The 72,089-nt window shown below is 45.7% G+C and overlaps 1 long non-coding RNA gene across 1 annotated transcript; it reads right to left on the minus strand.

Annotated features, from left to right (window-relative positions):
* Positions 1-20,508: 20,508 nt before the first annotated feature.
* On the minus strand, positions 20,509-26,921 carry LOC139046851 (uncharacterized). The gene is made up of 4 exons (XR_011506948.1): positions 26,857-26,921; positions 24,823-24,891; positions 23,682-23,762; positions 20,509-21,323 (listed from the first exon to the last, which is right to left on the minus strand). It is a non-coding gene; the product is annotated as an uncharacterized lncRNA (long non-coding RNA).
* Between the last annotated feature and the right edge of the window lie 45,168 nt (positions 26,922-72,089).

The raw sequence follows: 72,089 nt of genomic DNA on the forward strand, positions 1-72,089 counted from the left end.
AGACCTTGCTACCGCTTTCAATGTTTCGCTTCAGGGTGAAACTGCCAGTTTTCGTTTCTGGAAGAGGCGGACGCGCAACAGGTGCCAATATTTTCAGTTTCCCTTAAATCAGTCAGGCAAGCAAGCAGAAAACACCATTATGCGGAAGACCTAAATCATGAAGGCAATTGTTTATTTTTTAAAACAAATTGGTGCATTACAATAACTTTCAAAGCCTATACAACATGTCGGCTTTTACACATCACACCGAGTGAACAATGAGGAAATAATGGATAATTATATAACAGCGTTTCTCACCTTACATATCGATAAACACAAGCGCCATTACAGAACGTTATGGTTTCCCGTCCCTTCCATACCTTTAGTACAAATTGAGGGAGAGCATAACGTAAGGAAGGCGTTACAAGAGAGTGCGCGTCTAGTGCTGCGCGCTAAACATATCCAAACCAAGGAAACCTACTGGTGACCGTCATGTCGTTTCCATTTCGGCGCGTCTTGATGGGCCTATGAACGCTGGAATCATCGAACGACCTCAGAAGTATAAAAATTGAGGGGAGCACTGAGGAAGCGTGAACTCATTTCAACAGTTACTGGCAATCTTCGATGGCGAGCATAGACCTAAAGTGGCGACTTCAATATCGCCGCAATTGACTCGGGAGCATCCCCGTTGGATTGGCCAGCTACCGTGACGTCATGGATCCAAGTGCACTGCCACTGTGCTACGAAAGCGCCACTGGCGTTGCCATCACGAGAATTCACGCGAAAGCGGGGCCCATGGGGGCCGCAATATTCGACAACGCTGTGTTTCGGCGCACATAAATATTACGTACCGTAAACTCACATCATGACCCACGTTCGCGTAATGCACGTAAGCCATGGAAACCAAATAGAGTATGGAGCATGCGCAAATACGACAAGGCGATCTCTTTACATGCGTGACACGTTGACATTTCCTACAGCAAACGCTATGGTAAAACCGTGTAATAACGGGGTTTTCTGAGGGTAGTGACTCAAGTATGGATGAGGGGAAGGATCTTATGACTTCTATAGATTACGCACCTCTCCCCCCCTCTTTTTTTTGTTTGTTGATAGTGCAATGGCCTTATAGGTCGGCGTCACCCACTCTCTAGGCACCTGTCTGTCAAAAAAATATTAAAAGAATTCCGGGGCTGCAGGTGTCAAAACCTTGATCTGCTTAGAAGGTGCGCCAGCCACAGTCGAAGAGATTCCGAATTTTGACCTCATCGAGTTCCTTACCGGGCACCTCAGTGAATGTGCACGAGCACTCTTGCATTTCGCCGCCATAGAAATGCCAGCACCGTGGCCTGCATTGAACCTGTCACCTGGACCTCAGCAGCGCTAGGCCAGAGCTCTACTACGCTAGTGTGATCGGCGACACAAAATAAATGACATTCACTGAATCATCCTTGGGTGATTTGAACGAGAAAGCGTTATGAATTACCTAACTGGTTACGTGCATGACACGTAACGTCCCAGATTATCAAGTGTCCTTCACAACTTTACATTAATAAACCTTGATCCACCTTGGCCTAATGTGCACCTGCTTTAATCCACGTTAATCGATCTTCATCCACATTGCTCTAATTTTTGCCAATCTTAATATACTTTAATCAACTTAGTTTTCATTCACTTTACTTAGACTTGATTCACTTTACTTCACCTTAAGTTACCTTACTCTGGTTGTTCCAACTTACAAGAGACTGATGATGATTTTTGTTACCACTTGTTGCGGACTTTTCTACCTCGTGGGACATACAATCTCTTAGTATCAATACGGGCCCATCTTGGAGAGAGTCGAGTATAACGCTGCGTCTCAAAGCGCAATCTGTCACAAGGTAATTGAGATTGCCAGAAGCTGGCAGGTGAAGTCCGCGCCAGATGTCTGGAACGGCGACTTGGGCGCAAAACAAGCGTGCGTGCGGTCGTGACGTGATGGTTATATCTCTGGGCGTGTGCGAGTGTGTCCATGAAATCGCGGATTTGCTAGAGATGTGAGGCACAGAAACGTAACATTGATAATTGCGCAAGGTCACTCTTGAAGTGCGTGCAGCGTTGGTTCCTCTCCAAATAATTTAACGTATTCATGGCAGGCAGGAACCGGGGTTTGGTTTTTCATATGTCAACGTACTTTCTGGTCAGGACTAATATTTCAGCAACGTTCATGGAGCAGATGCTTCCAAAAACTCCACAGCTGTCATTATACACATTCCACCTAGGATTCCTGGTGTTGCACCTGAATTTTCATTAATATATTAACAACAAGTCGCGCAAACTTAATGTTTTGAAAACTGTGCTTAAGAACTGTGTAGGCAGCGCACGCCTTTTACTTTATTTTCTTGAACACAGACAGTTTATGTGTTCATTCATGTATAAAGGTTGTAAGTTATAAGTTCCAAGCGTTCATGTTCCACGTTGCTTTTTTTGACGTAGTTGATGATGGATGGGGTTTATTGACGCAATGGCTTTTACATAAAACGTTCCTTCATTCCTTGCTATATTTGTTTGTTTTTTTCATTTGCGGCCTCGCTCCAAATTTTTTCGACATTCAATTTTCTTACTTTACTCTGCGCACCGGCATATTCCCCTCCTCCACCTCCATTTAGGATGAGGGATGTAATAGTTCTGCGGAAACCCGCAAGGTGGACAGAAGTAAGTAATAAAGATAAAGTGAGACATCCACGCAATCAGAGAAATTGCTACGAAGGAAACTCATTCTAGTTCCTCGAAGAAAAAGCCTCGCAGTTGAAGAAAACTTTGTCCCGGTCCGGGTCTCGAACCTGGAACCACCGCCTTTACGGGGTAGCCACTCTACCATGTGCGCTAACCAGGCGGTAAATTACGCCCTGTTCATTACACACGTTCAAAATTCTGCAGAGCACAAGCATACGGAGTATATTAACACAGCCATTGTTCAGCGCGGCTGATTATAATAGTTAAGAATCCCTCGCCAGTAGGTTAGATATAGGAATCTAATCTTGGGTCTTCAAACATAATTTTATGGTCCCAATACAATGGCCAGGACGAACGAAGCGCAACGTTAAATGTTTTACGGTGGGAACTGCCCAGCGCCAGCCTTCTGCGCAACGCCAGCGTCTCTGGCGCACTCCTTTCGTCGTCTGCTACAGCTCTTCGCGGTGAGGCACCAAGGACAATCCTCACTGCTCAAACGGGGGAGGTGCATGATAAGAAGAAAAATTAGCTACCCGCCTGATGCATTGGCAAAGAAAAGTCGGTGTTAGCTGTTGGATTTTGCAGCGTGCGGACAAAAGCACCCGCTTTCAAAATTGTGTAGGGGCGGGGGGGGGGGATGCCACACCTTGCCCCGCCCGTCTTCTGCCAAAAGCGCCTATTGTGTGCGACACACAATCAGAGTTGTTGACGAGCAGCTTTGTGCAGACGACACCATAACGCACACGCTGGTCTGAGACGGTAAGCATTAAATTGAACCTGTCTAACCTCCATCACTAGGCGCCGAGCAAACGCCGAAGGTTTTCTGTCCGTCTCGTCTCGTCTCGCGAGACGCCGTTAGCGTCACTGCCGACGGTCCTGGTCGCACCTGCATTGCTATATACACGCATAGATTCTGTTAACGGGGAAGCAGTTCCCGCTGTGCAGCATCAGCTGTCTCACGTGTTACATCGTGTCTTGTCGCGTACGAGTATTCCTGTGACGCCGTGATGGTAACTCGAGCGCAACGCTAAACCTTGCTAGCGCTTCTAATGCTTCGCCTCAAGATGAAACTGCCAGTTTTCGTTTGTGGAAGAGGGCCACGCGCAATAGGTGACAATATCTTCAATTTCACCTCAATCAATAAGGCAAGTAGGCAGAACACACCATTAAGCGGAAGACCTAAATTATGAAGCCAATTGTTTATTTTCTTAAAGAAATTGGTGCATTAAGATAACTTACAACGCCTAAGGAACTTGCCGGCTTTGACACATGACACTGAGTGAACAATGCGGAAATATTGATCAGGTATATAACGACATTTCTCACTTTACGTATCGAAAAACGCAAGCGCCATTACAGAACGTTATGGTTTCGCGTCCCTTCGATACCTTTTGCTTCAAAATGAGGGAGCGCATAATCTAAGGAAGACGTTACAAGAGAGTGCGCCGTCTTGTGCTTCGAGCCAAACACATCCAAGACAAGACAACCTACTAGCGACCACCGTGCCGTTTTTATGCCAATGCGTCTTGTTAGGCCTATGGACGCTGGAATCGCCGAACACCTTCATAAGTTGTACGCGGTAAGCGTTGATATGTAATAATTCAAGTGAGCACAGAGGAAGCAGGAACTCATTTCAACAGTTACTGGCAATCCTTGATGGCGAGCGTAGCCTTAGCATGGTGACTTCAACATCAACGCTGTTGACTCAGGAGCATCCCGGTTGGATTGGCAAGCTATTGTGACGTCATGGCTCGAAGTGCACTGCCATTGTGCTACGAAAGAGCCACTGGCGTTGCCATCACGAGAATTCACGTGGAAGTAGGGCCCATTGGGGCCGCCATGTTCCACAACGCTGTCTTTCGGCGCACGTAAATATTACGTAGGGAAACCTCGCCACATAACGTACCTTCAGGGGGTGTACGGACGTGCGAATAAAATACGGGATGAAAGAAGACACACAAGGTCACGCACAGTGCTGTACACACGAAAGTGCGTTGTGCCTACAAGCCTAGTGGGTCGAATAACGAATTTCACAGGTACCCGGCTCTGACACATCTGGTCACGGAATACATTTGGCCACATCAACTGAGGCAGCTCCCGATAGAAATTTTCAAGGAGTAGCACGTACCATCGAGCCACACAAGTAGCAAGGTCCACATTCCCGAAGGCCTTGTCTTGCCAGAAAAGGTGCATCAAGTCTTGGAGCGGGGACCTAAGTTCGCCATGGAAGCTAAGAGTACAAAACCGGAGTTACTCTCTTTCGTGCGGCAGATCTCCAGACGCGCAGTGTAAGACCAAAGCGTGAGGATGAACTCTGAAGGCGTGGATGTCCTGAACAAATGTAAGCTTCAAAGTTCGAAGTTACCAGTAAAACATGTTTCGTACTTAGTTGAAAATGCACTGCCTGTCCTACCTGCTGACAAAGAATGAGGCTTTGCAATATTTTCACATGGTGGCTACAACGGAAAAGCTAATTAAGCAATAACAGCCGTGTTCAAAGAACACAAAGAAATTTCACTGGCGATAGTTTAGAGCAGAGCTGTTGCGATGTGCCGGGACATGAACCTAGATAAATTATCGAAGGCAGTATAGGAAAAAGCAAGAATGACAGTCTAAATGTATTTTTAGCACGAAAACGCACAACCAAGATGGCCCGTTCAGCGTAATAGTATCGGACAAAGGCGCATGGCCGAAATTCATTGCAGTCTATTTATCAGACAAACTTAACCTACTCGATATTAAAGATCTGTTCATCACGGAAAATTCTGAGGCAGAGTTAGCCTTTGTAGAGGCCAACTGTAACGCGAGACTAAAGGCCTTCTCAGCAAATGTGAAATACACGTATTATTCTTTGGTGCAAAATGAATTGTTGTGTTCAATGATGTATAGATGAATTTGGGGTGTAAGATTTAGTACGAAAGCGGGCACAGCCGTTGAATATTTCTTAGAACTTTTAGACTTGTACATGAACTCAACATTTGTGAAAAGAAAGGACATTCCGTACCTTCAAAAACATGGTGTCTGTAGAGGATCCTGCTTAGCGCCTGTTTTATGCAACCTGTACTTGCTAAGCTAGACAGAGACATGTGCTCCCGCATCAATGATACATCAATTGCTAAAATATTTAGATTTGTTGATGATTTTTTAGTGTTTGTAAATGTTAACTTAGACAACTTTGATACAGAGTGTTCAGCTGTTAGTAATATTATACGCGAGCGCCTTTGTCCACTGGAAGTTGCGTTCGGGGTTCCCATAGAACAAAAAATCAAGGTTCTTGATGTTCAATTTAGCTTCGGTGGTGATCTAACTTGCTGGTGTTACAGCCCCAGGGCAAATAAACCGTTGCTTACATATCATTCAGCCCACTCGAAACTGGTAAAAAGAGAAATTGCGAAAATGTTTTACTAACGCTCTTACTAAATCATGCCATAATTGCACTGACGAAGCATTCACACAGCAGGCCATGCGGCTACATGAAGCAGGTTATCCCAACCATGCTCTGGCATCAGTTTCAGAGAGAATACTTAGGCAAGTGCAGCAGTCAGTGACTTCTGAACGTGCGGAAGGAAATAGTAACTGAGAGAAAAAAAGACCAACAGTGATACCTTATATCCACCGGTTGTCGCACAGCCTAAAGAAAATTGCCCCCCGAGGTAACACTGATGTGGTTCTTTCTGCCCCTAGCAAACTAATCAGCCTGTGCTGGAAAACAAGACCAGAAACGAAAGAAAATGCTCCTAGCTGCCAATTTTAACACAGGAAGAACTTTAGAGATTCTAAGGCATCAATTATATAAAGTGTGCCCTCATCGTGTGGGAACTATTACGTCGGACAGTTGGGCAGATGCATTAATGATAGACTGCTCGAACACAAAAATAAAGTCGACAAACTAGCATCAGGTGGGTTTCTCTACCTTCATTGCAAGCAACATAAGTCCTCCCCCCTCTTCGAATCAACAACGATTACTGGTAGAAATAAGTGCAAACTCACTAAACTTGTAATAGACGCCGAGCCGGTTGATGCCTTACGGGATTCCAGTATCAGTAAACCGTCATTGGCTCTCTCTATAAAAGAACTGAAATTTTTGGGCATGGCTTAAAATATCACTTACAAAAATGTTTCGCTCTGATTGTTTCTCTGTTCACGTGGCTGTGGCTCATGTTGGCTTAGTGTATAAGTACGACCTGGTTCTCGATAATAAACATTGTTGGAAGTTAGCGCTGTGGGTGTCCCTGTGTGTCTTCTTTTGTCCCGTCTTTTATACGTGATACCGTACACCCCTTGAAGATGCGTTACCAACAACCCCCCATTGCAACCCTCGTTAACATAACGCACGTTCGCGTAGTGCACGTAAACCATGGAAACCAAACATAGTACGGAGCATGCGCAAAGAGGATAATGCGATCTCTTTACGTGCGTGACGCGTTCACATTTGGTGCCGCAAATGCTATGGTAAAGCTGCCAAATAACTGGTTTTTCCCAATGTAGTGATTCAAGTGTTGATCAGGGGAAAGATCTTCACTTCTGTAGATGATGCACCCCTTCACACCCCCTTTTTTTTGTTCGTTAGTAGTGCAATAGACGCATAGGTGGGTGTCACCCACACTTTCGGCACCTGTCAGTCGAAAAACATAATTAAAAAAATCCTGGGGCTGCAGGTGTCAAAACCCTTATCTGAATAAAAGGCGTGCCGGCCGAAGTGGAAGAGATTCCGAATTAATCTTGACCTCCTCGAGTTCATTAACGTGAACCAAAGTAACGTATGTGAATACTTTTGCATTTCGCTGCCATCGAAATGCGACCGTCGTGGCCTGGAATAAACCTATGACATGAACCTCAGTAGCGCTACTCCAGAGCTCTACTACGCTAGTGCGGCGGGCGTCGCACACAAAAAAAGTAGTCACTTAAGTATTCTTACGTGATTTGAATGAGAAAGCGTTATGAATTACCTCAATGGTTACGTGCATGACACGTGACGTCATAGATTAGCAAGTGTTCTTCACAACTTAACATTGAATAAAGGGAAAATTAGACAAACACCTGTTCGTAGCAATTGCTACAAAGGAAACCCATACGGGTTCCTCGAAAGAAAAGCCTCATAGTTGAAAAAAAATTCGTCCTGGTCCGGGACTCGAACCCGGGACCACCGCCTTTCCGGGGCAGCCGCTCTACCATATGAGCTAACCAGGCGGCTAGCAGATGGCAGGGCGAAGTCGAATTTGTCGACAACACGAAGCAAAGGCAAGAGTTTGACGTAGTCTCCACCTCGCGGGTTTCCGCAGAACTACTACGTCAAACAACTTAACATTAATAAACATTAGTCCTCCTCGGCTTAATCTGCACCTACTTTAATCCACTTTAATCCACCATCATCCACATTGCTTTACTTTTTACCAATCATTATCTACTTTCTTCCACTTCACTCTCATTCACTTTACTCCACGTTAAGTTACATTACACTGACTTGTTCTAACTTATAAGACGCTGATGATGATTTTCGCTACCACTCGTTGCGGACTTTTCTGCCTCGTGGGGCATATAGTCTTTCAGAATTAATATGGGCCCATCCTAATGACAGTCCAGTAATCCTTACATCGTGGTCCAGTTTAACGCCGCGTCTCAAAGCACGATCTCTCACGAGGTAATTGAGAAGCCCAGAACCTGGCAGGTGAATCCCGCGCCAGATGTCTGAAAGGGCGAATTTGGCGCGAAAGAAGCATGCGTGCGGTCGTGACATGGCGGTTACAGCTTTGGGCGTATGCGAGTGTGTCCACGAAATCGCTGGTTTGCAAGAGATAGGCAAGGCATAGAAAAGTCACTTCGATAACTCTGATTGTGCAAGGTCACCCGTTACGTGAATGCGGCATTAGTTGCTCCCCAAATAATTTAACGTATTCATGACAAGTAGTAAGCTAGGTTTGGTTACTCATAAATATATCAATGTAGTTCTCTGAGGCAGCGGGAACCCATTGCTGACGGAGCCAGTAGCTTCAATGAAGTCCACAGTTGTGGTTATACACGTTCCGCCTAGGTTTCCTGGTGTTGCACCTGAAGTTTCATTAATATATCAAAAACAATTCGCGTAACCTTAATACGTAGAAAACTTTGCTGATTATCTGCATACGCAGCACATGTCTTTTATTTGATTTTATTGAACGCCATCAATTTAAGTGTTAATTTGTGTTTAATGTTTGTAATTTCGTAGTTCCAAGCGTTTGTGCTACACGTTGCTTTTTTTACACAGGTAAAAGAGATATGTAAAAGAGGAGCTATGCAATCGTCAGTTAATATTGCGCTGTAGCTCCGCCCCCCATCGAGCGCCGCGCGCTGCTGCTGACGCCGACGATGCGAGCGGAGACCGGAAACCGCGGCTAAGTGACGTCAACACTTGTGTTCCGCTCCTTCACAGTCTCCGCGACCGTGCCTGACCAGGCTTATTTCTTCGTGCGTGCCGTCCTAATCCTAACAGTGGGGGAGAGGGTTAGGCAAGTGCTTCCTTACCCTCCCCCTCTCCCCTGGCAGATACGCCTATGCTGGGCGAGCTCACCATTAGCGTTACTGACGATCTGCTGTGTGCAGACCACACCGTGGTGTATGCGATCATCTCGAACCGTTAGCGTCAAGCTTAACCTGTCTAACCTTTCCAATGGGCGCTGACAGCGCCGATAGTTTTGGAGGGAAACCAGTAAAACCTCCACTACGCCATATTTCTCAAAGTCATTCATCGCGTCGCAATGACCTTGAGCAGCCGGAGCTTAATTGTGGAAGATCTGATGTCACACCACGTGATCTGCTGCGGAGGAGCGTCGTAGCTGCGCTCTCACGGAGCCTCGCCGCTGCAGTACCTCGTGACTAGGTGAGAGATAATTAGGGGCTAACTATACTCCGACATAGCGCGAGCGCGCGTACAGGTTAGGTCACGTCGGCGAGAAAAACATCGTTCATAGTTCGAACGATCGTTCCACGCACTGGCGCACCTAACGTAACCGGACGCTGTCAAGGCACCCCGACGCGCCCCGCATCGAGCGACGCTCCTGCGCTCGCCGATGACGTTCGACTAGAAACGCGCCTTTTCACGCTCAGTCTCGCCATGGATGGCCCGCGGACTTGGCCGCCTGTGCGTGCGGTTCAGCGCAAGCGACAGGCTGAATCCGCTCATCGATTTGATAAAGCTAGACGGCAGGATGCGAAATCTCAAGCAAAAGCAAAGTTGCTTGCTGAAACACCGCAGCAAAGGCCGGCCAGATTAGCGTGCTATAGAGAGGCCTAACAAGCGTGAAAGCGTGCCAAGATCGAAGCTGCTGCAATCGTCGCCGCCGTTCAGCAACACGAACAACAATGAGAGGGAGAGAAGGCGTGGACGCAAGCGACGGCACCCGCAACGAACGTTTGACGAACCACACCCTTCGGCTGGCGAGAACCTCGACTGCGACGGCCAGCTTTCACCGTAACTTAACACACAACCCGTTCGTCAGTGTGTGCAACGTCTGTGACAGACAGTGCCCTAACTATAACGAAATACTCTGTGCATAGTCTTTGCAAAAGCATGTAAAACAGAGCTATCGCTTGTGATAACTAGGCTTACGATAACTGAACCCCAGCCAAGATTTTTTTCTGTCCGTCTCGTCTTATCTCACGAGGCACCGGTTGCGCCACTGCCCTCCTTCTCGGGCCAGCCTTGCTCTAAACATGCCTAGATTATACCAGAGGGCAGGTAGTTCCCGCTGCACCACAGCGGCTGTCTCGCGTACCGCTTCGTGTCACGTGTTATGTTTACATCTGATATAGCAAACGCAATTATTGAGCTCTCTAATAATGGGCTTGTCGCTGCATTGTAGGGGGAGAGGGGTAGTGCAATAGCGCGACAGACATGTAAGCGAGCCTCACCCAATTTGTAGACACCTCTCTGTCGAAAAACATTGGATTAGGTATTACATTCTTGGCCTGTAATTCTCAAAACACGACCCGATGATAAGAGGTAGACGCCGAAGTAAAACACTCCGAATTAATTTTGACCTGCGGGCGTTCTTTACCGTGCACGTTAATCCAATTGCACGAGCACTTTAACACTTCCCCGCGATATGAAAGTGACCGCCATGGCCTGAAATAAACCTGTGACCTGAACCTCAGCACCGCAACGTCATAGTTCTGCTACGCTACTGGGATGAGCGGGAAAAATTTTACGATCGCATAAGCATTCTTCCACTTCATTTCAATACCGCAACATTATGACTTCTCTAAATAACTGGTTAACTTCATGGTACGCGACGTCCTAGATTGCTACGTGTCCTTCGAATTTATAGTCTAATCCACCCTTATTCACCTTGATCTGATTTGCACAAACGCTTAACCACCTTAATCTGCTCTAATTCATCGTAATTGACCTCGCTCTAATTTGTATCCAACCTAATCGAGCTTAAGCGTACTTTCTCTCTAATTTTTGCCAACCTTAATTCACCGTAATACACCTAAATCCACTTTAATTCACCTTATTCACCTGGATCCTTCACTGTCCACTTTACTTCACCTTACTCTGACTTGTTGTAACTTACAAGACGCTCGTGATGATTTTTATCACTATTCGTTGCGGAAAATGTTGGCTTTGCTGCCTGATGGGACTTATGATGCTTTCGCGGTAATATGGGCCCATTATGAAGAAACCGCAGTATAACGCCGCGGCTCAAAGCACTTGGAGTCACGAAGAAATTAGGTAATGGTTGATGTGTAGGCATTGTTCGAAGTAGGTTGATACATCAGGCTTTGGTAATAAATTACCCATGTCTTACGTACGTTACGTATGTAGTTAGGTAATCGATATAGCACTGGGCGTACGTCACTTTGTGACAGAAATCGCAAATTTGTACAGAATCGAGGTATAAAAACGTCACATCGATAATTCTGGGTGCGTAAGGTCACAAGTGACGTCCGTGCGCGCAGTTGTCGAGATGTCAAAATCATCGCATTATAAGCATTTTGTCGCATACTTAGCAGCGCTAACTTCTGGCCTAGTTTTAAAGCGTTCGTTCTTGCCACGTGTCCGAAATCGTCGTACGTATCAACTCGGACCCCAACACGCCGTACGAGGGATCGCACGCAAATTCGCATCACGTGTCTCTCGTTTAACACAGCGGCGGAAACCGCACAGTTGCGCGGTAACACCGGGTGAGGACACCCGTGGTAAGGATTGCGCCTGCGCATTTTTCTCTCGCGACAGCTAGCGTTTCGCGACGCTGTCGTTTAGACTCTACCCCGCTGGTGACCACAGGCGGTCGCGGAGGGTGCACGGGGTTACGAACTGTTCCTTGAGGAAGTGGCGCCAGAAGTATCCGTTGGATCCCGCGTACGTGTAGGCTCGGCGGTAAGGGGAGCGCCACTCACAAAGCCTAGTGGAACGCAGTGGCACAAATCGCTTCCCCAAGCATACAAATTCTTTCTTCGTTTGTAATAGGGATTTCCCTCTTAGTAAATAATATATTCATGGAAAGCAAGAACCGGTATATCAGGTAACTTCAAGGTTGCTAGCTCGCGCAGCCCACTTGCGATGGAGCCACATGCTTCAAAGAGCTCCTTAGCTGTCATTATACACATTACGCTTAGCTGTCCAAGTGTTGCACCTAAAATGTCATCATATGTGTTAAGAAGACTTTAGTCTACTTACCCATGAAGGAAATTCTGATGAAGAACTTCGTATGGGGCGCATGCCTTTTATATCGCTGTCGCTGTCAACACAATCGTTCGTTTCGGTTTCACGTTACTTGCTTTCTTTTCTTATATTTCATTTCTTCATTTTCTTCATTTCATTTCAACTCCTTGACTAGGCGCCGAGCAAGCACCGATGGTTTTCCGTACGTCTCGTCTAATGTCGCGAGGCGCCGTTAGCGTCACTGTAAACGGTTCTGGTCGCACCTGCATTGCTATATACACGCGTAGATTCTGACAGGCGGGTGGCAGCTCCCTCTGTGCAGCATCAGCTGCCTCGCGTGCCACATCGTGCCTTGTCGCGTACGCGTATAGCTGTGACTCCGTGATGGCAGCTCGAGCGCAATGCTAGACCTCGCTCTCGCTTTCAATGTTTAGCCTCAGGTTGAAACGGCCAGTTTCAGTTTGTGGACGAAGCAGATCCGCAGCAGGTGCCAATATTTTCAATTTCACTTCAATCACTCAGGAAAGCAAGCAGAGAACACCATTACGCGGAGGACCTACATCATGAAGGCGATTGTTTATTTCTTTAAACAAATTGGTGCATTTGGATAACTTTCAAAGCCTATGCAGCTTGTCGGCTTTTACACATCACACAGAATGAACGCTGCGGAAATAATGGACAGGCATATAACAGCCTTTCTCACCTTACGTATCGATAAACGCAAGCGCCATTACAGAGCATTATTGTTTCCCGTCCCTTCCATACCTTTAGTACAAATTTGGGAGCGCATAAATTAGGGTAGGCATTACATGAGAGTGCGCCGTCTAGTGCTTCGCGCCAAACATATCCAAACCAAGACAACCTACTAGAGACCATCATGTCATATCCATGTCGACGCGTCTTGTTGGGCCTATGGACGCCAGAATCGCCGAACCACCTCAGAAGTTCGGCGCGCTAAGCGTTCATATCAAACAATTCAGGTGAGCACAGAAGCGTGAACTTATTTCAACAGTTACTGGCAATCTTCGATGGCGAGCGTAGACTTAAAGTGGTGACTTCAATATCGCCGCAATTGACTCGTGAACATCCCCGTTAGATTAGCAATGCTAGCGTGACGCTATGGATCCAAGTGCACTCCCATTGCGCTACGAAAGCGCCACAGGCGTTGCCATCACTAGAATTCACGTGAGAGTAGGGCCCGCTAGGGCCGCCATGTTTCACAACGCTGTGTGTCGCCGCAAGTAAATATTCATCATCATCATCAGCAGCAGCATGGTTACGCCCACTGCAGCGCAAAGGCCTCTCCCATACTTCTCCAACAACCACGGTCATGTACTGATTGTGGCCATGCCGTCCTTGCAAACTTCTTAATCTCATCCACCCACCTAACTTTCTGCCACCCCCTGCTACGCTTCCCTTCCCTTGGGATCCAGTCCGTAACCCTTAATCACCATCGGTTATCTTCCCTCCTCATTACATGTCCTGCTCATGCCCATTTCTTTTTCTTGATTTCAACTAAGATGCCATTAACTTGAGTTTGTTCCCTCACCCAATCCACTCTTTTCTTATCCCTTAACGTTACACCTATCATTCTTCTTTCCATAGCTCGTTGCGTCGTCCTCAATTTAAGTAGAACCCCTTTCGTGAGCCTCCAGGTTTCTGCCCCGTACGTGAGTACTGGTAAGACACAGCTGGTTATACAATTTTCTGTTAAGGGATAATGGCAACATGCTGTTCATAATCTGAGAATGCCTGCCAAACGCACCCCAGCCCATTGTTATTCTTCTGATTATTTCAGTCTCATGATCCGGATCCGCGGTCACTACCTTTCCCAAGTAGAAGTTTTCCCTTACTACTTCCAGTGCCTCGCTGCCTATCGTAAACTGCTGTTCCCTTCCGAGACTGTTAAACATTACTTTAGTTTTCTGCAGAATAATTTTTAGACCCATCCTTCTGCTTTGCCTCTCCAGGTCAGTGAGCATGCATTGCAATTGGTCCCCTGAGTTACTAAGCAAGGCTATATCATCAGCGAATCGCAAGCTACTAAGGTATTCTCCATTAACTTTTATCCCCAATTCTTCCCAATCCAGGTCTCTGAATACTTCCAGTAAACACGCTGTGAATAACATTGGAGAGATCGTATCTCCCTGCCTGACGCCTTTCTTTATTGGGATTTTGTTGCTTTCTTTATCGATGACTACGGTGGCTGTGGAGCCGCTATAGATATCTTTCAGTATTTTTACATATGGCTCGTCTACACCCTGTTTCCGTAATGCCTGCATGACTGCTGAGGTTTCGACTGAATCAAACACTTTCTGGTAATCAATGAAAGCTATATATAAGGGTTGGTTATATTCCGCAAATTTCTCTATCATCTGATTGATAGTGTAAATATGGTCTATTGTTGAGTAGCCTTTGCGGAATGCTGCCTGGTCCTTTGCTTGACAGAAGTCTAAGGTGTTCCTGATTCTATTTGCGATTACCTTAGTAAATAGTTTGTACGCAACTGAGAGTAAGCTGATCGGTCTATAAATATTCAAGTCTTTGGCGTCCCCTTTCTTATGGATTAGGATTATGTTAGCGTTCTTCCAAGATTCCGGTACGCTCGAGGTCATGAGGCAATGCGTATACAGGGTGGCCAGCTTCTCTAGAACGATCTGTCCACCATCCTTCAGCAAATCTGCTCTTACCTGATCCTCCCCAGCTGCCTTTCCCCTTTGCATATCTCCCAAGGCTTTCTTTACTTCTTTCGGCGCTACCTTCGTGATATCGAATTCCTCTAGACTATTTTCTCTTCCATTATCGTCGTGGGTGCCACTGGTACTATATAAATCTCTATAGAAGTCCTCAGCCACTTGAACTATCTTATCCAAATAAGTAATGATATTGCCGGCTTTGTCTCTTAACGCATACATCTGATTCTTGCCAATTCCTAGTTTCGTCTTCACTGTTTTAGGCTTCCTCCGTTCCTGAGAGCATGTTCAATTCTATCCATAATATACTTCCTTATGTCAGCTGTCTTACGGTTGTTGATTAGCTTCGACAGTTCTGCCAGTTCTATTCTAGCTGTAGGGTTAGAGGCTTTCATACATTGGCGTTTCTTGATCAGAACTTTCGTCTCCTGCGATAGTTTGCTGGTATCCTGCTTAACGGAGTTACCACCGACTTCCATTGCACATCCCTAATCATGCCCACAAGATTGTCGTTCATTGCTTCAACACTAACGTCCTCTTCCTGAGTTGAAGCCGAATACCTGTTCTGTAGCTTGATCCGGAATTCCTCTACACTCTAAAAACTAAGAGAGTGCCGGGCACTCCCTTTGAGGGAGTAGCGGCTTGTCCCATATTTCACTCTCTTTTCGAGAGTAGATCGACCCTCTTTGAGAGAGAGTAGGTCAACTCCTGTTGACAGAGTTTTGTTACTCTACCGCAAGGGATTGCTAGTACTCTTCTGCAGAGTGATAATACTCTTCCCACAGGGAGTGCTAGTACTCTTCTGCAGAGTGGTAATACTCTCACCGCAGGGGTAATGGCACTCCACCAGACCGAGTACTTGTACTCCCCCAAACAGAGTGCTAGTACTCTTCCCAATACCCTCTTAGCGAAGTCCTGGCCACGCATGCAGGCAGGAAATCAGATCAAATTAGGGTCGCTGATACACCGTTCCCTAGGCGGCTCCTCAGACTCAGTGGCCCAATTCCAAGCGGCCTTCAGAATAGGCGTGAGCAATGTTATGCAGGATTTTAAAGTCATTTTTCCAGGCTATTTGCTGCCTACCATGAGTTGTGACTGCTCGGAATCGGCCTATGCGTCTCCCGAACGCCACTGCGGAGAAAAAAAGCTAATTCACGTTCAATCCGCAAATATCTTCGCATATTTCACAATCAGGAGACACATAATCTAATTAGAACACAGTAGTCGAGGGAATCACACACTTATCTGGAGAAACACATTGCTCTATACATCACGTGGAATCGAACCCGCGTACACTCGCATCTATACAATTCAAAGCACACATCCTAACCATTACACCACAGAGCCACCGCGCTCAGTCGTGTTGTTTTAGATCTTATATACAAAGCAAATGTATTTGAGAAATCGGCTGCGGTGGGTGGAGTTTCTCTGCAGTGTGCTGTGCTGTTGTGTACTGGAATATGTTTGCGTTTGCATCATTTCCATTCCTTGCTACGACTAACGGAGGAATACAACGTAGACGACGACGTGAGAACTATTCACGGCTTGTCGTCACCCCAGGAAAATAACAAATGTGCCGTTCAGCTCACGATCGAGTGCTTTTCCAGTTCATGCATTATATGTTCTCCGAAAATACGCGGATACGAAGTATCGTGCCAACCATACACGTATGTGAATTTAAGTCGCGCGTATACTGGTGAGCATTTCTGTTTATTTTTTCCGCCAGTTCCATTCGTACCAGGCATTTCGACGTGCCTCACGCTGCCGTGTAGGCGTTCTTTTCAAGTGCATAAGTTTAGAGTTTGGTTCAGTCCGCTGTGAGCTGTTCTCCTGCATTAGCAGCGGATCGTTAGCGTTTTGAAGAGCATGCATTCCAGCATTTGGAGACTGCTTATGCCGATAGCCGCGTCACATGCATTGGCACGCATGTTTAAATGACTAATGTGTCCACTTGTTACGCGTGCACAGCTCGTATCCTGTGGCAGTGCTCGTTCTAAAAGCTTCGAAGACCATCTACATTCATACGTGTGTTCAATATATATGCACAGGATAGACTTGCCGGCTAGTTGGTTGAGCATTTTAGAAGAAACAGCGCAACACAAGGACGACGCAAAAACATGGACAACACCACGAAGCGCTGGTGTGGTTGATGCTTTTTTTCGTCGTGGTGTTTGCGCTGTTTCTTCTTCCACGATACACGCACACCACAGGTAGGCGAAAGTTTAGGAGTATAGGGCGTTAACTTTGTTTTCCCCGTTTCCTCTCAGTGTCAATGGCACAATGCGCTGCTCGGAATTGCGCACGCTTACCCCCATATTCAGAAATGCATCATAACTTGAAGCCCATGCTTGACTTGATCTAAATGACGCAAGTCGTGAACGCACCAAAAGAAAGGCAGTGAGCGTCTGGGGGAAAAATTAAATTATGGGGTTTTACGTGCCAAAACCACTTTCTGATTATGAGGCACGCCGTAGTGGAGGACTCCGGAAATTTCGACCACCTGGGGTTCTTTAACGTGCACCTAAATCTAAGTACACGGGTGTTTTCGCATTTCGCCCCCGTCGAAATGCGGCCGCCGTGGCCGGGATTCGATCCCGCGGCCTCGTGCTCAGCAGCCTAACACCATAGCCACTGAGCAACCACGGCGGGTGGTCTGGGGGACGTTCGCACCAGGCGTCGTTTATATAAAGTCAAGCATGAGCTTTGTATTAATATACATTTCTGAATACGGGGGTTAGTCATCTACTTCTCACAGAAAATGTCGAAGAAACGCCCACCAAAACCAGGCACATTCGTAAACCTAACTAGGCAATACGAAGCTCCATAGAAAAAGAGTGGTATTAAAAGCTTTCAGTATTTTTCTTTACTCCAAAATGGTTGCGCTCTCGTGGCTTCAATGTACAGAGATAGTGCAGCGTTAGCTAAAAAGCATGAATTTCCGAACTCCATGCCAAAATAAGCTTGTCAAATTATTGAGGTGCTAGAAGCCAGCGTTTGTAGCGATCCTTGAAAAACCCTTTATTTCTAAAATCCCATTTTCAAGGCATTGAAAACCCTGGAATTTTTAGAAGTACTGGAAAGTCCTTAAATTTGTACACTTGGCTAGACATAGCAGACATTGCCAAGTGGTATTTTTCCCCTTCTGTGACACTGTTCGCATGTCACAGTGAATTGTCTGTGGAGGTAATAGAAGGAAAGCGACATCCTTAAAGTTGAAATTACAAAGGAGCTGCAGATACCAGTTTTAGGCACATGGAACCGGCGACAAATGTACTTGGTGGAGCAGAAGCAGGAAGCTCAACAGTTCAGGCATTCAAAGCCGTGATGAGTAAATTGAGAGCTACAGACACAATAAAAGGAAATTACAAATGACTATTGCTTATTTGGTGGTGAAAAGCTGAGGCAACAGATGACATCCCATACACTGTCAAACCAAACAGTATTCAAAAACTGCAAATGTTGCAGGTCCAAGTAGTTAATTGTGCTATTGCAGAAAAACTGAGCGCTTTCTTGAAATGCTTCCTTGTGTGCATGAAAGGCAAATTAGCAGTCTTTCAAATTTTTGAAATCAGTGAATTGCGATTTGTTTTGTATTCTTTTGTTTGCATTAAAATTAACAATGTTGTTGAACAAGTTATCGCCTGTCCAAACTACTAAAAAAATCGCACGAGATCCTTGAAGTTACTGTGTCGGGGCCTCGAAAGTTCTTGAAAACCATTGCATCTTTTTCTTCAATATTGCTACGAACCCAGTAGAACAACTGTCATGGAGTAAAAACCTTGGCTGAACCGGGGCTTATACGAAGAGCACAGGAAGACTAGAAATGCAGTAGTAGGCATGGAGGGCCCTGAAAAAAATGTGCCACATCTGCTCGTCTGCCTTATGTTTCTGCATTGACTGTCACATTTTTAACAGAAGCTCACTTACTGTTCTACTTTAATAAAGGCAACATTACCAACTCCAGTGTGGAGCAGTCCTTCAGCCAGTGCAGAACTTTCTGTACATCCCTGTCAGCTCTGTCATTTTTTCAGCATTGTAGTACAAGATTTGTTAAACTGGTTTCGCAGAATATGAGCAGTATACTCTTAAATTAGCTGTTTATTTGTATGCACAAGTTCAGGTCCTCAGTTTGGTTGCATGACAAATTGCCATACCTCAATAGATACAAGAAAATTTTTTATTAGAGTTTAATAAAATCCAAGCAGTAATAATCACAACAATATAATGACATACATTTCTTTTGGTACGTATACAGCCCATGTCTTGGCACTGTATAAATTCAACTATACATCGCAAGTACTGTATCCTGACCACTATTATTCACAAGTGTAAAACCATCACAGCAATTCTTCAACAAATATCACAGTGATTAGTGACATACACTTTGTAACTGCTTTACATGAGCATAATGTATACAAATGGTCCCTGTGTACCTACACATGACTAGTGCCACCCGAGCACTATTACTCACAGGTGTAAAACCAACAAAGCAGTTCTTTAAAAATATCACAGCGCTTAGTTACGTACATGCTGTAACTCCCTTGTAAAAGCTTAATACGAACACGTGAGCACACAGAAAGCTAGCAGTGGGCCTACATGGAAATACCACCGCCTCAATACTAATTCACAAGTGTAAAACCAACCAAGCAGTTCTGTAAAGAATATCACAATGTTTAGTGACATACATTTAGTAACTAGCTTATATAAGCTTTATACAAACATGAGAACATACACAAAGCTATCGGTGCACCTGCATAGAAGTGCGGCCATCTGAACACTATTATTTGCAAGTGTAAGCTCAACAGAACAGTTCGTTATAGTGACGCCCATTTTGTACCTGCCTTATACAAGCTTAGTGCAAGCACAAGAATGCGGAAAAAAATAAATTAAGAACTTGCTCTATGAATACACAAACACATCAACACAAATGGTAAACACCACTTTGAAGATACATGACCGTGACAAAGCGCAGTGCTGTGCCGGTTGAAACTGTCATCCACAAAAGTATTGAGCAATGCTTAAACCACACGCAATAAAGTGCTGAAAGACTGCGTCTCTAACGTACCTATATTAATTCAAATTTCTTGAATATAGGGCTCCCTTGCAGATAAGGCATCTGATCCAACTGACCTGATAAATGCATACAATGCACTCAGATATAACTGGTAATAATAATTATAAAAGGCATTTAAAAACCTGATAGTATGATGAAGATGCATGACTAGAAAAGTTCTGTTCCCCTCGTACGTGTTAAAAAGGTGCAAGTACGACACACGTTCTTTTTTTCCGCAATTTTTGCATTAATGGACACCCGGGAACCTCGAACCCACAAAAAAAGAAGATACTGCTGTGTTAATAGTGTTATGAATAATTTTTTGTGAAAGCTTTTTACAGACAATTTGCAGTCTCGTTTCTGGAGGTTGAGCTGTATCATGCAACATGGAAAATGGTCACATGGGAGCATGTCACTATGCCATAATGTTCGTTTCAGTTGACTCTCTTGCCCTACAAGTCACTGCTCACTGTGACCAGTGATGGAACAGCAGTGTCTATGTGATTTTCATCACACTTCTGTCCTATGCCATCCTTACCAGAGTTGGCGGCACACAGATACCCAAATTTCGATAGTGTTGCTTTTTCAGGTGCTTGTTCTTGATTTGCTCAATATCAGTTGGCACTTCAGCTGCATCAAACTTCTTTTTTACCTCTTCAACAACAGCATAAACAACAATCTTATGACACCTGTGTTGTCCTTCTAGTTGCCTACAAAGACCAGTTAATCTAACAACAACACTGACAGTCTCTACTATCTTCTAATGGGGAAGAGGTGTGTCCTACCATGTGTTCCACATTGTTGTCGCTATGTGGGCTGGCTGGGGAGGCAACAACTGTAATATGTTTTCATATCTTAAAGTGATGCTTGTACTGTGTTATAACACTTAACTTAGTCTTGCACTTGCTGCACAAGAACACTGGCTCACAGTCGTGGTGAAAAGCTTTCGTATGTTGAGCAAATGAGTTGTATGCACTACAAAAAAAGTCACAGTGATAGCACACATGTTGCTCTACCAGGCCTGGTGCGGTTCCTTCTGACACTGCTCCTGATGCTGACACACTGCTGCTTGCATCGTACACTGTTGCAGCTGCAGTAGACATGGCCGTCTCTGTATCTATTGCTGCCGTGCCACCTGTCATGGTAACTTCAGGTGGTATCGGGCTCACTTCTGCAACAGAGATGTCGTTTGCCCCTTGAGGGCTCTCGTCATCAGGGCCAATAATTTCGTAGGCATTGCCTCCTGCATCGAAGAACCAATAAGAGCGTGAATTAATAAACATAGCTCTAAAAAGTACGGACATCAAAACTTAACCACAAGCTTTGCACATCAGTGACCAGGCTTAATGAATAATACTTGCAGGAGGAGTTATACAATTGTGTGTGTACATTACAGTTAAGCGTCAGAAGAGATACTCAAGAGGCACGGGAAACATGTCTCTCAATACCAAAAATTTTAAAACACTGAGGAGCCAGACTAGATCACTTTATTATGCATCATCACTAAAGTATGTTTAGATATATCTGAAGGAATAATTGCTCAGGGTGGCTTAAAGGGCCCCTAAACCACTTCTCGACATTTTTTGAACATTTCAAGTAAACACGCGCATCAAAATCAGAATGCCGTCACAATTGACGATGCCAAACGCCACAGTGCGTAGCACTGTGGGAGCACCACAATATGAAGAAAACGACTCCGTGCGCCTCTTTGGACCTATCCTGCACCCCCCAGTTTGTCCTGACTTTACCAGGCTGTCTCTGATGATTCACCAGTTTCCGGTGCTGTCGATTGGTCGAACGAAAGTGTACGACTGCCGGCAAGGCCTGCAAGCAAATACACACTCCTTCTTCCTCGTCGCGTTGCTCGCGATGCCATTGTGGGCAGCCAATGGGGGCAAAGAACAGAAACGCCAACAGGAGGGTCTCCCTATGAGGCTCTTCAACTAGAGTCACCATACAGTTCCATTGTATTGCATTAGCGCCACCCCTCGCAGGACGACGGGCCTGCGCGGCAGCAACAGAGCTCGTTGGTGATGGCCTGTCCCGTAACATTTGGAGGTGTACTAGGCGAGGAAAAGACAATACTATCCAGATGGCGTGTACCAGATGAAAGAGTAAAATGAGCGGGGACTACTTTTTAAAAATCAAACACGTAGCTCCACTATTACTGCACCGTTTCGAAAATCTCTCATGGCTACGTGTTCGTTGCCTTAACATGTACAACTGCAACACCGCAAATAAATTTCAACCTCGGTGGCTTAGGGGCCCTTTAAAGAAGACATTCACAGCTTTTTAGTGACTGTAGATTGTGCTAGCTTCCTTCCTAACTTCTGGAAGTTAAACACTTCACTTCGCAAGCCTTGTTGCTCGCAGTGCCTTTGAGGTGCTCTTAGACGCTCGTCAGCTTCAACTGTCGACACTTTCTGCCCTGCACTGTCCTCGTTGCCTTCCTTTTCTAGTCCATGCTAAAGAGACATGCGCAATTGACTTGTGTGAGGATTGCGTGATCTTTACGCCCTTCAGAGCACACAAGGTGCATGAAGTGAATGTGTCTGGCTTGTGTCCCTTCGAAGTAGTGAATACTTAAAAAGTCGTTAGTAACAAAGGTGTCTCTTGCGTACAGTGTTGTTAACGTTGCAAACATCGAAAAACCAACCAAACCATTTTCATATGTCTCTTACAACCAAGTGTATCTTGTAATGAGATTCTACTGTACTGAATATTTTTCATCTATGGATCATCTGCATGTACATATAGTCACAAAGACATGTTGTGTGGAATGGCGAATCAGGAAAGACCTCGTACTTTTACTTTTTGTCCCTAACATAAGCAGCTGATAACAATATGATAAAAAGCAGGTAATGAGGCTAGCATGGAACATAATCCTTCAGCTCTAAACAGTTTTTTGGGCCCACATCATTCCCTCATGACATAAGGAAACAACTTGATTGCAGTAATGGCTGCATGTGATCTGAGTTGATTGAAACAAACAATACGTAAGGTTGCCCTGTATGTAATTTTATCGGAGTGCTTTTCAGATGTCCTGCTGGCGATCCTGGCTGCACGATGTTTCTCATGCTTTTTGGCACGATTCCTTTCTTTTCCACTCCACTTTTTTCTGGTTTTGTCCCCTTTCCCTTCCCCCTGGCGTAAAATAGCACACCTGAAGTATCAAATCTGTTGAATTATTGTGTGTATCAAACCTGTTAACATGTGGGCTTCTCTGTGGTCAGTGTTGTATTTTTGCGCTGTACAAGTCAATTCAATATGAAAGATGGAATGTCCCTGCCTTTAGTTTAATTGTATGTGTGTATATATATATATATATATATATATATATATATATATATATATATATATATATATATATATATATATGTCTCTCTCATGTTTTGAAATATATGTACATTCAGGAGTGCCTGCATGCTCTTCTCCCCTGCTCCAGTGACGAAAAGGACAGCCTTTTTATTTACCATAGCAAAACATTCACAGGTTTTCACTGTGCCCATTACATCACTTATCATATGGATCTGTCACAATACAGAGTAGCAGTAGTCCATAATACTAACCCATCCCAACATAACTATAAATTAGCACATACCGACATGCTGTGAAACAGCTGTTGCAAAGCCGCTGGTGCTGGCAATTTCCACAGCACTGCAGTGGTACAGCCGAGTGCCACCTGTATAGTGACAAATGCATATGCATGTTAGTAACTCACTAGTTGCTGATGGTTTCATAAGCTTTACACTACACAATAAAGTAATCTAGACAACTTTGTTGGAACAAATACACATAATTAGGACACCATTTAAAGACTAACACGATTAATTGCCCCCAATCTCTCACTCACTAAGGGATTCACTACTGAAACATCGGTGGAGAGCTCAGATTAACACAGCCCATAAAGGACAAGCTTTCTTTGAGGAAAATAGCTATAACAGCGGGTTAGTTTTTTTGATCATTTTATGTGCTAGCTTTGATTTAAATTTCATGCAGTACTATAAAATATGAAGTGCCGCATTTCTAGCAGCAGAAGGCGTCGTCAGCCTCATGGTACAACTGATTTTTGCACTGTTTGTATCAGTGAGCCAACACATACAAAGAAAACCGACTTCACACATACATATACAGTGCCAAGTGCACTCCTCCTTCTGAAAACACAGCCGCCAGTTCCAATGGTGATGAAAGGAAAGGTTATATAGAGTGCGAGACTGCATGGAACTACCACTTATGACTGTAAGTGTATGATCTGCTGATTGGAGAGGTAGTCACATGCTATTTCTAGTCTCTTTTAGAAGCATTACTAAAGGATGAATTAAAATCTATTCATAAGTCACGAATTTCGCGCATCCAGTTTGGTTAAATACCTTGTGAGAAAAAGACATGTTTACCTGGAATAGCAACCTTTTTTCCCGCTGCAAAATTTTCCTTCGAATTAATGAAATAACTTTACAGCGTCATAATATATTGTGTTTCTCGCAACTACTTGCGGCAGTGGCGAGTTACAGTGTTTATATCTGACTCATTGGGCGACAATACTGCCAAGCACAAATGCTTCACGAACACGAGAACACGTCCCTCGCAGAGAATAGCAACCATATATGCCTCTGTGAGACATGATCGCACCTTTGTGGTCAAAACGTACATTAGAACGACACCACCATCTCATTAAAAAAAAAGCCTCAGTACAAAGCAGCAGCCAACTTCATAATGTGAAATTGCAACTGATGTCCACTTACTGGTGGCCTGTGTTCGAGTCACTTCTGGCAGTTGACTGGGTGCTGAGAAATGCACGTCCTGGGTTGTCCCTACAAAACATACAGGGTTATGTCAAATGTTGAAAATATATATACACCGGCATTTCATAAGTTGCAAAACAAATGAGTAAACTAATAAACAACTGTAATGTAAACAGAGTACACATGATAAGATAGGCTGTCAACAGGTAATGCATTACGCGAAAAACCTAATGCATAGGAATGACTTTATGTATACACACGAAGCTGACACACAATTTAAGTCGCTCTAGGTTTTTCCGTGCAGTATATTAAAATCATTATCTCTTGTGGTTAGAGCAAAATTAGTGTAAATGACGCACTAAATTATGTACCCTGGAAAACTTTTCTTCAATATGCACCTGTGCGCGCTTCAAATGAGTAGCGTTGTAAAATTTACGTACATGGCATTTAACATAGTTGCTGAACACGGATTTCCTTTGACCTGTGTCGTGTACAGTGAGCTACTTATATCTGAGCCCCCCCCCCTTTTTTTTTGTACTAGCCATACTGCGTGCCATTGCACCTATACGCACGTAAATAAACCTCACGACACAGAAATAAAAAAAAGTGCCAATCACCCATGCCTGCATGTTGTAGTGGGCCTAACCTAACCAAGCACGGGCTGTTGTTTTTTTATAGTAAACACAGGCACCGTGCTCATTGCAAGTATGTATCATGTCACTAAGCAAATATGCAATTTCATTGTACCACTATTTTTTTATCACATGGATGTATCTGTTGAGAGGCAAGACAAAAAGCAGTCACTTCTCAGAACTAATCAGCTTTTTTAAAACACATTTCTAACCTTTCAATGACACTTGCTGCTATGTGTTTGTCTCCAGAGAGCATACTTGATTTGACTTTCCAATCGGAGACATTACATAAATATACCATGTTAAGATGACTGCCTTCGAGCGATGACGAGATGACGGCTTCGAGCGACAAAACGGGCCGTCGCTTGAACAGATGGCTCGGTTCTGGAAATCTAGAAATCGTCGCTCGTCGCCCGAAAGTGCTATGAGCGACTAGCCAATAGCGCGAAGCCGGAACTGGATGTATGTACATCGCTCAAATACTACCGATTGTCGCGCGGAACGAGCGAATAATTCAATTTTTATACGTGCAGGGATAAGAACCTACGGCAAGACCTCCGCAAATATTTTATGCTACTTTTTATAGTAAAATACATCAACGTAAATTACTAAAGCACGCGTCACGCGTGATTGCAGCCCTCATGCCGGCAACACCGGGGAGGCGTTGCTCAATATCGTCGCTTGCACGGAGTACGACTTGTAGGCGACGAGCGAACGCGACAGCCATCTCCATCGCGTCGCTTGTAGCTGCCGCGCGCAAGATCGCTTATATATGGGGTTTATACTTTTTTCAGCATAAAACATGGATTCCTCATGCGTTTTCAGAAAGTTCAAGATAACGCGCCTAACTGACCTCTTGCAGCATGCAGCTGAATGCCTGCGGCAAAGTTTCTAACTAGCACTGGTGCTGCACGTAACTTCAGTGGTCGCAGATTCCCCCTGCGCGAAACACCGTCAAGCGCGCGGTTTATTTATAAAAAAAGCACGCTGCCAGCAAAACGACGCCTTCTGTTATGTGATTCCTTAGTTCAACAGCGTTCCGTACACAGTAGACTGCCAAACTGAATAAATTCAAACACACAAAACGCACGCTAATCACGCTCCGCATAGGCTCGGAATCACGGGCTGGTGAACGAACCATTTTAAACGTCCTCTCGCCTGGCGTCTTATTGAACATACCATAGTTCTGGCAGCGTTTGCGATCTTTAAAGCTCTTACGGACAACGGCAAAGTGATAAAATCACATGCAGTTATCGCCACGACTGGCTTTTTCGATTGACATCGAGAGACACAGCGCGTATGCCTAGTCCTTTGTCAATCGCGTCGGCTAAGCGCAGCGACGACTTCCTGGCGATAGCATGACATATACGGAGAATGTGCACCTAAGTTAGAATTCACTTACCGTGGAGGATTTGTTGTTATATCCAAGGCATGACGAACGACTGTCGTGTTTTCGTGGCAACGCGAGGTGGCTGATACACGATCTCCCCTGGCTGCAGGCCTGCGTCGCTGCTCGCTGTCCGGTGCTGTGTTGTTCCGCGATCTTGAGCGCGCGCGCGCGCGGTGGAGAACTCCGAGTGAAAAAGTAGAGCGCTCGCTACGCATTCCTTTGAACTGCGGCGGCCTGTTCTCTTAGAAGTAAAACGATGTGTTCTTTGCTCAGCGAGCGTGCATGAATGATACATTGCCATGTTCGGGGCCAGCCACCTACAGTTGAAGCAGAAGATTACGCTAAGTTTTGTTCTCTATTGCCGCAAGAGTAGAACTACTCTCTCTCTCTGAAGGGGAGAGTGAAAAGCACATTTCACTCTCTCCTTGGTGAGAGAGTGAACAATGCATTTCACTCTCCTCGACATCTTGCGAGAGTAAAACGACGCTTTGAAGAGTGAACCGGCCGCTTCACTCCTGCGATACCCTTCCTAGTTTTTAGAGTGTAGTTTACCTCTTACCGCTAACTCATTATTCGGCTTCTTATGTACCAGTTTCTTCCGTTCCCTCCTCAGGTCTAGGCTAATTCGAGTTCTTACCATTCTGTGATCACTGCAGCGCACCTTGCCGAGCACGTCCATATCTTGTATGATGCCAGGGTTAGCGCACAGTACGAAGTCGATTTCATTTCTAGTCTCAGCGTCCGGGCTCCTCCACGTCCACTTTCGGATATCCCGCTTGCGGAAGAAGGTATTCATTATCCTCATATTATTCTGTTCCGCAAACTCTACTAATAACTCTCCGCTGCTATTCCTAGTTCCTATGCCATATTCCCCTACTGCCTTGTATCCAGCCTGCTTCTAGCCTATATTGGCATTAAAGTACGTAAATATTGCATCTGGTAAACTCGCAACATGACCCACGTTCGCATAATACACGTAAACCATGGAAACCCAATAGAGTACGGAGCATGCGCAAAGAGGACAACGCGATCTGATTACATGCGTGACACGTTGACATATGGTACAGCAAACGCTATGGTAAAACCCTGTAATAACGGGGTTTTCTGAATGTAGTGACTCAAGTATGGATCAGGGGAAGGATCTTTTGACTTCTATGGATGACCCACCTCTCCCCGCCGTTTTTTTTTGTTTGTTGATAGTGCAATGGCCTTATAGGTCGGTGTCACCCACTCTCTAGGCACCTGTCAGTCGAAAAAATATAAAAAGAATTCCGGGGCTGCAGATGTCAAAACCTTGATCTGCATAGAAGGTGCGCCATCCGCAGCGCAAGAGATTCCGAATTTATTTTGACCTCAACGAGTTCCTTACCGGGCACCTAAGTGAATGTGCACGAGCACTCTATCATTTCGCCGCCATTGAAATGCCGACGCCGTGGCCTGGATTGAACCTATGACCTGGACCTCAGCAGCGCTAGGCCAGAGCTCTACTACGCTAGCGTGGTGGGTGACACGAAATAAATGGCATTCACTTAAGCATCTTTACGTGATTTGAATGAGAAAGCGTTATGAATTACCTAACTAGTTACGTGCATCACACGTGATGTCACAATTATTAAGTGTCCTTTACAACTTTATATTAATAAACCTTAATCGATCTTGGCCTAATATGCACCTTCTGAAATGCACGTTGATCCATCTTCATCCATATCACTAATTTTTACCAAAATTCTTCTGCTCGAATGCACTTCTTTTTCAATCACATTACTTCAACTTAATTCACTTTACTCCCCCTTAAGTTACCTTACTCGGACTTGTTCTAACTTAAAAGACGCTGATGATGATGTTTGTTACCACTCGTTGCGGACGTTTCCGCCTTGTGTAACATATAATCTTTTAGAATTAATATAGGCCCATCTCGAAGAAAGTCCAGTATAAAGTCGCGTCTCAAAACCCAATCTGTCACGAGGTAATTGAGAATGCCACAAGCTGGCAGGTGAAGCCCGCTCCAGCTGTTTCAAACGACGACTTTGGCGCGAAAGAAGCGTGCGTGCGGTCGTGGCCTGACGGTTATAGCTCTGGGCGGATGGGAGTGTTCACGAAATCGAGGGTTTGCAACAGATACGAGGCATAGAAACATCACTTCGATAACTCTGGGCCGGTATTTTGTAGCGATGCCTTTTCCGATTCTATGTTTTTCAGGCTTTTCGCGCTTGGCCACTGGTCAGAGTGACGGTCTGTCCACATTATCAACTCGATCAGGCGGCCGTGTGTGGTGGATGATAAGAACGGCATAAAATAAGGCATAAGCCATCGCTACAAAATAGCGGCCCTGATTGCGCAAGGTCACCCGTGACGTGCGTGCGGCGTTCGTTTCTCCAAAATAATTTAACGTGTTCATGCCAAGCAGGAGTCTAGTTTTTCATAAATATGTCAACGTACTTTTTGGTGACAATCAACGTATCCGAACATTCATGGAGCCCAATACTTCCAAGAACTCCACAACTGTAATTATACACATTCCACCTAGGATTCCTGGCGTTGCGCCTGAATTTTTATTATTATATCAACAACAAATCATGCAAACTTAATATGTAGCAAACTGTGATTAAGAACTGCATAGGCAGCGAATGCCTCTTATTTTACTTTCTTGAACGCGGGCAGCTTAAGTGTTCGTTTTAGTATAAAGGTTGTAAGTTATAAGTCCCAAGCGTTCGTGTGGCACATTTCTTTTTTTTTTTGGCGTAGGTTGATGATGAATGCGTTTCATTGGCGCAATGGCTTTTATATGAAAACATTCCTTCATTCCTTGCTATATTACTCTCTTTTTTACCTTCGCGGTCTCGCTCCCAATTTTTTCAACATTCAATTTTCTTACTTTACTCTGCGCATCAGCATAATCACCTCCTCCGCCTCGATTGAGGATGACAGATGTAATAGTTCTGCGGAAACCCGCAAGTTGGAGAGAAGTAATAAAGATGAAGTGAAACATCCACGCAATCGCAAGGATTGCTAAGAAGGAAACACATTCTAGTTCCTCGAAAGAAAAGCGTCGCATTTCGAGAAAAATTCGTCCCGGTCCGGGACTCGAACCCGGAACCACCGCCTTTCCGGGGCAGCCGGTCTACCATCTGACCTAACCAGGCGGCTAGTAGATGCCCGGGTGAAGTCGAACTAAATTTGACTACGATGGCCTTTGTAGTTCTGCCTGGTCAACGGGTTAAATTATGCCCCTTTCGTTACACACGCTCAAAACGCTCAAGAGCCCAAACATGCGTAATATATCAACACGGCCTCATATGGCCACCCACTTCGAACTTTCCCTACGCACCAAACATTACATCGTCCTTATTGTCCATTACATCGTCCTTACACCAGGCGAAACCAATATACGCGTCGCACAATAAAGCACCCCCCTTCCCTAACAAACAAAAATGACGAGCGTTCAATAAATGTTCGTGACAGTTCTTGTAAGCCAGAAACGTTACACATTCGCAACACTTTCCACTCATGCTGCGCCACTCCCTTGTGAATGCAGATGGTTCTTGAAAAATTTAGGAAACGTTGTTGATAAATGTTTCTTTATGTTCTGCTCTTGTTCAACCATGTACCCACCCCCTCTGTAGCGCCCCAAAGTCCCTGAGAGTGAATAAATGAATAAATAAATAAATAAATAAATAAGGGCAGTGGAACACTTTGTAACGCTTGCTTAAGATGATCGTAAACATTTCTTTTATTAAATGGAAACTTTTTTTCAACCGCTGTATTTGAGCAGCACGCATTTATGAACGTACGCAAACTTGACGTAGCGTCCCCCTATGTTCGCAAAATGTGTTACTGTAATCGTACAGTTCTAGTCGTGCTTACGCCATAGCTGCGATACAAGTGTTCAGCCACTCGTAACAGACCCTGATAATGCTCCAGTGCACATGCATACCTAATATATTGTAAAAAAGGTGCCTTAACCCACCTACTTGGTACGTTGTCTGCACATTACACATACCGTGCCCTTAATGTTTCCAATTTATGTCAACATGACGCCTTCTTTTGTTCACAAAAGACAGTGGAGAAACAAGCCGTGAGCTTCGAATGACCAACGAAAGTAGGGGAAAACGAGGGTGCAGTAATTAGTTACAACGTCGCACTTAAAACAAGTACGTGAAAGTTTCGCGGCGCCATTCCACACACACACAAAAAAAATATGAACAATTTCATGGAATTTGGAGTTCGAGCCTTCTGCAGTTTTTTTTTTAATTTTTTTTAGGTCAACGAAACATTTGGGATAACAGCAGCATCACACCTTGTAATGACTGAATACGTAACTTTCCACAAGCTCTGCATTAAACCCGCACAGATTAAAGACTTATCGCTCATCACTCAAACCACGTTTCTTTTAAACTTAAGGAAATGTAAATCCTTTGGGGTGTATATTTGCCCCACAACAATTATCGACATGCAGATATAATCGAACGCTGATAACGAGCACGCAGTTCATGACTTGAAAGTACCGGGCTCGCCACGTTTAAGAAAGGAAATGCGGGCAAGACAGATGATGATTATTGTTTTGTGGCAAACGGGTGTAATTTTGCTTATGAGTGTACTTAACGAACTATAATTACCGTGCGTCGCACCATTTACCGATTGAATTGGATTGGAGCCAACTTTATTTAGGCCTGCAGTTGGGCGCTCGCGCGCCCCGACGAGGGCCTACGTCATCCTCGAAGTCGCCGTTACTCGACCCGGGTCTCCGCTCGCCGTTGCCGGCTCGCTGGGTCCGTGCCTTTCGAGTGCCTCGAGGACCTTCTGGACGGCCCAGAGCTGATCGTATCGGTCGTAGCTCTACGCGGCTGCTTCGAGCCGCGGTGGGAACGTTCTTGATTTTGCTTCTTCTGGATATTTGACGCAGTCCCACAAGATGTGCGTGTAGTCTGCGGTCTCCCTCCGGCAGACTCTGCACCTATCTGTCGGATATGTCTCGGGGTACATGCGATTCATGAGTCTCGGGCTCGGTAGCGATCCGGTCTGGAGCTGTCTCAGTACTACCGCCTCCGCTCCACTTGGTCTCGGGCGCGGAGGTGGGAGAGTCCTGCGAGCCAGGCGGTAGGCCTTCGTGATTTCATTGTAATCCATCATACGGTCCTTGGTTCCGAACCACGTCCGACGGTCTGTCGCCGGGGCGCGGTTGGTTAGCGCTCGCGCCGCTGCGTGTGCTGTCTCATTATGGTTCTCATTGCGTTCCGACGCGTCGCACGCGTGCGGCGGGAACCACTTCAGTCGTACTTTTCGTTCTTCTAGTTTGACCGCTCGCAGTACGCGCTCAGCTTCCCTGCATATTTGGCCTTTGGCGAAATTTCGCATCACCTGTCTTGAGTCACACACCACCGTGTGGCAGTCTGCGTCGGCGATGGCCAGGGCGATGGCTACCTCCTCCGCTTGTTCCGCTCGGGCGCTTCTCACGCTCGCTGCCGTCCTCGTAGCGCCGGTTGACGCCTCTATGACGACCGCTGCGAAGGCGTTCCGTTGGTATTCGTCCGCGTCCACGTACCGCGCGTGTTCGTCTTTGGCATGCTGGTCAATGAGAGCCTTGACCCTCGCCTCTTTTCTTCCCTTGTTGAACTCGGGGTTCATGTTCTTCGGCATGGGGTCGATTCTGGTCTGGCGTCGGACCTCTTCGTTGACGGCGAGCTTCATCTTCACCTCGTTCGAGCGTCTAATTCCCAGATTGTCCAGTATCTTCCTCCCGACTTTGGTCATGGAGAGCCGCTCCAGTTGAGAAGTCCGTTGCGCTTCGGCTATTTCTTCGAGCGTATGGTGTATTCCGAGTTGTAACAAGCGGTTCGCGCTCGTGGACTCGAACAGGCCCAGCACCGTCTTGTAAGCTCGTCTGATGAACACGTTGATTTAGTTTCGTTCGTGTTGCAGCCATCTGTGGTAGGCTGCAACGTACGCGACGTGGCTGATGATGAAGGGTCAGACGAGCCTAAGTAGGCTGTCCTCTCTCCTGCCAGCCTTTCGCGAAGTGACTCGTTGTAGGAGTCGAGTTGCGTTGGCTGCTTTTGCCCTGAGACGGGTGATAGTTTCGCCGTTTCTTCCGTGCTTTTCGATGACCATGCCTAGGATCGAAATTTTGCCGACCTCGGGGATCACGTTGCCGGATTTGGTGATGATTCTGATTTTTTCGTTTTCGCGTTGTCTTGTCTTGCCTCTGCTGTTTTTGGTAGGTGGGAGTATAAGGACAGCGTATTTCCATTTTTCTCTCGCGACAGCTAGCGTTTCGCGATGCTGTCGGTTCAGACTCTACCCCGCTGGTGACCATAGGCGGTCGCAGAGGTTGCGCGGGGTTACGAACTGCTCCTTGAGGAAGTGTCGCTCGAAGTATCGGTTGGTTTCCTCGTACGTGTAGGCTCCGCGGTAAGGGCAGCGCCACCCACAACGCCTATGCCCACGCAGTGGCACAAATCGCTTCCCAAAGCGTACAAATTCTTTCTTCGTTAATAGCAGGGGTTTGGCTCTTAGAAAACGATACATTCATGGCAAGCAGGAACCGGTATATAAGGTAACTTCAGAATTCGTTTGTGAGGCTGTGGGACTACTTATTTCAGATGTAATATTGCGGATGGTCACTGTACAATGGAGCCACTACTTCAATGAGCTCCATAGATCTCATTATACACATTCCGCTTAGCTTTCCAAGTGTTGGACCTACAATATCATCATATGTGTTAACAAGACGTCGCTCTACGTATCTATGTAGGAAGTGTCGATGAAGAACTTTGTAGGCGGCGCACTCCTTTTATATCTCTGTCTTGAAAGCTGTCAGCACAAACGTTCGTTTGGTTTTTCCGTTACTTGCTTTTTTTTCTTACATTTCATTTCTTCATCCCTTACTTCAAATGCTTTTTTTTTTATTTTGGCCTCACCCCTACCAATTTTTTTCTTTTCGAGATTCCGTTTCCTTAGGTCACTCTGCGCACCCTCATATTCTCCTCCTCCTCTTTCCTCACACAGTGTGGGAGAGAGTGATTTACGCGTACATAAACTTGTCGCAAAGTGACGCAGCTGCTGCGCTGATGAAGGCGAGTACCCTTGTCAAAGCGTTGGCTTCGGCGACATTATTTGATTGTGCAACTGCTAATGGAAATGAGCCGACCAGAGCGATGAAATGCTTATATAAGGAGAAGACCGTAAACTTGGCTGAAGACTCTGGACGTCTATGGTGCGGTGCTGATAACTAACTTCTCAATTGGCAGTGACGAATCGCACAACTTCTCCATCCTCTTAAACCGCAGTTAAGGAAGACAATCTTCAACAAAGGGCCAAGCAGCAAACTTTTTCAAAAAACGGGCCGGGACCTCACAGTCCCTTCATTTTCGCGTAACGCTTGCTTCGCTTTCTATGTATAGCCTTTAATTTGATTTGATATTGTTTCGCCGCCTAATGAGTCCATCCACCCTGAACATGCATGCATAAAAGGAGGAGGAGCGGGCAAAATAAGAGGTGAAAGGCAGAGAGGTTAACCAGACTAAGTGTCTACTTGGCCACTCAAAAGAAGGGATCAATATTTCGGTGCGGTTGGATTGCTTGATCCGTTAGCAATACGTTCGCTAATCTCTGTGACGGTTTACCTCAACGGGATTTAAGCGGATAGGCTGAATAAGTATAGAATATTTAATACTGAATGGTTAATTAACAAGAAATAACCCATTGTTCATTGATAACCTGATTTTCCTAATGAAATATCATTCACTGTTTTTGTCCCAGGGAGAGTGAGAGAGAAAAAGAAAGAATATTTGTAGGAAGAAAAGTGAAGACGAGGGCAGGAGGAGAGTGTTTCTGGCTTGCTTCTCCACACAGAGTACAGGAATTGAGGAGTTTACAATGAAACGTAAGAGATCCTGGTGCACCAATACAGAAGGATACCGCAAATGTTTAGCACGTATGCTACTAATCACACGAAGCCAACCGTCAATGCAACGGACGGTTTGTTCATGTGTGAGTTAATGGTATTTCTTGCGCCAAGTGTCAATATATAAACATAGCGGGAACATAGCGGGCACATACATTGTGTGTGACAAGGAGGTATCTATATAGTCCACGAATGTTCCAGTCATCTGCTCTGTATACATGTGCTCTGTATACACGAACACAGTGGTAAACTAGTTACCACCGTTAACACATCATTGATGCCACGCATACGTGCGCATTGTTGTTGAGAATTCACCATTTCTTTGCCGAGGAAGAAAACCGTGCGACTGCTCGAGCTTCCAAGGTAGGGGTCCCCTGAATTTGGGATTTTTTGATGAAAGGAGCGCGTTTCACGCATCAAGCACGGGCGTCTAGAGTTTCTTCTATACTTCGGGCGCAAATTATGCGTAAAACTGCGATTTTCCGCAGGCGAATCTGCTGGTCTTGAAATGCGACTAGCATTCTCTGGCTCCTTGAGGCGTTTTCTCACGTATTTTGAGATATCTTGTTCTCCATAACAGGGAAAACATACAAAAACGTCCACAAGACAGAAAAGTGTTTCGACGATAGTTTTTTGCTTCCTCGAGCTTTGTCACTTACTGATGCAAGATCTTATAAAGTAGCCATTTCTGCTGTTTCTCACAAAACGCCATGATAAAACTATAAAATTGTCTGTCAGCAACATTGTTGCAATCCTGTTCTCCCCATTTCCTTTTGCCATTTCTCTATTAGAACAAACCGGTTCATTATATGGTAAAGAATCATTTATTAGGTTAGTAAACAATCTTGAAGGGGCAGCGCAATAAGACGATGACAGAAGGCAGGAAACACACAGGACAGTGCTGAACTCACAACTAACTTTATTCGAAGGCATACACGCACTTAAGTACACAACCCATCGCCACGTGCTCTCCCGTCCATGGCGTCATTATCAGTGCGCAGGCAAAAAACACGAAACACCATTTAATCTAATGCTACGTTATGAAGCGGCTTAAAAATTCAAATTCACTATCATACAAGTTTATCGATGGCATGCTTACACAACGCGACCCTTTTTTTCTGATATAGAAGGCCTCAATAATCTCCCTCGTAGTCTGATTTTTGTGCGTGGAAAGTACTGTGGTGTTTTTATATATTGGAGTGCACCCATGCTCAGAGCAATGCCGCGCGACATGCGAGTAGGCATTACCCATTAGTGAGCGCCTATGTTCAGATAATGTAATATTGAGGCAGCGACCTGTTTGACCTATGTATACGTGACCGCAGGAAAATGGAAGTTGGTAAACGACTCCCATTGTACAGTGCACAAACGGGGAAGTATGCTTAATAGGGCAGCCTTTCCCAACATGAGAGGAGGCAGCCTGGGCCAATTTCCTATCGATCTTACCACAAATTTCTATCAACTTGTTAGGGGCGGAAAAAACATAAGCAACATATAGCAGGCAGATTTGATATAAAGGTTGTTTTTTTTTTCGCCCCTAACAAGTTGATAAAAATTTGTGGTAAGATCGATAGGAAATTGGCCCAGGCTGCCTCCTCTCATGTTGGGAAAGGCTGCACTATTAAGCATACTTCCCCGTTTGTGCACTGTAGAATAGGAGTCGTTTACCAACTTCCATTTTCCTGCGGTCACGTATACATAGGTCAAACAGGTCGCTGCCTCAATATTACATTATCTGAACATAGGCGCTCACTTACGGGTAATGCCTACTCGCATGTCGCGCGGCATTGCTCTGAGCATGGGTGCACTCCAATATATAAAAACACCACAGTACATTCCACGCACAAAAATCAGACTACGAGGGAGATTATAGAGGCCTTCTATATCAGAAAAAAAGGGTCGCGTTGTGTAAGCATGCCATCGATAAACTTGTATGATAGTGAATTTGAATTTTTAAGCCGCTTCATAACGTAACATTAGATTAAATGGTGTTTCGTGTTTTTTGCCTGCGCACTGATAATGACGCCATGGACGGGAGAGCACGTGGCGATGGGTTGTGTACTTAAGTGTGTGTATGCCTTCGAATGAAGTTAGTTGTGAGTTCAGCGCTGTCCTGTGTGTTTCCTGCCTTCTGTCATCGTCTTATTGCGCTGCCCCTTCAAGATGTTCAACCTGTACCAACTCGCCCAAATGTCGATCCTTCTATAGTAAACAATCTATTGCTTCTTGATTCGTGATGAAGTAAATCATGCAATAAGATTTTCATATGGTCTTTGCGTTCGTGTATGGGGTACTAAAATTTTTGCAGGAAATTGTCACAGTGAGCGGCGATTCTGTTGTAGACTATACTTTATTTCGCGCTTGAGAATATTATGCAACAGAATCTAGGTACCTAGTTTGTTCGCTGTGCTAATTGCTCTCAATAATGTTTGAAATGAAGTGTTTATTTCTCTCGCAGTTACAGAGTAGCCGAAAAGAGGGGACGCAGGGCAACAAGCTCCTTGATGCACCAGAAAACTGCCATGCGGTCACGTGACAGCAGTTCGCGGAACAGAAATGTGATTTTTAATTGTGTTTTTGTCTGTTGTCGTCGTCGTCGTCGTCGTTGTTGTTGTTGTTGTTAATGCAATAGCATTATGTGTACCTGGAGGCACAAAAGCCTCCAACACGTAACACAAGTTCGCAACAAGTGGTCCCAAAAATGGGCGAAGCCACAAAGAGTAAAATCTCATGAAGAAATGCTTGAATGGAAGTCAAATTTCTCAGAGAGGTTCCTGTAAACAAGCTAAATTATTTTCCATGAAAAGGAACATTTATAAATTTGGGTGTGGGTGGGAAATCAAACCCGGGCCTGCGTGGTACGAGACAAGCATGCTTCCCCGAAGCTACGGCAGCTCCTCGTTTCTGGCTTAATAAAGGTGCGCCTAGTGTGTGCGTCGCTGGGCATGTGACTGCGCAACCAATGGGAAGGAAGTGCCGTGAGGTCATGAGTGTTTAAAATGGGTTTATAAACTAAAGAGCATCATTGTCCAATTGAACCCCGCTTTGCGGTCGTTGGAGCTATGCACTCCTCGGGGCAAGCGAGCGCGTTTTGATGATTGGCGAGTTTTGATTGGCCCTTACCGGGGTGCTGTTAGAACGCAGGTGAGAGCTTTAGCGAACATAGCACACGCGGAAAGGAAAATTTCAGCAAAGGGACTGCAGCTTGCCGCCATCGAAAAGGGACCGCAGTGGCCTGGACTGAAACTGCGACCTGGACCTCATCAGCGCAACGCGATGGGTGTACTGTGCTACTGCGGTGGGCGACAAAAAAAGGACATTTACTTAATCACAGTTACTTGATTTAAATACAAAAGCATTATGACTTCTCTAATTGGTAACGCCCTTAATAGGTTAGGTCATGCATTGTCACGTGTCCTTCACAACTCGTGCTTAATCCCCCTTGGTCTAAGTTGTAATTGGAGTTCGCAGGGCGAGGCCTAAGTCCTGTAGTGGACGTAAAATAGGCTGATGATTATCATTATGAATCCTCCTTAATCCACTTTAATCTACTTTAACCCGCCATATTCCTCGTCGCTCCAATGTGAACCAATCTTAATCTACCCTAATCCACTTTAATCCACATTAATGCCGTTTAATTCGACTTCATTTACTTCAGCTTAGTTCACTTTAAACCGCCTAAGTTCACGTTACTTTGAATTATTTTCTCCTATAAGGCGTTCATGATCATTTTTTTGTTACCATTCATTGCGGACAACGCCGAATTTGCCGGCTGACGGGAAACACGTTGCGTAATGATCTTGAAGACAGAGCAGTATAACGCACCGTCTCAAATCGCTATCTGTCAAGAGGGAATGAAGAATGCTAGAAGATGGCACCTCAATCCGCGCCAGATGTTGCAAGGAGCGAATTTGACGTGAAAGAAGCATGCACATAGTTGTGACCGGACGGTGACAGCTTTCGGCGTGCGTGACTGTGCGCACGAAACTGCGCCTTTGTAAGAGACACGAGGTATAGAAACGTCACTTTGGTTACCCTGAGTATGCAAGGTCACCCGTGTTGTGCGTGCGCCTAGTTGTCGAGTTGTGAGTATTGTAACATTGTAAGTATTCTGTCGCATATTTAAACAGTCCAATTTGCCAAGTTTTGGCAAAGTTTGAAAGGTTCGTTCGTGCCACAAGTCCCAAATTTTCGCATGTAGCAAGTCGGAACCCCACATGCGAGGGATCGCATGCAAAGTGGCACCGCGTGATTCCCGCTTAACACAGCGGTAAATACCGCACATCGGTGAGGTACCACCGTGCCATGTTACCGGGGGTGAAGATAGCGTCTTCGCATTCTTGTCTCGTGACAGCCAGCGTTTGGGACACTTTCTTTGAGACGACGGGCCTCTTGTGACCAGAGGCGGTCAGGGGCGATACCCGGGGTGCCGAACTGGTCCTTGAGGCAGTGGCGCTCGAGGTACCAGTTGGCAGACCCGTACGCGTAATTTCGCTGGTAAGGGGTGCGGCCCACACAGCACATAATTGCAACTTATTGTGAGAAATCACGTCTCAAAGCGTAGAAAACGCTCTGTTATATAGCAAATGGAGTTTCGTTCTTGACCAATATTTTTACGACTCCATGGCAAGGAGGACCCAGAGCTGGTTTTTTTTCTTAAACAATTTAAGGTGTAGGACGAACGGGCATATAACATTGTTGTTGCAGTCGGATGCTTCAAACATCTCCGTAGCTGTCATTGCGAACATCCCGCCTAGCTTTCCAGGCTTTCCACCTAAATCTTCCTTTCGATATGTATAAGACACTTCGAAACCATAATATTTATAAAGCTATGGTGAAAGACTTCGTTTGCGGCATACGCCTTTTATCTTGCTATCTTAAACACGCTAACTGTAAGTATGTTTGCGTGTTTAGAGCTTGTAAGTTATAACTTGAAAGTGTTTATTTTGTTACATGTTTTGTTATGTGTATTTCTTCATTGTTTAAGTCACATGTCTTTCTTTTCCTTTCCGACCCCACGCCCTTCTTTACTAAATTCAATTAGCTTGCTTTACTCTCTGCATCGGCATATGCTCCACCTCGTCCTCCTCCTCCTCCTCCTCCTCCTCCATTGAGGGTGAAGCAGCAAACAAAAAGGAGAGTGGCGACCTCACACACAGTCAATACCTCGCCTTCCTTTGGTACCGTCGAATGAGCGTCAGCGTAGTTCAACATGTATCACTAGCTGGGGCAAAATTCTGCTCTACCAAATCAATACCTTACTTGCGCCCTATCAAAAAATGACATCTCGTGCGCCCTTTAAGTAAAAACACCACACACAGTCGCGCTACAGAGATTGTCGGTCCTTACGTTTTTTTTAATCGCCTGTGGATTTTAACATTGAAATTGTGTCCTCTATACACGGAAGGTATGATAATAAAAAATGGAAAATTATCAATCTGGCACTGCAGAAGGCTAAAGCGGATCGTCTGTTCACCCGATGTCTTATCACAATGACCGTAACCGAAACTGACTAATTGTGTGCCTAGTTAATCCATTCATAGGGTGATTAGAGAATGAGTGTGTGACTGACTGACCATCTAGTAATGAATTAATGAAGCTATGGTTACCACGCACAGGAAGATTGTGAGGAAAAATATGTTTAAAGAAAAGGCGAGACAGCCAGGGAACATCTACTCATTGAACAGGAAAACCTGGACATGAAGGGTGTTTCGCTAAAGGCGTTTTTCTCGTGTACCGTAGTGAAGCGATCATACTGGAACCACTCTGCAGGCAAGGTCATAGCAGCGTAACCTAAAACATATACACAAAGAGACTCACGCGGACAAGCACTAACTTCCAACTAACGGCTTTTGTTCATTGGCCGGATGTATAGACATAGAGGAAAGGTCGTGATGCGACGAAATACAAAACCAACTAACAAAAAAAAAAACCAATGGCATGGACGCTTATATGGTTTCGTGGTTTTCCTTTCTGTGTAGTATTGTTTTATGAATTTGCTGTTGTCTTTGTTTTTTGGGTTTTGCTTTCTGTCTAGTCACGACTTTTGCTCTGTGTCTAGAGATAACGTCTGCGAAGAAACGCCGACAGTTGGAAATTAGCGCTCGTTCCCGTGTGCCTCTTTCTTTGTGTGTACGTTTTTTACTTCGCGCTGGTATGACCTCGATGCAAAACTAACTTGCCCAGCCTATCGCCTTACTAAGGAACATTTCTGCTTCCCCGGGAGTCGTGCCTTCTTTGTCCGTGCATCCCTACACTTTGATCACCGTCTTCGCCATCGGTGTGTGTCGTAGCGAAATGCTGGCCAAAAAATAATAACTTTTCAATTATTTATGTTATTGCACATATAATTTACGAAATGTAGCCGGTGAGCTAGCAGAGCGGGTTTACCCGGAATTCATTTCCACAATGCCACCGGTTTCGTGATATGCGTCCTCAAACTGGCCTAAATATGCACTGTTGTGCCATGTACCTTTTTAATGAAATGCTGCTTCATGCATTGGAGCACAAAAGTATCTGGGAAGCGCATGTATCTTAAGGCACTCTTTGGGAAATAAAATCTCGAAACTGGTGTCATCCGAGAAATACATTTCAACGAGATACATCCTGCAAACTCACCGGCTATGGTTCGGAAATGGCAATGCGTGGGGTAAAGTAATTAAAAAAGAAGTTCATTATTGGATTACTGTTAATTAGGTACATATGTGTTTCGATTACTCGTGCTAGTACCGTCCGCCTCTCAGAACCATCCAGCTCAACAATTATGAAATCTGCCACATGTGGCTTTTGCCCAGCGGCAGGATTCAAACACAGGAACTCTAGCACAGAAGCCCGATATCGAAACCATAAAGCCAAGGACGCATGTATCGACAAGCAAATGAAACGCCGTAATAAATTTATCGGGGGCATGCCAGTGCGCTGAGGCGCTTGGCGCGTTTCGATTTGGCCACGTGGACAAGCTCAATCATTATGATTATTTGCAGAAAATTGTCACAGCCAGCAGCGATTCTGTATGTAGGCTATACTTTATTTCGCGCTTGAGAATATTATACAAGAGAATGTAGCTACCTATTTTGTTCTCTGTACTAATAGCTCTCAATGATGTTTGAAATGAAGTGTTTATCTCTAGCAGTTATAGAGTAGCCGAGAAGAGGGGACGCAGGGCAACAAGCTCCTTGAAGCAGCAGAAAACTGCCATGCGATCACGCGACAGCAGTTCGCGGACTAGAAATGCTATTTTATAATTGCGTTTTTGTCTGTTGTCGTCGTCGTCGTCGTCATCGTCGTTGTTGTTGTTGTTGTTGTTGTTGTTAATGCAATAGCATTACGGGTACCAGGAGGCACAAAAGCCAGTGCTGTTCGCAACGAGTGGTCCCAAAAATGGCCGAAGCGGCAAAGACTAAAATCTCACGAATAAATGCTTTAATGGACGTCAAATTTCTAAGGGAGGTTCCGGCAAACGAGCTAAATAATTTCCTTGAAAAGAGACATTGATAAATTTGGGTGTGGGTGGGAAATCAAACCCAGGCCTGCGTGGTACGAGACAAGCACCCTTCCCCAAAGCTACGGCTGCTCCTCGTTTCTTGCTTACTATTGGGGCGCATAGTGTGTGCGTAACTGGGCACGTGACTGCGCAACCAATGGTTTGGCTCTTGGAAAATAATACATTCATGGCAAGCAGGAACCGTTATAAAAGGTAACTTAAATATTGGTACTTCCAGTGTGCGACCTGTAATGGAGCCACATTCCTGAAAGAGCTCCATAGCTGTCATTATGCACATTCCGCTTAACTTTCCAAGCGCTGAACCTAAAATGTCATCATATGTTTTAACAACACGTCGCTCAACGTATCTATGTGGGAAGCTGTGATAAAGTACTTCGTAGGCGGCGCAGGCCTTTTATATCGCTGTCTTGAAAGCTTTCACCACAATTGTTCGTTTCGGTTTCACGTTACTTGTTTTCTTCCTTAAATTTAATTTCTTCATTCCTTACTTTAAATGTTTTTATTATTTCGGCCTCACCCCTACCAATATTTTTCGAGATTCCCTTTCCTTAAGTCACTCTGTGCACACTCATATTCTCCTCCTCCTCTTCCCTCACAGAGGGTGGGAGAGAGTGAGTTAAGCGTACATAAACTTGTGGCAAAGAGACGCAGCTGCTGCGCTGATGAAGGCGAGTACCCTTGCCGAAGCGTTGCCTTCGGCGACATTATTTGATTGTACAACTAGTAATGAAAAGAAGCCGACCAGAGCGATGAAAGACTTATGTAAGGAGAGGACCATAATCTTGGCTGAAGACTCGGGACGCCTATCGTGCGACGTGGATATCGCGCATCTCAATTGGCAGTGACGAATCCCGCAGCTTCTCAGTCGCCAGTAAACCGCATTTGAGCAAGACAATTTTCAACAAATGGCCAAGCAGCGAACTTTTTCAAAAAATGGGCCGCGACCTCACAGTCCCTTCATTTTCGCGTAACGCTTTCTTAACTTTCTATGTATAGCCATTAATCTGATTTGATATTCGTTCGCCGCCTAATGAGTTCATCCACCCTGAACATGCATGCATGAAATGAGGAGGAACAGGCAGAATAAGAGGTGAAAGGCTGAGAGCTCAACCAGATTAAGTGTCCACTTAGCTACTCAAAAGAAGGGATCAATATCTCGGTGTGGTTCGATTGCTTGATCCGTTAGCAGTACGTTCGCTATTCTCTGTGACGGTTTGCCATAACGGGATTTAAGCGGATAGGCTGAATAAGTATCGAATATTTAATACTGAATTAGTAATTAACAAGGAATAATCCATTGTTCATTATTAACCTGATATTCTTAATGAAAAAAATATTGACTGTTTTTGTCCCAGGGAGAGTCAGAGAGAAAAATATGAATATTAGTGGAATGAAAAGTGGAGAGGAGAGCAGGAGGAGGGTGTTTCTGGCTTGCTTCTCCACACTGAGTTAAGGAATTGAGGAGTTTACAATGAAACGTGAGAGACCGTGGGGCATCAATACAGAAGGATGCCGCAAATTTTGAACACGTATGCTACTAATCACACCAGTCCAACAGTCAATGCAACGGACGGTTTGTTCATGTGTGGGTTAATGGTATTTCTTGCGCCAAGTATCAATATATAAATAACGCGCACATAATATTTCTGTGAATAGGAGCTATCTACACAGTCCACAGATATTCCAGTCGTGCGCCCTGTATACATGGCGTCTTCAACGAGCATACTGGAACACGAACACAGTGACAAACTAGTTATCACCGTTAACAACTTCATTGATGCCCCTCATAGGTGCGCATCGTTATTCAGAATTCACCATTTCTTTGCCGAAAAGGAAAACTGTGCGACTGCTCGAGCGTCCAAGGTATCGGTACCCTGAATTTGGCCTTTTTTGATGAAAGGAGCGCGTTTCACGCGCCAAGCACTGGCGTCTAGAATTTCTTCTATACTTCGGGCGCAAATTATGTGTAAAACTGCGATTTTTCGCAGGAGAATCGACGTGGTTGCATTTGGTAGAGCAAAAGCTATTTTAAACGTCTCTAACCTATCGCAGTGCAACTCACTGAAGTAAGGATTAGGGATTGGATCTTGTAACGTCGCTAAATGAAGTACGCCCCTCCCCCCCCCCCCCCCCGCCACTTTCTTTTTTGCCAGTTAATAGTGCAATAGCCATGTAGGCAAGCTGAGAAATCAGAATACCAATTAAAATGTGGGCCCGTAGGTCTCAAACCACGATCTCATTATAAGAGGTACACGGCGCAGTGGAAGACTCCGAATTGATGTTGACCTCCTGGTGTTCTTTACCTTGCACATAAATCTGAATGCACGAGCGTTTTTTCCATTTCGCCGCCATCGAAATGCGACCGTCGTGGCCTGAATTGAACCCAACATCTGAATCTCAGCACGATAACTCCATAACTCTGCCACGCTAATGCGGAGGGCGACAAAAAAAAATACACCGGCCGATATTGAAGATAAGGCAGTATAACGCTGCGTCTCAAAGCGCTATCTGTCACGTATAAACTAAGGATGTGAGAAGCTGGCGAATGACGCAAGAGCCAGATGCTTTCAAAGAGCGATTTCGGCGCGAAAGAAGCACGCGTGTGGTTGTGACCTGATGGTTACAGCTTTAGGGGTACGCGAGTGTGTGCACGCAATCGCAGATTTGTTAAGAGATCCGAGGTTTAGAAGCGTCACTTTGACAACTCTGAGTGTGCAAGGCCATGCGTGATACGGGTGCGCAAAGTCAGTGAGATGTCGCAGTCATTGCTATAGAGGAAGTATGCGTTTACTTATGCATAGCTTGTCGCATGCAAGATTTAAAACGCTCGTTTGTGCCGATTTTGCAAAATCCCCGTAGGCAGCAAGTCGAACCCCGACCCGCATGCGAGAGATTGCGCGCAATATTGCACCACGTGTCTCCCGCTTAACACTGCGGATAAAAAAATTATTATATGCGGTGTTAGGTGCCAAAACCACTTCCTGATTACGAAGTACGGCCTAGTGGGGTACTCCGAAAATTTCGACCAAATGGGGTACTTTGACGTGTACCTAAATCTAAGTACACGAAGGGTGTTTTCGGATTTCGCCGCCATCGAAATGCGGGCGCCGTGGCCAGAATTCGAACCGGCGATCTCGTACTCAGCAGCCCAACACCGTAGCCACTTAACGCATCGGTAAGTACCGCAGAGTGGTGCGGTACCACCGTGCGATGTTACCGGTGATAAGGACAGCGCCTTCGCATTTTTGTCGCGCGACAGTCAGCGTTTTGCGATTCTGTCGTTTGAGACACTGCTTCACTGGTGACCGCAGGTGGTCGCGGAGATTAGGTGGGGTCACGAACTGGTCCTTGAAGAAGTGGCGATCGAAGTACCTGTTAGCTTCCACGTACGCGTAGGCTCGGTGGTAAGGGGAGCGGCACCCACAGCATAGTGCCACAAGTCTCCTCTCAAACCATAGAAACGATTTCTTGGATAGTAAGCGCGGTTGCTTCTGCACAAATATTTGAACGAATGTATGGCAAGCAGGATCCGAGGTTGGCTCGCGATAAATGGTCTCACAGGGCACCTCTATTGGAGCCGAATGCTTCAAAAAGCTCCCTAGCTGTCATTACACACATTCAGCTTAGTTTTCCTCGCGCTTCGCCTAAGATTTCCCAAGCATATTAAGAAGACGTCGCGCAACAACAATACGTTGGACACAGTGAGAAAGAACTTCGTAAGCGGCGTGTGTCTTTTATTTGGTTATCGCGAACACAATGGCTGTAAGTGTTTGTTCATGTTAAAAGGTTCTAAATTATAAGAAGTGAGTGTTTATTTGTTGTACCCATTGGTTCCAGTCCCACTTCGCAGTGACGAATTCCACTCCTTGCCAGCTGTCAATAATCCGCATTTGACGAAGAGAGTCTTCAAAAAATGACGAAGTGAACAAAGAGGCGGGTGGCGTCTTCGTAGTCACTACCTCGCCTTCCTTAAGGGCCATCTGCTGATCTTCACCGTAGCCAAATATGCATCACCAGCTGTCTGAAAACTGTACTCTTCCAAAGTGAATATCTTTGTTCACTTGTATCAAAAAATTTCACTTGGCACGCCGCTTAAGGAAGAACATTGCAGACGGCGTCGTTGCATAGATTATCGCCACTTAGGCCTTTTTTTTAAACGTCTGCGTGCTTTACAAGTGAAATTGTGTCCGTTATCTACGCAAGGCATGAAAAAATACAAAACTAGGTGTAATGAACTAGCCACTGCAGAAGGCGAAAGTTCACCGCCCGTTCATCTGACGGCTTAGTGGAACGACCAGAAACGTTGACTTGTTGTCTGATCAGTTAATCGATTCTTACATAAAATAAAGATCAACTGAGCGACTCACTGACCGACTAATGATTAATGAATGAAGCAGTGATTACCACCTGCAGGAACATTGTGAGCCAAAAAATTAATTCGATAGAAGGCGAGCGAGCGAATGAACCTTTCGCGACTAAAATTTACATCCTGGAGATTGAGGATGTCCCGCTAAACGCCTTTATCTCGAGTACCATAGTGAGCCTACGATACCGGATTCATTGAGTAGACAAGCCCATAGCGGCCTGAGCTAAAACATTTACGCGAAGACAGGACGACGCAACGAGCTATGGAAAGAAGAATGATAGGTGCAACGTTAAGGGATAAGAAAAGAGCCGATTGGGTGAGGGAACAAACGCGAGTTAATGACACCTTAGTCGAAATAAAAAAAAAAAAGGAAATGGGCATGTGCAGGACATGTAATGAGGAGGGAAGATAACCGATGGACATTAAGGGTTACGCACTGGATTCCAAGGGAAGGGAAGCGTAGCAGGGGACGGCAGAAAGTTGGTTGGGCGGATGAGATTAAGTTTGCAAGGACAACATGGCCACAATTAGTACATGACCGGGGTAGTTGGAGAAGAATGGGAGAGGCCTTTGCCCTGCCGTGGGCGTAGCCAGGCTGACGATGACGATGATGATGAAGTCACCTTGCTCCAACTTTTTCTAAGTTGAAAGACACTGATGATGATCTTTGTTATCACTCGTTGCAAAAAAACCGCGCGGGCTCATTTGCCTCGTGGGACATATACTTTTGCAACAATATGGGTCAATGTTGAAGGCAGTGCATCATCTCAAAGCGCTAGCTATTTCGAGGTAATTAAGGACGGGAGAAGCTGGCACGTCACAGACAAGCCAGATGTTTCAAAGAGCGGCTATGGCGCGAAAGAAGCATGCGTCTGGTCGTGACCTCACTGTTACAGCATCGGACGTCCCGAAGTGCGTGCAAAAGTTCGCCATCGACGAAAACGCGGGTTTGCAAGAGACACGAGGTATAGAAACGTAACATTGATAACATTGGTTGTTCAAAGTCATCCGTCACGTGCGCACCAGAAGTTGTCGAAATGTCACAATCACCTTACAGATTTGCCGTCGCATAGTTAGCGGTGCTAGGTCAGGTCTAGCTTTAAAACGTTCGTGCCATGTCTCCCAAATTATCGCTTACGCCAATTCAGGCCCCGCCATGGCTTACGAGGGATGGTACGCAAAATCGTACCACGTGTCTTGCGCTTAACGAAGCGGTAAAATCCCGACAGTAGTGCGGTACCACCATGGCAATAATACGTGTGATAAGGACCGCTTATTCGCATTTTTCTCATGCGACAGCTAGCATTTTGCGATGCTGTCGTTTGAGACACTGTCCCCGTGCTGAGCCGAGGTGGTCGTGGAGTCTGCATAGGGTTAGCAACAGGGTACCAGATAAAGTGGCGCTCAAAGTACCGGTTGTCTCCCACGTGCGTGTACGCTTGGCGATAAGGCGGGTGCCACTACGAACGGACAGTGCGACACATTGCCACAAATGACCTCCCGAAGCGTACAAAATGCTTTGTTAGATAACAACCAGGGTAGGTTGCCCAAAATTAATTTTACGTACTCATAGAGGCGTGTACAGTGCGACACATTGCCACAACTCACATCTCAAAGCATACAAATAGTTTTGTTCGATAACAACCGCGGATGGTTGTTGAAAATGAGCTTTACGCACTCATAAAGGCGTGTATAGTGCGAAACATTCCCACAAATCTCCTCTCGAAGCATACAAAATCCTTTATTCGATAAGAACCGTGGTTTCTTCTACAATAATAATTTTACGTACTCACAGAGGCGTGCACAGTGCCACAAATTGCCACAAATCCCTTCTCGAAGCACACAAAATGCTTTGTTCGATAATAACCGGGGTAGGTTGTTCGAAAATAATTTTACGTACTCATAGAGGCATGTACAGTGCGACACATTTTCACAACTCACATCTAAAAGCATGCAAAATGCTTTGTTCTATAAAAAGGGCGGTTGGTTGTTGAAAACGAGTTTTACGCACTCATAAAGGCGTGTACAGTGCAAAACATTCCCACAAATCACCTCTCGAAGCATACAAAATGCTTTCTTCGATAAGAACCGTAGTTCGTTGTTCAAAAATAATTTTGCGTACTCGTAGAGGCGTGTAGAGTGCGACAAATTGCCACAAATCCCCTCTCGAAGCACACAAAATGCTCTGTTCGTAACCACCGGGGTCGGCTGTTCAAAAATAATTTTACGTGCTCATTGAAGGATGTACGGTGCGACACATTGCTACGAATCACCTCACGAAGTATATAAAACGTTTTCTTCGATAACAACCGGGGTTGGTAGTTAGAAAATAATATTGCGTATTCATAGAGGCATGTACAGAGCGACACATTGCCACAAATCACCTCTCGAAGCATACAAAATGTTTGCTTCGATAACAGTCGAGGTTGGTCGTTCAAAAATAATTTTGCCTAATCATACATGCATGTACAGGAGTTGCTTCTTGGTAAATAATGTTGCAAGAAGTGGGTTTGCAAAATAGCACTGTCACTGGAGCCATATGATTCAGACAGCTCCATAACTGTCATTATGGATATTCCGCCTAGCTTTCATGGCGTTTTACCTATATCTTCATTAATATAGGAAAAGATATTCTCGCCACTTTGATACGAAAGACACTGTGATGAAGGATTTCGCAGGCTGCGCATGTTTTTTATTTGATTATCTTCAATCCTGTCATTGTGTTTGTATTTCTTCAGAAAGTGTAGCTTATAAGTTGTAAGCGTTTAACTGAGTTATACGTTTGTTTGTTTTACAAGTGTAATTTGTTCATTCATTAGTTTGTTTTTTCTTTGTTTTTCGTTTACCTTTTTTTCAGTCTGTGGTTTTTTTTTTCTTGTTGCTATCCCGTCCCGGCTTTTTCAGCCAATAAAGAAAAGCCGATAGATGGAAGTGACTTTGTAGCTATGTTTTTCTCCGCGCTGACTTTGATGCGAAACCAACTGGCCCGAAGTATCACCTGAATGAGATACCGTGAACAACCCGCGGCATCGCACACAAGACAATGTCACAAAAGTTTTCACTTGAGGCCTCGAGTGGCCGCTCCTCGCAGTTTCTTACCAGCACAGGTCATGAAAAGGTTTGCCTACGCTTCTGCTCTGAAAGCGGGCAGCGACAGCAGAAATCTGTAGCATATTTCTGCAATGACTACAGATTTCAGATTTCTGCAATGACTGCAGAAATTTAGCCTAGCATTTAGCGTAGCATTTGCAATGACAGCAGAAATCTGCAGTCAATGCAAATGATAGGCAAAATGCGTAATAAAAGCTGCCCAAAAATGTTAGCTTTGGCCAGTGCCGTACTATTTCTTGAGGGGGGCACACCCCAAACTAAACAACGCTGCCTCTCTCTCTTTCTCTCATATATATATATATATATATATATATATATATATATATATATATATATATATATATATATATATATATATATATATATATATATATATATATATATATATTTAATGGCTATAGCAGTAAAACACATAAGTACCCCAGAAAGTGGATGGGAAACGGCGCCGTGGTAGCAGACTTGGTAAGAGCAATGCACGCGTAATGCGATAGTTTGAGTTCGTACATATGCCACTTTCGGTTAGCTGTTTCTTCATCCACTTCATTTCCATTTATTTATCATTTCTTTAATTCAATTGGTAAGCACAAGTAATTTGCCCCCTGTTCACCTTCGTGCCCTTGTTTGCTTCTTATATAATTTGTGACGGGTGTGGCCCACGGTACGAGTGTCTTTCACTCAGACAACGGTCTCACGTCCAGTCGGATTAGCGTTGGCCTGAGAGAGAGGCGTTTTACGTCGTACGAGTACAGGTGCACAATAGGTGCTCGATTGTTGCCTCGCAACTACTGGAGTCGCAAATCGCACTCTGAGACATTCCCATACGACAAGAGTACGCGTTCGTGAACGCCACTCCCACCCACATGTGGCACGGGAAGTTTGTTTCGCCGCCGGAAAAGCGAGATGACAGCTGTAGCCGTAGCAAGGGGTCATGCTTATGCCATCTGCAAATGAAAGTACTTGAACTTCAGAAGTCTTGCGACTTCTTTCGCGCAGGTAGGTGAAGTTCCCTGGCCGTGTCCGTCCTCGCCAAAGGTATTAGACGCGTTTGGGTGTCTTCGTGGGCAGACCGTGCAGCCTTACCGCGAAGGCGTTGCCGACGACGCCGCAGTGACCAGGAATGCACTGAAAGATTATGTTGTGCCCTCTTTCCAGAGCATGGTGAAAGACTTCCCCGATGTCAGGAAACATCTGCTCGGAAGTACGGCTTATTGTAACATGACTAAAAAATCGGGGCCTGGGTTTTTTTTCTCGTTCACTACATAGCAAGGCCTCGAATCCAGGAGCATTGATGCCTTCAGGTAGCATGTGTGGGTTTATTAACTAGATGCCGTCACCCAAATGTTCAGGTACACGTGACGCTTGCGACAAAAAAAGAAAGATGCCCCAGATACGCCGTCAAGGCTGTGATGTGTGGCGCTGGCTAACACTTCCAGGTTTAGTCCCAGTAGCTGAACATAAACAAAAACAAAAAATGCACACGAAAATGGTGCCTAGGTAGCTTTATTCGAATGAGCATCGCTCGCGTAATGACAAGACGTGGACCAGATGTTCTTTTTATTCACGTTCATCTTCAATTAATTAACATTTTTTTTTCAGCTAACAAGTGCATGTGATATCCCCTACACTCTCCTCGGTGTCGCTGTTTGTCAGCTTCCTTGTGCTAATTAATTAGATATTTGTTTCCATTTCTCGTGCTGGCAATGCCCAACTCTTTAAACAGTCTATCCAAAGCAGAAGAATTGTGCCATCTGGCACAAGCGGTCTTTTATGCGAAGCATATTACTAGATCTCAACCCAGCTCCTCAGGTGCGGCGGTGTCGCCTTCAATACCACGTGACACCGTGACGTCACGACAGAGGAGAAACGGGGCTCCAACTCGCGCCGTCACTCGCGCCGTCGCGGCGGTATATAAGCAGCTGCGCTTGCCTCTGCTAGACACTCACGAGGTGAGATGCCTCCTGGAGACAGAGCAGCTCGTTGGAATGAGAAGGGAAGGTTGCGGCGTGCTACAGAGACTGCTTCTAGGTGGCTTTGCTACGACGCAGCGACTACGCGCCCCGCATCGGACGCGGTGAGCGTCGAGCAACGCACCGTTCGGCGCGACAACGAAATGTGCGCCTGAGCAAGCGGCGCACGCCTGAGCCGACGCCGACGACACCGGCTTTTCTGCGACACGAGCTCCTTAACGCTGTCGCGTTAAAATAAAGGCTAGTATGCTTCGCATCCTGTGCTTTACCTGAGCTAAGCCACAGCCAGTTTTTTTTTTAATTCTCTAAAAGGGAACACTGATCGTCCACCACTTATATTCAATAGTCCGGGTATTTGCTAATGCATCAAACACATGCCGTAAAGCATGGTTTAATTGGGGGGAGCGACTATAGCTGTTTTATATCCCTCGCTCTTAGATTAGACACAGCAAGCTAACTGTGTTTTGAAATGTGATCTTGCAATCCCCAAAAACTGGGCATGACGCACGAAGTGCCACGTGAAATCTTTTGTGGCGGAACTGCCCAGGGCCAGCCTTCTCCGCAACGCCAACGTGTATGGCGCACCCCTTATGTCATCTGCTTCACGTCTTCTGGGCGAGGCACGAAAGACAATGCTCACTGCCAGAACAGGGGACACGTAATAAATGAAGGCATTACTTACGTGGGCAATGCATTCACAAAGAAAGTTTGGTCTCAGCTGTCGACTTGGTGGATATTCCAGCGTGCAACAAAAAGCGCCCTCTTCCAAAACTTGGTGGAAACGCGGCAACTAGGCATACTTTGCCCCTCCACTTCTGACAGTAGGGGAGACGGTTAGGCAAGTGCTTCCGTACACTCCCCCTTCCCCCGGCAGATACGCCTATCTCACCATTAGCATTACTGACGAGCAGCTGTGTGCAGACCACACCGTGGTGCACGCATTCGTCTCGAACCGTCAGCGTTCAAGCTAAACCTGTCTATCCTTTCCAATGGGCGCTGACAATCCCGATAGCCTTGGAGGGAAACCAGTGAAACCTCCACTACGCCATATTTCTCAAAGTCATTCATCGCGTCGCAATGGCCTTGAGCCGCCGGAGCCTAATTGTGGAATATGTGACGTCACACCGCGTGATCTGCTGCGGAGGAGCGTCGTAGCTGCGCTCTCACGGAGCCTCGCGGCTGCGGTACCTCGTGACTAGGTGAGAGTTAAATAGGGGCTAACTATACTCCGACGTAGCGTGAGCGCGCGCGCACGTTACGTCCCGTTGGCGAGAACAACGTCGTCCATAGTTCGAACGATCGTTCAACGCACTGGCGCACCTAACGTAACCGGACTCTGCCAAGGCGCCCCGACACGCCCCGCATCGAGAGACGCTCCTGCGCTCGTCGATGACGTTCGACTAGAAACGCGCCTTTTCACGCTCAGTCTCGCCATGGATGGCCCGCGGACTAGGCGGTCTGGGCGTGCGGTTCAGCGCAAGCGACAGGCTGAATCCGCTCATCGATTTGAGAAAGCTAGACAGCAGGATGCGAAATCTCAAGCAAAAGTAAAGTTGCTTGCTGAAACACCGCAGCAAAGGCCGGCGAGATTATCACGCAATAAAGAAACTTACCAAGCGCGGTAGTGTGCCAATATCGAAGCTGCTGCAACCGTCGCCGTCGTTCAGCAACACGAACAACAATGAGAGGGAGAGAAGGCGTGGACGCAAGCGACGGCAGCCACAACGAACGTTTGAGGAACCACACACTTCGGCAGGCGAGAACCTCGACTGCGACGGCCAGCTTTCATCGTAACTTTACACACAACCCGTTCGGCAGTGTTTGCAACGTCTGTGACAGACAGTGCCCTAACTCTAACGAAATACTCTGTGCACAGTCTTTGCGAAACCATGTAATACAGACCTATCACTTGTGATAACTAGGCTTACAAGAATTAAACCCCAGCCAAGATGTTTTTCTGTCCGTCTCGTCTTATCTAGCGAGACGCTGGTTGCGCCATTGCCCTCCTTCTCGGGCCATCCTTGCTCTATACTTGCCTAGAATATACCAGAGGGCAGGCAGTTCCCGCTGCACCGCAGCGGTTGTCTCGCATGCCGCTTCGTGTCACGTGCTATGTTTACATCTGATATAGCAAACCCAATTATTGAGCTCTCTGATAATGGGCTTGTCCCTGCGTAGTCATACAAGTCTAGATCAGGAGCTGGATCTTGTGAATTCTACAACTGAACCCACCTCCCACCCCTACCATTGCTTTCTGCATTATAGGTGGTGAAGGTTAGTGCAATAGCGCGACGGACGTGTAACCGAGCCTCAGACAATTTGTAGACACCTGTCTGTCGAAAAACATTGGATTACGTATTAAATTCTTGGCCTGTAAGTCTCAAAACACGACCTGATGATAAGAAGTACACGCCGAAGTAGAACACTCCGAATTAATTTTACCTTCGGGGTTCTTTACTGTGCACCAAAGTCCAATTGCACGAGCTCTTTAAAATTTCGGCGCAATCTAAATGCGACCGCCGCGGCCTGAAATAAACCTGCGACCTGAACCTCAGAACCGGAACGCCATAGCCCTACTACGCTACTGGGGTGAGCGAGAAAAAATTTTACAATCGCTTAAGTATTCTTATACTTGATTTGAATACTAAAACATAATGACTTCTCTAGATAACTGCTTATCTGCATGGTACACGACGTCCTAGATTGCTACGTGTGCTTGGAATTTATACTCTAATCCTCCTTAATTCACGTTGATCTGATATGCACAAACGCTAAACCGCTTTAATCTGTTCTAATTCATCGTAATTCACCTCACTCTAATTTGTATCTAACTTAATCGACCTTAAGCGTACTTTCTCTCTAATTTATGCCAACCTTAATCTACCGTAATACATCTAAATCCCCTTTAATTCACATTATTCACCTTGATCCTTTACAGTCCACTTTACTTCACCTTACTCTGACTTGTTGTAACTTGCAAGACGCTCGTGATGATTTTTATTAGTATTCATTGCGGACAATGCTGGCTTTGCTGCGTGATGGGACATATGATGCTTTCGCGTTAATATGGGGCCATATTGAAGACACCGCAGCATAACGCCGCGTCTCAAAGCGCTTGCAGTCACGAAGAAATTAGGTAATGGTTGATGTGTAGGCATTGTTCGAAGTAGGTTGGTACATCAGGCTTTGGTAATAAAATACCCATGCTGTACGTACGTTACGTATGTAATTAGGCAATAGATAAAGCACTGGGCGTACGCGATTGTCTGACAGAAATCGCAAAATTGTTCAGATACGAGGTATAAAAACGTCACTTCGATAATTCTGGGTGCGTAAGGTCACCAGAGACGCCCGTGCGCGCAGTTGTCAAGATGTCACAATCATCGCATTATAAGCATTTTGTCGCATAGTTAGCAGCGCTAAGTTCTGGCCTAGTTTTATAGCGTTCGTTCTTGCCACGTGCCCCAAATCATCATAGGCAGCAACTCGGACCCCGACACGCCGTACGAGGGATCGCACGCAAATTCGTATCGCGTGTCTCTCGTTTAACACTGCGGCGGAAACCGCACAGTTGCGCGGTAACACCGGGTGAGGACACCCGTGGTAAGGATTGCGCCTGCGCATTTTTCTCTCGCGACAGCTAGCGTTTCGCGACGCTGTCGTTTGAGACTCTAACCCGCTGATGACAAGAGGTGGTCGTGGAGGGTGCACGGGTTACCGAACTGGTCCTTGAGGAAGAGGCGCTCGAAGTATCGGTTGGATCCCGCGTACGTGTAGGCTCGGTGGTAAGGGGAGCGCCACCCAAGACGCCTAGTGCAACGCAGTGGCACAACTCGCGTCCCCAAGCACACAAATTCTTTCTTCGTTAGTATTAGGCATTCCCCTCTTAGAAAATAATATATTCATGGAAAGCAAGAACCGGTATATCAAGTAACTTCAAGCCTACTGGCTTCAGCGGCACACTTGCAATGGAGCCACATGCTTCAAAGAGCTCCTTAGCTGTGATTATACACATTACGCTTAGCTGTCCAAGTGTTGCACCTAAAATGTCATCATATGTGTTAACAAGACTTCAGTCTACGTATCCATGAAGGAAATTCTGATGAAGAACGTCGTATGGGGCGCACGCCTTTTATATCGCTGTCTTGAAGGCTGTCAGCACAATCGTTCGTTTCGGTTTCACGTTACTTGCTTTCTTTTATTACATTTCATTTCTTCATTTTCTTCATTTCATTTCACCTGCTTCACTAGGCGCCCAGCAAACGCCGATGGTTTTCCGTACGTCTCGTCTAATGCCGCGAGGCGCCGTTAGCGTCACTGTAAACGGTTCTCGTCGCGCCTGCATTGCTATATACACGCGTAGGTTCTGTCCGGCGGGTGGCAGTTCCCTCTGTGCAGCATCTGCTGTCTCGCGTGCCACATCGTGTCTTGTCGCGTACGCGTATAGCTGTGACTCCGTGAGGGCAGCTCGAGCGCAATGCTAGGCCTTGCTATCGCTTTCAATGTTTCGCCTCAGGTTAAAACGGCCAGTTTCTGTTTGTTTGTGGACGAACCAGATCCGCAACAGGTGCCAATATTTTCAAATTTCCCTTCGATCAGTCACGAAAGCAAGCAGAAAACACCATTACGCGGAAGACCTATATCATGAAGGCAATTGTTTATTTTTTTAACAAATTGGTGCATTAGGATAACTTTCAAAGCCTATGCAACTTGTCGGCTTTTACACATCACACAGAATTAACATTGCGGAAATAATGGACTGTTATATAACAGCCTTTCTCATTTTACGTATCGATAAACGCAAGCGCCATTACAGAACGTTATGGTTTCCCATCCCTTCCATACCTTTAGTACAAATTGAGGGACCGCATAACGTAAGGAAGGCGTTACAAGAGACTGCGCGTCTAGTGCTACGCGCCAAACATATCCAAGCTAAGACAACCTACTAGAGACCATCGTGTCGTTTCCATGTCGATGCGTATTGTTAGGCCTACGGACGCCAGAATCACCGAATGACCTCAGAAGTTGAACGCGCTAAGAGTTGATATCTAACAATTCAGGTGAGCACAGAAGAAGCGTGAACTCATTTCAACAGTTACTGGCGATCTTCGATGGCGAGCCTAGACTTAAAGTGGCGACTTCAATATCGCCGCAATTGACTCGGGAGCATCCCCGTTTGATTGGCCAGCTACCGCGACGTCATGGATCGAAGTGCATGGCAACTGTGCTACGAAAGCGCCGCTGGCGTTGCCATCACGCGAATTCACGAGGAAGTAGGTCCCATGGGGGCCGCCATGTTCGACATCGCTGTGTTTCGGCGCACGTAAATATTACGTAAGGTAAACTCGCAACATGACCCACGTTCGCATAACGCACGTAAACAATGGAAACAAACTAGAGTACGGAGCATGCGCAAAGAGGACAACGCGATGTCTTTACGTGCGTGACACTTTGACATTTGGTACAGCAAACGCTCTGGTAAAGCCGTCTAATAACGGGGTTTTCTGAATGTACTGACTCAAGCATGGATCAGGGGAAGGATCCTATGACTTCTATAGGTGACGCACCCCTCTACCCCTTTTTTGTTTTTTGACAGTGCAGTGGCCTTATATGCTGGTGTCACCCACTCTGTAGGCACCTGTCAGTCGAAAAAATATTTTAAAAAATTCCGAGGCTGCAGGTGTCCAAACCTTGATCTGCATAGAAGGCGTGCCAGCCGCAGTGGAAGAGATTCCGAATTTATTTTGACCTCATCGAGTTCCTTACCTTGCACCTAAGTGAATGTGCACGAGCACTCTTGCATTTCGTCGCCATCGAAATGCCACCACCGTGGCCTGCATTGAACCTGTGACCTGGACCTCAGCAGTGCTAGGCTAGACCTCTACTAGGCTACGGTGGTGGGCGACACAAAATAAATGACATTCACTTAAGCATCCTTAGGTGATTTGAATGAGAAAGCGTTACGAATTACCTAACTGGTTACGTGCATGACACGTGACGTCTTAGATTATCAAGTGTCCTTCCCAACTTTACAATAATGAACCTTAATCCACCTTCGCCTAATCCGCACCTACTGTAATCCACGTTGATCCATCTTCATTCTAATTACTCTAATTTCTACCAGCCTTATTCTACTTGAATCCACTTCCTTTTCATTCAATTTACTTCAACTTAATTCACTTTACTCCCCCTTAAGTTACATTACGCTGACATTTAACTTACAAGACGCTGATGATGAATATTGTTACCACTTGTTGCAGACTTTTCTGCCTATATAATCTTTTAGTATCAATATGGGCCCATCTTGAAGACAGCCCAGTATAACGCTGCGTCTCGAAGCGCAATCTGTCACGAGGTAAATGTGAATGCCAGAATCTGGCAGGTGAAGCCTGTGCCAGATCTATCAAACGGCGACTCTCGCGCGAAAGAAGCGTGCGTGCGGTAATGACATGGCGGTTATAGCTTCGGGCGTGTGCGAGTGTGTCCACGAAATCGCAGGTTTGCTAGAGATATGCGAGATTTAGAAACGTCACTTTGATAACACTGATTGTGCAAGGTCACCCGTAACGTACGTGCGGCGTTGGCTTCTCCCCAAATAATTTAACGTATCCATGGCAAGCAGGACCAGGGGTTTGGTTTTTCATAAATATGTCAACGTACAGAGGAATCAGCAATCTCAATGGACCCAGATGCTCCAAAGAACTCTACAGCTGTGATTATACACATTCTCCCTAGGATTCCTGGTGTTGCACCTGAAGTTTTATTATTATATCAACAACAAGTCGCGCAAACTAAATATGTGTAAAAGTGTACCGAATAACTGCATAGGCAGCGCATGCCTTTTATTTGATTTTCTTATCAGCGTGAAGTACAATGCAAGTGCTGGATGCTCTTAAGTCAGTACTTGCAACTCTTGAGTAAGCATCATGGCTCACCCGCATCATTATATTCGCACTGTAGTCATAACGGCCGCGGGTTTTGCTTAAAAATACACTGCCACGCACTGCAACGTGCTGCTGACACGCACCGGATCCTTGGTCTTCACTGGCGACTTCAACGTGCGTCACCAGCTATAAACCAATAAGACTGACGGCAGCCTAACGTATCGACGGAGCACTTCCTTTGACTAGACTGATTCCCAAGCACTTTGCTGCGTGCACAGACAGTGTTCCCTCTATCCCGCGACCGTGTGGAACGCTGCTTTTTTGTCTCTGTGAATTTGAAGCTACCTTGTGGGAGACGCCGCTCCCTTAACTACGGCGATGGACGTGGAGTCACCTGGAGGGGCCCCTGGTCCTTCTACGTCAACAGCGGCCGCTCCGAGAAAGCGGTCTAGTAACCCGAGTGACACCGACAGCGAGGACACTGTGATCTACTCAGCAACCAGTGATGAAACCTCGGATGATAGTGACTTCGTGCCCGTAGCGAAGAACAAAGCAAAGAGACGACTCGTCAGGACATCTCCGTCCACAAGTAAGGCAACTGTGATCCCTACGCGAAAGTCATCAGACCTCACAATTTTATTTGTGCCTGTGGCTGCTAGCGACAATCTAAACCGGATCAACCGCCAAGCCACATCTGTTTCGCTCGAGGCACTTGTTCCGGGTCAGATCAAAGTTGTAAGGATCAACGCCTGAAAGAACATTCTTGCCTATGGATGTCCCAAACCGCAGCGCGCTAGACATTCTGAGCAATGTTAAGGTCCTGGATAGCATCAACGTACGCTGCTATAAACAAGACGATCACGACTTTACGGCCGGCGTTGTATATGACGTAGATAATTCGATAAGCGGTGCTGACCCGCACATACTCATCAAGCCGGCGACAGAGGGAATTGCCATATTGCAAGCCCGTCGCCTGGGGAACTCGCAGTGTGTGAAGTTAACCTTTAAAGGAAACAGCCTACCGTCACACGTCAAGGTCGGTCACTTGAGACACATAGTACGACTTTTTGTGCCAAAGCCGCTTCAGTGCAGGAAGTGTCAAAGGATAGGGCACGTTAGTGCGGTTTGCACAAATGCTACCGTGTGCTCTCGTTGTTCTGGGTCGCACAGCTCCGACGCCTGTCGTACAGAAAACCAAAAGTGCGCCAATTGTCAGGGCTCTCACGATTCAACTTCAAAGAATTGCCCACACGTGAAAAAATGAAGCGAAAGTCTTGACGCAAATGGTCAGGGATGGTTGGATATTCTGGTCAGGATATTCTGGTCAGGGATGGGTGGATATATGGTCAGGATATTGGCTTGCGCGAATACGTATGCCCACGTGGTCTTGATACCTTCTTGGTTGTGGTATCACCCCATCATCGTTCCATGACAGGACATAATCAAATGCCAATATTCGCCGTGTCCCATCATGAAAAAACATAATCTCTTAGGAAAGCTCTATCGGACATAAAAATACCCACTCCGCTAAAGCACGATGTGACAAAAGAAAAAAAACGATCTAGGTTGAAAGGGCGTTTGAAAGCAAGAACGTGTCCAATGGCGAAAAAATTGTTTCCGGAAAACACAGTATGTGATAATCAGTAGCGCAACACTGATAATTTCGGCTTATTTTATATGACTTCGGAGCCCTTGTCCGTTTACTGAATTATTATTCAGCGTGTCAGCCATATTTAGATATGAAATTGCCACTGAACTGACCTCGTGGTGCCGTTCAACTGGGCACCCTGGAAACAATGGGGACATACACTATACACGTCCCAGAGCACACTTCAACCATTCCGAAGAAGGCCGAGGCTTCTTTACCCTGTGTAACTCGGCGCGGCGATCCGTGGTCCCGTCCGATCTAGGGGTCGACGCGTGGGCACGCTTTACGTCTCGTGGGACCACCATCTGTACGCCGAGTCCATCCAGGCTTGGCGAGAGTCCAAGGCTGCTGTCACCTCGGAGGCTGAAGCTGTTTTCTGATGAGAATGCTGGTAGCGGTCGGGCTGCGGGATAGATGGCATCACCGCCGAACTCATCGGCAGCCGGGGGCTCATCCAGACGCAACGGCGCCATGGCTTTTGCAGAAGAGCCACAAATCGGATGTGGCGTTGTAAGTGACGCAATTAATGCGGATGAAGCCGCAGCAGATTCGGCGAGAGTATCAAGCGTGGAAATCGCAAGGTGAAACGTTTTGGTCATGTTTAAAACCTCGGTGTGATCAAGAGGACTGATGGTAGCAGCCGAAGTGGATGCGCTATCGGTCACAGTATGCGAGTCCTTCGCAGCTTGGGAGGACAGCGAACATGGCGTGTTGCGAGTGCCCGAGCTGCATGCTTCTTTGTCATTCGCTGACGCTGGTTGATGCGGTGTCAAGGAAATCTCTTTGGTTACGGCGTCACGTGCAGTCGCGACCGCAGCTGACGCTGGCGTTAAGGGGGGAAAGGCTCCAGCAGTAGCGTCCGAGTATGAACGCCGCACAGGGCGCACGACCTCAGGGTGACCATCACCGCAATGCCGACAAGGACGGTCACATCCGTCGCTCTCGTGGCCATAGATACCACAACGGTCACAGAACGCTGCTGTGCACTGTGCAGGGTAGTGGTCGCTGGAGCCGCACCGATGACAGACGCGTAGCAAGTCACGATAGTCAAACGCCACACGATGACCAGAGACTCGCAGGTGATTGGGGACAGGTGCTGTGTTGCTCATTTCCATCCGAACGAAGTGGGTGACCATGAGGATGCCACGTCGTCCGCTCGTAGGACCAGCGTTGACAGACAGAACCTTGCCGTATGGTGATAGCGCCTGGACGAGGACTTCGTTCGGAACGAAGGACGGCAGAAAGAGGCAGGTTACGTTGGTGACTACTTGCGGGCCGACGGTAACGACAGGAGAACGCTCGCCACCGATGACAACGGAGCCAGCATCGACGATTCGAGTCATGTAAGCCATGCACTTGACGGTGGCTTGGAAGTTGAGGCTTTCCATGTTCTGATCGCAGTAGACTTCAGAGAGGGGAACTATTGAGGCCGTTGCGTAGACGACGCTCTCGGAACCATTACCCGTAGGGACAACAACGCCGATTACTTGGGCCTTCGAGGCAATCCACGACACTGTAGGCGCCATGGCGTGAGAGGTAGGCGTCCCTGAGCTGAAGCACGCAGGGACGTCACCAGAAACCGTCGTAGTTGTCCATCAACACGAATGGCAGGAAAAGTCACGTCGGCGTTCGACATCGACCATCATATCGGGAATAATCACAATCATTCTGAACTACTCAACCACGACGGTCCTGCGTGTAGCGCAAAGAAGTTGCTGAACTAATTAAATTTCTCAACGTAAAATGGGTCAGAAAAATCGTAAATTACGACTCACACGCAACCTACCGAAAAGACAGTGTCAGTATGTAACTTGAACATACGAATCAAATCAAATTAGTTTATTACTGCTACTACATCGTTTGTTAACTACATCATATAAGGTATACAGAAGGTATAAAATAAGTATACAGTATAAGACAATCTGCAGGAGAAAACATAATTCTGTTACGCGGAAACTCACCCAAACCCCTTTAATGCGATAGTGTTTTGTAGCTTTTCTAGTGTTTTCTAGATTGATGCCTGTCTTGTTCGGAGCGATGCGGCCTCCTCGGTTCCTTGCGCACCATCAAAAAAAAGAACAATCACAAAAAAAGCCTTCGTGTATAGTGTTCGTCGCCAGCGTTTTCTGGTAAACATTACGGATGCATAAGCTGGAGTTGCCGGGAAGCTGCAGTTGCCGGGAGCGCCATCGCGTTCCATTCTCAAAGGCGAAGCTTGAGTGTCCACCACATTTTGCTGTCCTTCTCATCTCATCTCGCGAGGCGCCGCAGCAACGCCACTGGCCGGCGCTCCTGGTCGCTACAGCATTGGTGCATACACAGCTAGATTCAGCGAGGGGGCGTGTGCCGCTGCGCAGCTGCAGCTGTCTCGCGTGCCGCATTGTGTCGTGTCGTGCACGTGCCGGCAGCTAGAGAGCAACGTTAAAGCTTGCTATCAGTTTCAATGCTTCGCCTTCCTACGCTACTGTCAGTTTTGCCTTGTTTGTGTGGGAGCTGGTAAGGAAACAAGTGTCAATGCTAGCAATTTATCCCTAGTCATCCAGTCAATAAATAAATAAATACAGCAGGAAGCGGCAGGCCCATATGACCAAGGGTGTTCTTCACTGCACTGCATACGTGGGTGCATTCGCATAAATTCACAACTTCACGTCTTTGACATGATACGGAGTAAGTAGTGGGGGAATAAAAGACAGTTTCAGAAGCGAAGGTTTCCTTTGCCAACGTCACTGCGTTTCGGGACCGTGGGTGCTGCATGCGGCCTTTAATATAGCGTCTGTCGACTTCCATGCGTTAAGCTCGAACGCCACGTTTAGAACGTTTTCGCACGCGTCCCTTCAAGACCTTCAGTTTAACGTGAGAGAACGCGAACGTAAATAAGAGGTGAGAAGACCGGGAGCCATCTGGTGCATCGCGCCAAACGTATGCAAGCCAAGGCAAGGTGTTAGGCCCAAACAATGAAACGTTCCTTTCCTTCGAGCGCTTCCTAACCTTACGTGAGGCCTCCTTACAGCGAAGGACCGATGGAGGAAGCAAGCATACTCTGAAAGCTCCCTTCACCCGTCCTCACGTAAGGAGCGGTTGCCGCCATGCCTGGGTTCGAGATTATCTCTTAAAAGCTTTAGGCGAACACCAGAACACCACTATTCAATAAAAAAGGTTGTATCGTCACACAATCTTTAAGTTGATGAGCTAATATAGAGAAGCGTGGACGCTTTTTTCTAGTTTTGTTTATTAAACCTAAAGAAGTAGCGTATTACGGTGCAAAACTTGATGTGATCCAGCAACGCTGGTACGCCGGCGTCGTGCAACGCCTAGCAACGCTTCCATGCCGCACGCGTGACTGAAACGAACGTGCCTGGCAAAACGTACCGTGCTCGCGCTTCTCCGAAGGTGGGCGACAGCACGCACGCGCAAGCAAACGTCACGTGGTTAAGCAGTGAGGCGAAGCGCTCGTTCAGGGCCAGGAGCAGCGTAAGGACGCATGAACGTAGCTTGGTCCAAACAATAAAACGTTCCTTTTAGGTGTGTGCGAATATTGAAATTTTCGATTACGAATCGAATACGAATAAGGCGAAGAACTCTCTTCGAATATCGAATCGAATATCGAATACATGTGTAGTATTAAAAATTGCAAGAGAGGTAACAATAGCTTTATTACCCTTTTAAAAATAACATTGCATTTTACAAGGTTGCTTCAAATTAAAGAGGTACTCAATTATAGATAATGGACTCAGGTAATGCCCTCAGTCAGGTAAAACACTTGTTACAGATTGTCGTGAAGGAAAATTAACTGCTCAATATGGCCAGAAAGTAAACGCTCTCTATGCACTGTCACATTTCTACCGGTAGAAAAGACTCTTTCACTAGGAACTGAAGTGGCAGGGATCGCCAAGTACTTCCGGGCGAGTGCACTTAAAAGCGGGTACCTGAAGCGGCCAATGGACTGCCACCACTCACAAGGAATCATGCCCCTTTCCAGAAGAGGCTTTTGCGCGTAGTCTGTAACTTCCCCCTCAGGGGTAGATGCCAAATGTGTCTTCTCTCTGTTCATCACTAGATCGTCAAAAGCATTCCATACACTCGATGCCACCAGTGGACACGAAGTCGACGCTGGCACGGCGGTGTCCCCACGGTGTTCCACGACGGCTTCCTGGAGCTCCCTTGTCACAAGGTTTTTCAGCCAGATCACCTGAACAGATGCCTGATGAACTGTGGCCATAAAGCGCGGATCAAGAAACATGCCTAGGCTGGCCACTTCATCAAATTTCCACTCCGCACAAAGAGCCTTGATACATTTTGAATCAATGTTAGCAAACCCTGAGTTGCCTTTGCAACCTTCAAGGCAATGGGGCATTCCAAAAATAATTGGAATTATAAAGCTTGGTGAAAAAGAAACCGAAACTGATCATGTCTCAAATGCCTGAAGCAGATAGACTGAAACAGAGCATACAGATAATGGCAACTCAGGGTTGCAAAGGCAACCCTGAGTTGCCTTTGCAACCTTCAAAGCAATGGGGCATTCCAAAATAATTGGAATTATAAAGCTTGGTGAAAAAGAAACCGAAACTGATCATGTCTCAAATGCCTGAAGCAGATAGACTGAAACAGAGCATACAGATAATGAGCGGATCATGCGAAGTTCTCAGTTAATAAACATGTTCTTAGGAGAATGCGGAGCAAGCATACAATTGGTTAATTGCTCAATTATTCGCAGTCTATCCGAATATTCGCCGTTTCCACCGTTATTCGGCCGTCCTCGGATATTCGTGAATTTCCGAACATGCATTTCTCGAATCGAATACGCTTCGAATATGGAAAATATTCGATTCGTATTCGAAATTCCGAATATTCGCGCACCCCTAGTTCCTTTCCTTCGAGCGCTTCCTAACCTTACGTGAGGCCTCCTTACAGCGAAGGACCGATGGAGGAAGCAAGCGTACTCTGAGAGCTCCCTTCACCCGTCCTCACCTAAGGAGCAGTTGCCGCGTGCCTGGGTTCGAGATTATCTCTTCAAATCTTTCCGCGAACACCATTATTCTATTAAAAAATGTTGTATCGTCGCACAATCTTTAAATTGAATAGCTAATATAGAGAAGCGTGGACGCTTTCTTCTAGTTTCGTTTACTAAAGTTAAAAAAAAGTTGCGCATTACAGTGCAAAACTTGATGTGCTCCAGCAACGCTGGCACGCCGGCGTCTTGCAACACCTAGCAACGCCTAGCAATGCTTGCATGCCGCACGCGTGACTGAAACGAACATGCCTGCCAAGACGTACCGTGCTCGCGCTTCTCCGCAGGTGGGCGACAGTGCGCATGCGCAAGCGAATGCTACGTGGTTAAGCAGTGAGGTGAAGCGCTCGTTCAGGGCCAGGAGCGGCGTAAGGACGCATGAAGGTAGCTTTGGAGCTACCTTATGCTGAGGAAGCACCAAGGAAGCCTTCACCGAGGGCCCCTCAGTAAGGAAGCTTTCAGAGTGACATAAGGTAGCCTCACCCCAATGAAGGCTTCCTTAGTGAGGTAAGGAAGGTTTCATTGTTTGGCTTCTTATGCTGAGGAAGTACCAAGGAAGCACCAAGGAAGCCTTCACCGAGGGCGCCTCACTAAGGAACCTTTCAGAGTGACATAAGGTAGCCTCACTGCAATGAAGGCTTCCTTACTGAGGTAAGGAAGATTTCATTGTCTGGCCCTTAGCAACTGTCCTATGATTCCTATGCCCACGCGTCTCCTTAGGGTTATGTGGATGCCTCAGTCACCGAAAGAACTTAGAAATTTGACCCACTTTGCGATCACATCTAACATTTCAGGTGAGCGTACAGGAAATGGGAGCTCATTTCAACGTCTACTGGCAACAACGGCTTGCGAGAGTAGCGGCTTAGCAGTGACGTCCCAATCACCACGGCTTCCTCGGGAGCATCCCCATTAGGTTATATGGCAGTCGGGCAAGGTCTCAGGCCTTCTTGAAACGAAATGCATCGGCCTTGTACTGTATAGGAGCATTTGGCGTAGCGATCACGAGAATTCACACTGAAGAAGGGGCCATGGGAGCCGCCACGTTCGACAACGCTATGTTTTGGGGCACGTAAGCATTACGTATGGTAAGCTGACCACATAGCGTATGTTCGCAAAGTGCACGTAAACCAAGGAAATCCCATAGCGTACGGAGAACGCACGTAGCGGACAACGTGAGTTCTTTACGTACGAGATCCGTTTGCGTTTGGCATAGCCAACGTTATTCTAAAGCACCTTAATAATGGGCTTGTCGCCGCACAGCGAATCAGGTGTGGATCAAGAGCACTGTCTGGTGACTTCTATAGATGGCACTCCCCATCACCCCCCCCCATTTTTTTCTTATTAGTGTAATAGCGTTAAAGGTGGGCCTCAACCACTTTGTAGCCATGCGTCTGTCAAAAAACATCGTGTTAAAATTAAACTGTGGGCCTATACGTCCCAAAATCAAAATCTGATTATCAGCCGTATACGACGCAGTGGCAGACTCCGAATTAATGTTCACCTTCTGGTGCTCTTTACCTTGCACCCGAGTCTAATGCACGAGCGTTCTTCCATTTCACCGCCAGCGAAATGCGAAAACCGTCGCCTGGGTAGAACCTGCGGCCTGAACCTCAGTACCGCAACTCCATAGCTCTACTACGCTACTGCGGTGGGCGACAAAAAATATATCTTGAAGACAGTGCAGTATAACAACGCGTCTCAAAGCGATATCTGTACTGATAAATTAAGAATGCGAGAAACTGGCATGTAACGCAAGCGCCAGATGTTTTCGAAAAGCGACTTTGGCGCAAAAGAAGCACGAGTGCGGTCGTGACCTGACGGTTACTGCTTTTGGGGTACGCGATCGTGTGCACAAAATCCGCACGCACGAAATCGCAAGTTTGTTAAGAGATGCTAGGTATAGAAACGTCACTTTGATAACTCTAAGTGTACAAGGTCATCTGCGGCGACCGTGCGCCCAGTGGTCGATATGTCGCAATCATCCCATTAAAAGTACGTTTTCGCTTACTTACTCATACGTAAGTGGTCGCATGCAAGCTTTAAAACGTTCGTTCGTGACGTTTCCAGAAATTGCTGTATGCAGCAAGTCGGACCCCGGCACCCCGTACGAGGGAACACAAGCAAGATCGCACCACGTGTCTCCCGCTTACCACTGTGGTAGAAACCGCGCACTGGTGCGGTACCACCGTGCGATGTTACCGGCCGCAAGGACAGCTCCTTCGCATTCCTGTCTCGTGGCAGCTAGCGTTATGCGACGCTGTCGTTAAGGCCTCTAGTGAAAGTCACCGGTGCCGGCGTTTGGGACGCTGCAACGCTGGTGACCAGAGGCGGTCGCGGAGGCTGCACGGGCTTACGAACTGGTCCTTGAGGAAGTGGCGCTTGAAGTACCCGTTGGCGCCAGCATAAGCTCGGTGGTAAGGGCAGCGGCACCCGCACCATAGTGCCGCAAGTCGCCTCTCGAAGCATAGAAAACACTTTGTTGGATAGAAAGCGAGGTTACTTTTTCACAAGTTGAACTCTTGGCAAACAGGAACCGATATTGGTGTGTCATAAATAAAGTCTGATGTCAGCACATATTTCACACAGCGGTCAATGGAACCAAATGTTTCAAAGAAATTGATAGTGGTCATTGTGCACCTTCCGCCTACCTGTCCAAGTGTTGCCCCAGGAATTTCATTATTATATTAATAAGAAATCGCGCAAACATGATGATTAGAAAACTGCGCTGAGGAACTTCGTAGAGGACATAGGCCTTCTATTTCACCATCTCCGACGCAGTCACTGTAACGTTTTCTTTATGTTTAAAAGTTGTAAGGTATAATTGTAAGTGTTTTTTTATTACACGTTTTTTTACAGTAGTTCCTTCATACCTTACTTCATATGTACTTTTTTTTCTTTCTGTCTCACCCAACTTTCTTTTTCTTTTCGCGATTCAATTTGCTTGCTTTACTCGGCGCACCGGCACATTCTCCTTCTCCTCCCCAATTGAAGATGAAGGAAAGGGAACCACGTGCACATAAACGTGTCGCAATTGGACGCAGTTGCTGCGGTGATGAAGATGAGCACCCTAGACAAAACGTTGGCTTCACCGACTTCATTTGATTCTACAATTGGTCATCAGAAGGAGCATACCAGAGTAACGAAGAACATAAACAAGCAGAAGAAGACATTAAACGTGGGGAAAAACCTGGATGATGTATTTCTCGCCGCTACTTACGCACTTCTTATAGGGCAGTGACGTATTGCAGCGCTTGTCAGCTGTCAATAAACCACATTTGACGAAGAGACTCTTAAAAAAATAAAGAAGCAGTGAACAAAAAGGCGGGTGGCGTCTTCATAGTCAGTACCTCGCCATCCTTCAGTCCCATCAACTGAGCTTCACCGTGACGAAATATGCATCACCAACTGTCCGAAAATTGTACTCTTCGAAAATCAATATCTTCGTTCACGTGCATCAAAATGTGGCAGCAGGCACGTCGCTTAAGGAAGAACATGGCAGACGGCGTTTTTTGCCTTTTTATCTCTTGTCATGACACGACTTTTCCGCTGTGCATATAAATCCAGTCAATCAACAAAAGCCGAATAGATGGAAGTTGCCGCTTGTGCCCGTGTGTCTCTTTCTTTGGTCGATGAGAAAAACGAGAACAAGGTGAGACAAGGAGCTAAGGTTTCGACAAGTGGACTTGTCTTCTTCTTTTTGTATATGCTTTAGCTCGCGTTGCTATGAAATTGATGCAAAATCAACTGGACCAAACTACCTTAGAGACTGAGCATGCGAAATGCATAGCACACAAGACAATGCTAGAAGAGCTCTCACTTAGCCTGGAGTGGCCGCCCCTGTGATTTCTTACCAGCACAGGTGAAGGCAGACTTTACGCATGCTTCTGCTCTGGATGAGAGTCGCGACCGCTGAAATCTGCTCACAGCTCACTTTTTATTGGTCATTTATGTGAATGGTAGACTAATTGGGAAATAAAAGCTCATGGTTTCTGGCCAAAATGCTACGTTAGACCAGCAGTGTTAGAACTGTTTCTAGAGGTGGGTAGGGGTCAAATCACTAATTACACATCTATCTATCTATCTATCTATCTATCTATCTATCTATCTATCTATCTATCTATCTATCTATCTATCTATCTATCTATCTATCTATCTATCTATCTATCTATCTATCTATCTATCTATCTATCTATCTATCTATCTATCTATCTATCTATCTATCTATCTATCTATCTATCTATCTATATATATATATATATATATATATATATATATATATATATATATATATATACATACATACATACATATATGTTTGTGTGTGTGTGTGCTGATAATTGCAAGTGTACTGTTTCATTAGGAGAAAGAGCCAGCCCACGCGTCTGTCCATTCTGTTGATAATTACCACCCCGACAGCGATTATAAATTACACATGGTGAACCATGAGGGAGCCAAAAAATAATTCGAATATATTCCTCGCAAGTACATATAATCTCAAGACGATACGATAGGCAATTACTGCCCAACAAAATTACAGCATGACAACGCTTTCAGGCCCTGAATGTTGGGGAATTTTTTGAAAGCCAGTAATTCATGAACACTCTTGATCACGGTTCCGTTCCCAGTTCTCCCAGAGCAGCGAGATAAATTCTATTTTGTTCGCAAAACACAGCGATAAAGCTCAGATCACTTTCATGCGTAATTCACTGCAAATTTCGTCATTTGTGCTCTCACTTTAAATTAGCCTACACTTTACGCATAACGTGCCCCCTTATTGTCGCCAAATATAACCAATGTACCTTGATTAGTTCACCGAGGACCTCGCGGAAAGCAACTACCAGTGTCTTATGACGCATTCAAATAGGGAAAAAAACGGTATGGTAATTGATAGCATTTGTAGTTCTGCCAGGACTACGGGCTAAATTCTGCCCCGTTCGTTAGACACATTCATGACTCATGCCACACTCATGACTCACGTGCTCTTAAGCACAAACATCCGTAATTGATTATCACAGCGTCAAATGCTCACCCACCAACTTTGAACTTTGCCTACGCATCAACAATTGCCTCGTCCTTACTGTCACCAAACATAATGAAGGTGTCTCGGTTAGTTCACTGAAGACACCAGGCCAACTCATATACGTACACCCGTGAGAAACGTATACGGACTACAGGGTCCACGAAAAAAACAGGATTTCTTGGTATAACATGCGTAAACGGAATCTGGTGAGTGCACTTGAAAATGCGTAATGCCAAGTTTGGACTGCAGTCTTTTTTTTTCAATTTCTATGAAGTGACAGAGCAGAAAATGAGTTTTATCGCGCACTCCCAGGACCGTATACTTTTGCTCACGGGTGTACGTATCATGCCATCAGCACGCCTCCAAAAAGGAGCGTTCGATAGTTATTCCTAACGCTTCTAGTAAGCTTTAAACTTTAGAAATTCGCAACACATTCCAATTGATCTGCGCCCCTTCCTTCCTAAAAAAAAAGCTTGTGAATTGCACAGTTCTCTTGAAAATATGGGCAATAGAGCTGATAAGGGAAGCGGGACCGTTTCGAATGCTTACTTAAGATTTCTTTAAATTTTTTATTTTACTTTTTTTTCTAACAGCTGTGTTTGGTCAACACGCCTTTAACATAGAACACAAACTTGGCGCAGCATTTCCATTATGCTCGCAAACTTTTACTCAGGTTGTATTTGTGATTATGCTAGGGCCGTGGAATAAGTTTTATAGCACTGGCAAACCACACTAATAATAATCCGATTGACTTGCACACTTAATCTATTTTAAAAAGGCATATTTAACCCACCTACATGGAGCGTTGCCCACACATTAAAAATACCGTGAACCTAACGTTTCGCATATATGAACAGGTTCCCTTGTCGAGTTCACCAACACAATGGAGATACAAACCGTGACGATAGAATGACGAAAAATATTGGGGAAAAAGGAAGGTTCATTAATAATTAACGATGTTACATTCAAAGCAAGTACTTAGGTATTTGAATCTTTTGCAACGCCTTTGAACTAAAGCTTACTCGTATTTTCACAGAATTTGAAGTTCGTGCCTCCTGCAGTCTTTTAGGAGTCTATGAAACATTTGAAATAACGGCAGTATAACACCTTGCAACGTTTGAATAGGTAACTTTCCACAATGACTGCAATGAAGCCACCTCGATTACACATTTATTGCTCGTGCCCCAGAACACGATTCCTGCTTCAACGAATTGCAAACCCCGTGCCTCGTCAAGTTCACTGAAGCAACTTGCGAAAGGAACCACATTAGTTGTGTAACATGTAAAAGAAGGCGGAAAGCAGATACTTAGCAAACATTTTCGAACCACATAATTAACTCCAAAGCACCGATAGTTAGGCTAGATGCTTGAAATGCATACTATTTGTGCAAATGTTTGTAATAAACTTTAGTTGTGAGTTTGCGCTCGTCCTTGCTTTTTCTCGGCTTGTCCTCGTGTGACCATGCAAACTTTGCAGTACACATGGCCGACCTATAGCGTTCAATGTTTCCGTATATATATATAAGGAAGTGGCTTTTCATTTCCGCAAAATATATTTTTTTTCTGTGCTAGGGAACGTGTGCCAGTGTAACTGTTATGTTAAAATAGTAAAAAAAAATAATATGGATAGACTGCATCAGAAGTGACAGAAGCCAATACAAAAAATGGAACTCAGTCTTGCAATGGTATTGTTGTGGCTCTGCACAGTGGACAGTGTCGTTTTCTTCTTGACGCATGAAACACGAAACAAAAGCACCACACAAAAATCCGGAAAGGCCACACAGGACAACCGCTTGAACACTGACTTGTCACCAACTGCTCCAAATGTCGACATT

The sequence above is a fragment of the Dermacentor albipictus genome, chromosome 6 (assembly GCF_038994185.2).
Source record: "Dermacentor albipictus isolate Rhodes 1998 colony chromosome 6, USDA_Dalb.pri_finalv2, whole genome shotgun sequence".
NCBI classification, from domain to species: Eukaryota; Metazoa; Arthropoda; class Arachnida; order Ixodida; family Ixodidae; genus Dermacentor; species Dermacentor albipictus.